Raw genomic sequence first — 72,089 nt, 5'->3', positions numbered from 1 at the left:
GTTTAAAACCTGGCATGAATGGGGAGAAGGACTTTTGAGCCTCAATCTGAGCCAGAAAAAACGCCTAATTTAGGCTTATTTCTGTTTAATAAATAATTCCCTATAAGTGCAAAATTTTTACATGGTAGCAATTTTTTAACTACGTAGAAACCCTTCTCCTGCCTTCCAAAACACCTAAGTCTATTTCTTGACAGCTGATAATTTCATAATTTTACTCAAGTTCTCAATAACTTATCTTTCATGTACAATATTCAATTGTGTTTTGACAGAGAAGAGAAGATGGACTAAATATTCTTCAATGCTACGTAAGTGATATTACAAACAATTATTTTAAAGCACAATATATGTATATATATACATATATATATATTTGATATATGGACATCATAGATGGGAGCTACCCACTGAGCCAAGCCTCCCTAGCGTCACCCACAATGCTAAGGATTCTGATGCCCGTCGCAGCCTGTTATTGGCTGCCAGCTTTACCCCCATTGACGGATGTTTTGACCGCGCAACGGGGAGATACAGCAGCGTCCATTCCAGCATCAGAAGCGATGTGGATGCAGGGGAGTGGGGTAAGTATGACCAGTATGAGCGGCCCAGGCGTTGGGGGGGGGGGGTATTGTATGGGCTGTATATCCCCCTAAAGGCCTCGTTTTTGTATGCAGTTGAACTCAGAAATAAACCAAATATTATATTTATCACTGTAGAAAATCTGGAAAAAGTCCCTAAGAAAATGTAATATATATCGTTATTCACAATCTGTTTTATCTTTTTCTTTCAATAAGGTTGAAGACGGCAAGGAGGATTCTGAGGACGGGGTAAGAGCCTCTATTTCTCTACATTGTAAAGTATTCCTGAAGAATGTAGGTAATAACAGTGAGAGAGGAGCTCATTCTTACCTGTTATATTGTAGCCCATCTTCATGAACCTGGATGATGGCGTAAGGATCTCCTTGGATGAAGTAAGTGATGTGAAATTCTGCATTAGGAATAAGACATTGAAAATGTGAAAATATTTTATATAAATCTGTATTTTACCCTCCATTGTCTTATAAGCTGGTGAAATTTTTTTATTTCCTACAACAATATCCTATAAAATAATCAAAAGGATGAATAAGATGTATTTATTATGTATATGTTATTATGTTGAGAAATTACATGGGGACCAATCACTGTGCTGAGGTCATTGTCAATATGGCTGTTACCTTGCACATAAGCAGAGCAGTTTCTAGGGAATTTTGCCTTTGACTTTGACTTGTTGTTTCTGCAGTCCACCCTGATCCTCTATAGCCAATAACCTCCCCATATAGGTGCCCCTTTTAACACTGCCACCCTGTAGTGTCGTCCAATACTATGCCCAGTGCTGCCCCATGTGCCTACATTAGTTTACTTTAAAACTGCTAAGAACATGATAAAAAAGTAGTGAAACTTTTTTGATCCCACCGCTCACTTCTCAATCACTGGCTGCAGTGGTCTCATGTCTCAGTGGGGGGACATAGAAGTTCATAGACCAGAGAAGACCGGGGAAGTAGTGGAAAAAGTGCGGCAGGGATCAGAGATGTATTACTACTTTTATTATTACATTTACATCAGTTTTAGAAAATGAATTTTACATGGCTGGCACAGAGCCCACATGAGATCCCACAATTAATTATACAGACCTCCAGACAAGATCTTAAAATTTATCCAGATTCCAGATCAGCCCCAAATGCATACAGACCCCAGATTAGACCCCGTCAGCCCCAAATCCATTTAGACCCAGAATAACCCCCAAATTCATACAGATCAGCCCACAAATGTATACAAGCTTAAAATGTATTCAGACCTTTGTCGCCCCCTATAACCTCCATCTCACTCCTTAGTACATTAAATGCAGCCACCAGACTAGAAAAAATATATATATATATAAATATATATATATATATATGGTGTATGCTCCCCTCTCTGCTTCTTCTCCAGACGCCATCACTCCTGGTTTAGTGCTGTGTCCTGACATCACACAGCGCCAGGTCATAGTGTGCCCCTATGTGCAATACGTCCTGGAGCTGTGTGCTACCAAGACATAGTGCAGCACTAGTGCCGCCACAGAATCTCCCCTCATACACTGAGCAGCCCCATCCTCCACAATATTTCCCCTCATACAATGAGCACCCCCATCCTCCACAGCATCTCCCCTCATACACTGAGGACCCCCATCCTCCACAGCATCTCCCCTCATACACTGAGCACTCCCCAGCATCACCCTTCATGTACTAAGCCCCCCCCCCATACACTAAACATTCACATTATAGTTTGTACTTACTGTGAAGAAAAGTTCCTCATAGGTCAGCTACCTGACTCCTCCCCAGATAAGCTCCTCCTCCTCCCTCATGCAGCTCCACACAGCCCTCAGTGCTTTGTCCTCTTCTCACACAGGCCCCGCCTCCTTGCCTGACATGCTCCCACAGGCCCTTCCTCCTCCCTCACACAAACTGCACAGGCTGCTCTAGCCCCAAAAATACTGCAGCCATACAGAAGAGGGCCAGCGTTGAGTACAGCTAGCGCTGGGAGAGCTGTACTCACTGTTCCTTCAGCCTTCCTTACTAATGAGCGCTTCAACAATGGAAGCGCTCATTAGTTGCGTCCTGGCCCTGCTGCTGATCAGCTGTAAACACCAGTGACCAGCGCCACCTTTTGCTTAAAACGGCCCTGCACATAAGCAATACATTATTTAAGCAGAAAAGCATGAGGTAGATCTTACAGTATTTAATCTGATTTATTTGTGTTTGTAGGAACATCTTTCACTAGAGTCATATACAGAAGATGACGAGGAAGGATATGATCCAGATGAAGAAGTAGATGAAGAATCAGAAGAAAATGGAGGTGAAGGAGAAGAAAGTGATGAAGAGGAATATGAAGAAGGAGATGAAGAAGAAGAGGAAGAAGAAGATCGAGAAGAAAGTGAAGGAGAAGAAGATGAAAGTGAAGAAAGTGATGAGGAAGAAAGTGAAGTAGGAGATGAAGGAGACAATGAAGATGGAGATGAAGACCAAGAAGTGGATGAAGAAACATCTTGTACCGGGTCCTGCCTTCCAGTAAGACAGATAATGAGAAGAGCGAGGACCAGAATTATATCCTTCATCCACAGAGTCATACATTTTATTTAACCCTTTATTCTTTTTTATAGGTAAGGTAAGTTTAGTTTATAAGATAAAGGGCAATCTTAAAGCAGTATTTGGTAGATATTTAGAATGGACCAGAAGATGCTAAAAATAACAAAGGCAATACATACCTGATCCACCACAGCTGCCATCCCATCTCTGCTTCAACCTTCACTGCTCCACATTTTCTTTCCGAGCTTCACACACCAGAAATACTAGGAAAAGTTTGGTCAGTCAATCTGAGAATAAGGTAGCTTACCCACTAAAGAAAGTCATTGGCCTAGCAGGCCATTCGTAGCATTTCTGGGATGTTAAACTGGGATAGGACATACAAAGCAGTGAGTACCAGAACAGTGGCAGGAGATTGGTGTAGGTGAGGAATGATCCGTTGTTTTTTTTTTAATCTTTAGAAAGAAATTAAGAAAATCTATCTTGCCCTAGGTTTTACTTAATATACATTATACATATTACATTTTATATAACACCTTTTCTCTTTTCTTAGGTGAAGTAAGTTTAGCTGAAAAGTTTAAAAAAAATTGGGTTTCTTGCATAGATTTGAAAAAAGGTCAGAAGATGTTTAAAATAATAATAAAAAAATCTACTTTCCTCAACCAATCCACATTAGCAGCCATTTCGCTGCAGATTTGGTCCCCACTGCTCTGCACTCCTTGTCCCTGCTCAACACACCTGAAACTCTACGAAATGCCAGCTCAGCCAATCAAGGGGTGAGGCGGGTCAACCCCAGGGACAGTGATTGGCTTAGCAGGACAAGAAGTGCAAAGCCGCAGGCACCAGGGAAGTGGCAGGGGCCAGTGTAGGGGAGTCTTTGTTATTCTTAGCATTTTTAGATGTAGATAAAGAAAACAACATCTTGCACCAGGTCATGCCTTCCAGCAAGGATTATGAGGGCAAAGACCTGGATTACTTTCTTTCATCTGTTTACGATAGGTTTTATTTAATATACTTTTATATCTTATAACCATTTTTCTTCTTTCATATATTATGTAGGTTTAGTTTTAAGATAAGAATAGAAAGATAGACAATATTTTAAAATTATAAGATAGAAATAAGTTAGATAAATGATATAGATGTAAGATAATTAAAGGGGTTGTCCTTTTTTTTTTTATATTGATAACCTATCCTCAGGATAGGTCATCAGTATCAGATCAGTAGGGGGTGACTTCCGGCGACCGTGCGAGCGCTGCTTTCCTTTTAAACAACTGATTGGCAGGGGTGTCGGTAGTCGCTCCCCACCGATCTATTATTGATGACCTATCCTCAGGATAGTTCATTAGTATTAAAACAGCAGACAACCCTATTAAATAAATATCATAAATAGATATAAGAAAAATAGATATAAAATATAGTAAAAAAATTTACTTTTATAATAGATATCAGAGAACTTTAAGATTGGGATTAGACCTTATGCACATGACTGTATTTGTTTTACCATCCACAAATAGCAGACCCACAAAATAAGGATACCATCCATGTTGCATCGACATATTTTGTGTGACGTCATAGAGTCTGTGGTCCGTGTTTTGTGGTCAAGCGTGGGACATGTTATATTTTTTTGCAGAACAAACATACAGATGCAGAAAACACACAGATCATCCATGTCCTTTCTGGATCCTTATGCCTGTACACAAAAAGATATGCATATAGTTGTAAAATTCCCGCCATAGACTTTAAAGGGTCCCAAAAAAATGCAGACCGCAGACGCACTGCATCCATATTTTGCATATTTGCGGACTGCAATGTGGATACTGTTGTTTGCATGAGGTCTAAGGATAATGTCATATATGCAGATGCAAGCTAGGCCTAGAATATTCAGTATTAGATATAATATGATAAATGAAAAATAAATATAACCTAAAAATAAAAAAATATATAAAAAAACAAAAACATTATTTAGTAGTTCTAGTAGTATTTAATTGTAGTACATAGTATATATACATAGAAAAGAGTATAAGATATATGCATATTTAGTATATATTAGATACAAGGCTGAAATAAGATATAGGTTACTTAGAAGGTAAATATATAACATATAAAAATAGTAAGATACATATATTTTAGATATAAAATGGAATATATAAAATAGTTATAAAGCAGATTAATAACAGACATTTCCTATATTATCTGCTTTATAACTTGTATATGGATAATAATATAGATATTAGATAAGATAGATTATATATAAAAGATAGATTATGATATAGACTGTTATAGATATATATGTGTGACAGGGCCCCCATCCAGGGTCATCACTGCAGTGAACCAAGGATTAGCCGATCGCCATTTCTTGGGGTCAGGAAGGAATTTTTTCCCCCCACAGGGGGTTATGTTTTGCCTTTGTCTGGTTCACACCTTGTTATGCAGTAAATCTTAAATTGTCCTGGATGGGTAAATTAGTGCAAATGTATTAATTGATAGGAATAAAAACTATTAGATTCTTTTCATCGTGTCCATGTCTTCTTTTATGAAATCATTTGAACACTTGATAATAAATGATTTAGTAGTGTGGTCTCTTATTTTACACATACAGCTGTAATACAATTCCTTCTGCCACTGGATTAGCCACAAATCCACATAAAACAATATTAATGGAAAATCCTAAAGGAAGAGACATACCCAAAAGCCTAGTGGTTGTAGTAAGAGGTGACCTTACACTTTATCAGAGGAGATTGGAGGTTTTTCTGATAAAAACCTATGAGGATAGATGGCCAATGGATGATGTCTACTGGAGGTACAGTGGATATAAAAAGTCTACACACCCCTGTTAAAATGTAAAAAAATGAAACAAAGATAAATCATTTCAGAACTTTTTCCACCTTTAATGTGACCTATAAACTGTACAACTCAATTGAAAAACAAACTGAAATCTTTTAGGTAGAGGGAAGAAAAAATATAAAAATAAAATAATATGGTTGCAAAAGTGTGCACACCCTTAAACTAATACTTTGTTGAAGCACCTTTTGATTTTATTACAGCACTCAATCTTTTTGGGTATGAGTCTATCAGCATGGCACATTTTGACTTGGCAAGATTTGCCCATTCTTCTTTGCAAAAACATTCCAAATCTGTCAGATTGCAAGGGCCTCTGCTGTGCACAGCCCTCTTCAGATCACCCCACAGATTTCTAATCAGATTAAGGTCTGGGCTCTGGCTGGGCCATTCCAAAACTTTAATCTTCTTCTGGTGAAGCCATTCCTTTGTTGATTTGGATGTATGCTTTGGGTCGTTGTCATGCTGAAAGATGAAGTTCCTCTTCATGTTCAGCTTTCTAGCAGAAGCCTGAAGGTTTTGTGCCAATATTGACTGGTATTTGGAACTGTTCATAATTCCCTCTAGCTTAACTAAGGCCCCAGTTCCAGCAGAAGAAAAACAGCCCCAAATCACCATGCTTCACTGTGGGGATGGTGTTCTTTTGGTGAAAGTTAAACTTTGGTTTCATCAGACCATAAAAGCTTTTCCCACATGCTTTTGGGAGACTTCAAATGTGTTTTTGCAAAATGTAGCCTGGCTTGGATGTTTTTCTGCTTAAGAAAAGGCTTTCGTCTTGCCACTCTACCCCATAGCCCAGACATATGAAGAATACAGGAGATTGTTGTCACATGTACCACACAGCCAGTACGTGCCAGATATTTCCACAGCTCCTTTAATGTTGCTGTAGGCCTCTTGGTAGCCTCCCAGGCCAGTTTTCTTCTAGTCTTTTCATCAATTTTGGAGGGACGTCCAGTTCTTGGTAATGTCACTGTTGTGCCATATTTTCTCCACTTGATGACTGTCTTCACTGTGTTCCATGGTATATCTAATGCCTTGGAAATTCTTTTGTACCCTTCTCCTGACTGATACCTTTTAACAATGAGATCCCTCTGATGCTTTGGAAGCTCTCTGTGGACCATGGCTTTTGCTGTGGGATGCGACTAAGAAAATTTTAGGAAAGACCAACTAGAGCAGCTGAACTTTATTTGGGGTTAATCAGAGGCACTTTAAATGATGTCAGGTGTATGCTGACTCCTATTTAACATGATTTTGAATGTGATTGCTTAATTCTGAACACAGTTACATCCCCAGTTATAAGCAACCACATTATTTTAGTTTTTTTTGTTTTCTTCCCTCCACCTAGAAAATTTCAGTTTGTTTTTCAATTGAAAGGTACAGTTTATAGGTCACATTAAAGGTGGAAAAAGTTCTGAAATGATTTATCTTTGTCTCTTTTTTTTACATCACAGAAATCTGACATTTTAACAGGGGTGTGTAGACTTTTTATATCCACTATATCTGTGAAACGTATGGAAATCCACTTTTAACAATATATGCTTTAAATGTATCTTTTTTGGCATGACAGCAGGGGCTTAACAAGACCTCTGAAGGTGTATTGCAGTATGTCAGGGCTCATTATCCTGGAGAAAGTGGCCACTGCCATTCAATAATTCTGTTGCCATGATTGGTGTAGTTGTTCTGCAACATTTAGGTAAGGGTACTTTCACACTAGCGTTATTCTTTTCCGGTATTGCGTTCCGTCCTAGGGGCTCAATACCTGAAAAGAACTGATCAGTTTTAGCCTAATGCATTCTGAATGGAGAGCAATCCGTTCAGTATGCATCAGGATGTCTTCAGTTCAGTCTTTTGACTTTTCTGGATGGAAATAATACCGCAGCATGCTGCGGTTTTATCTCTGTCCAAAATTCCGGAACACTTGACGGAATGCCGGATTCTGCATTTTTTCCCGTTGACATGCATTAATGCCAGATCCGGCCCCAAGTGTTCCTGCAAAATGGATCCGGCATTGCGGTCTGCGCATGCTCAGACTGCAAAGAAATGGGAAAAAAATTTATGACGGATCAGTTTTTCCGGATGACACCGGAGAGACACCGGAGATCCTGATCCGTATGACAAATGGCATCAGTTTGCATGCATTTTGAAGGATCCGGCAGGCAGTTCTGGTGACAGAACTGCCTGCCGCAATCCTCTGCCGCAAGTGTGAAAGTACCCTTAGTAGTAGACGCCACACCATGTCAGGATCCAAGGTTTCTTGACAGAACACTGCCCTAAGCATCACACTGCCTCTGTTAGCTTATCTTTTTCTCATGCAGCAAAGCTCAATGGGTACTGATGCCTTTATATTATAGTCAGCATCAATATTGAGGGGAATAGTGGCACTGACTTTGGAGGTGAATCAGCCTATTTCATGTAGATAAATGTCATAAAAAAATGCTTTTAATTTTTTTTCACCAATTTTTTGGGGGAGTTTTAGATTTATTGTGTTCATTGTGCACTAAAAAGATATACCACCCTTTATTAGAGATGCCGCGAACATAAAATTTTCCGTTCGCGAACAGCGAACGCGAATTTTTAGCACATGTTCGCGAACGGGCGAACCGGGCGAACCGCCATTGACTTCAATGGGCAGGCGAATTTTAAAACCCACAGGGACTCTTTCTGGCCACAATAGTGATGGAAAGGTTGTTTCAAGGGGACTAACACCTGGACTGTGGCATGTCGGAGGGGGATCCATGGCAAAACTCCCATGGAAAATTACATAGTTGACGCAGAGTTGGATTTTAATCCATAAAGGGCATAAATCACCTAACAAACCCATATTTTTTTTTAACAACGTGGTTTAAAACATCCAGTGTGTGTATACGATCAGGTATGATGTTGTATCGATCAGGTAGTGTAAGGGTTACGCCCGCTTCACAGACATTGACAGACCAAACTCCCCTTTTAATGCACCGCAAACCACCGCAGTCCATTTGCCCAACCGCAAACTTCCCATTTGCACAAGGTTGGATACCAAGCTAGCCATGTGCCGTTCATGTCATTGAAGGTTTCTTCCTCCACCCAGCCACGTACAACACCAAGGGTCCCCGAAAGGTGAATTGAATTGATTTTTCGAATGGGGAGATGGTTAAAAAAACGCTGGCTCCCTCCCCTTTGTTTGAATCCACGGTCACTGCGTCTGTGCCGTGCAATTTACTGTCCCACCCGATATGAGTGCTATTTTCTATAGTTCTCTCTTCTCATCAGTTTAATCCCTGTTACGTAACGTCCCCAATCTGGGGTCCATTTATTAAATTGATTTTTATTAAATCCCTGTTACGTGCCATATCAGGGTGGGATTGCCTTTTGTGAAAAAAAATTTGGGCTGGGTATCTTCGACTGCCTTCACAGTGACAGACCAAACTCTGATACACCAAACTGAATTGATTTTAGGAACCGGGAGATGGAAAAAGAAGCTTGGTCGGTCCTCTTACTCCCAAGTTGGGGCACTGCGCGTGCACGGAGCAATGTGCTGTGACACCCTATATAAGTGGTGTCTTAACTAGTACTATTCCTATCAGTTTAATCCCTGTTACGTCCCCTATCCGGGGACGTGTGTCGAATTGATTAACCATTGTCGAATTAACAAACCATTGCGACATCCTGGAATAATTTAGTTCTGAGCTTTGTACTTGCTTTGTATTGGAATTGTTGGGGATTTTTTAAATTGTCTGCATTATTTCTAATAATCTATTAATAGACTTTATTATGATTTTTTTATTTTATGTATTAAAAACCCACCCATACAACTTACAAAAAGTTAAATAAATAAATTTTAGTTTTTTCTATGAAAAAACATCCAGCCGTCCCGATTGCTTTTGGTCTGATCATAATAAAGTAACGGCCTTATCATCTCATAGAGGTGATGATCGCTTCATTGTGATACGCAAGCCCCTTCACCACAACAAGGTAACGATCACGAAAGGGGAATTGACACTTGTATGTGCCTTTTTTTTGTTTTTGTTTTGCAGCCACAGTGCAGCACCAGAGGCCAGAAAAATTAGGCATGTACACATGCCTGAAAAACAATGTTATTGTTGCAGCCGCTGTTGTAGCAGTGGCCGGAAAAATTGATGTTTTCAAGGCAGATAGGTGACTAAAACATTGCGGCTTGAACCCTAGTTGGTGGCGGAGAATTCACGAATGTCACCCGGTATGCAGACATTAAATGCAGCAGAGTGGGGACCATTTTGAGGCCAAGGCATGTCATCAGGCCTTTTGTTAGTTAAACGTATCCCCTACTGTCAGTCCCTTCGGGATCCATGCCTCATTCATCTTAATGAAGGTGAGGTAATCAACACTTTTTTGACCAAGGCGACTTCTTTTGTCAGTGACAATGCCTCCTGCTGCACTGAAGGTCCTTTCTGACAGGACACTTGAAGCAGGGCAGGCCAGAAGTTCTATCGCAAGTAGTAAAAGGCTGACATGTCAGCCTGCATTTGTGGGAGGGGCGTAGGCTCGCTTAAAAGGGAGCACGCCCCCTCCTCACTTGCGTGCGCTTTTCGGTGCAATCTCCCACCACGAGCGTCACCCCCTCCCTCACAGCGTGCCATTTCAGGTAAGCAGGGCTCCTCTCGTCCACCGTCGCCCTCGTCTGACATACTGGGTAAGTGCTCCCCTCCTCTGCTCCTTCGCTCCTTACCCCACGTCCTCATCTGTTCACGCGATCCCCCACATCAGCTCCCGGCCCGGCTGCGCCGCGCTTCCTGCTTGCCACGGTTCGCGTGGGACGCTAGGTCTGGGGCTGGCAGCTCGGCTCCCTGGTTTCCCCGGTAACGGGCTTCGCGTCCCTGGCTTCTACCCACGTGACCTTGGCGCAGTTCGGGTGCGGTGCGGCGTTCTCGTCTCCCGTCGCGTCGCTGGTTCAATCCCTGGCCCCAACACTCTTGGGGTGGGGAACGGAGCCAGTGATGCGATGGGGTGCTCAGCGTGGCTGCGCCTACCGGTCTCCGGCTGCTTCCAAGGCCTGGGGCGGCATTACGGGCATGGATGGCCTTAGTGATTCTCCCAGGCGCTTCCGGCACCGTCTGCAGAGGCCACGTGGGATGCCAGGCAGGTTCACCATGCAGCATCTCCGTTGCCGCAGCAACGGAGTCGGCGCCCCGGCTTGCGGCATGTCATAGGCGCCCTCTCCTGGCCGGCGGTTGTCATTTCCAAACTCATGAAACAGTGCCCCAGTACTGGGGGTATCTGCAAATGGTTTGTACTTATGGTAGTGTAATGTTGTATGATGCAATTTAAACCCAGCATGATATAGTACGGTTGGTAAGGAACAGGGTTAATCAGCGCCCCCTCCTGGCCGGCGGTTGTCATTTCCATAAAAAAGAAACAAAAAAAAAACAAAGTCAGTTCTTGCTGTAATGGCGCGTGCAGGTCCGCGGTTTTCCCCCTCACTTCATCTAATTCTTTTCAGACCCCGGGTGCTACGCCATTTTTACGGTGTGCGTCAGCCAGGTTGCTCTCACTCGCTCCAGTCCGAGCCGGCCGTCGCTCTGCCACTTTTCCATCCACGGACTTTTGGTAACTGCTACTGTTCTTGCCACATATTTACCGTTTCAGTGCACGCGGCTAGGCAACTTCCTTTGTTCTTCTCACCCGCGGTTAGGGTCACTTTTCAGTCACTGGTTTTCACATTTACGTACTAAATCACGTATCATCACCATGCTGGCTTCACCGTCATGTCAGTTGGCTGTTACGGGGCAGGCCTATGGATTGATGGACGGCACGGTCAGGCTTCGCCTCTTGCCTTCCTATGGCCCGTGCCCTGCCAAGCATCCGCTCCTCCGTCCATCATAGGCCTGTCACTTTCAGACTTACGCATAATGGCCATTTGCAGCCTGCGGCGTTCCAGGCTCACGTGCACGTCCCATCATGTCGGGTGCCGGCCACGGTTCAGGCTCACGCTGTGCAAATGTCTCATCCGTTGCCTGTCATGTTCAAGCTCACGTCAATTTCTGTCCTGTTGTCAGTCATGCTCATGCAGCTCACATTTTGCAATGCATCATCTGTTACCTGTTTCACGCCTCAGGCTTACGTGTGTTTTCATTTTTATTATCTATTGCCGTTACGTTTCAGGCTTACGTTTTTAATGTGTTATCTGTTGCCTGTTACGCTTCAGGCTTACGTTTTAATTCAGTATCTGTTGCCTGTTACGCTTCAGGCTTACGTTTTCTTTTTATGTTTATGCTGTTGCCTGTTACGCTTCAGGCTTACGTTTTTCTTCCAGGTTGGTTGCCTGTTACGGTTCAGGCTTAAGTTCATTTGTTATCTGTTGCCTGTTACGCTTCAGGCTTACGTTTTTCTTTCAGATTTGTTGCCTGTTACGTTTCAGGTTTAAGTTCATTTGTTATCTGTTGCCTGTCACGCTTCAGGCTTACGTATTTCATTTTCATAATCTATTACCTGTTACGTTTCAGGCTCACGTACCTAAAAATACCACGATTGTTATCTGTTACGGGTCAGGCTCACGTTGCCAATGTACCATGACTGTTACCTGTCATTTGTTGCCCGTTCTGCATCAGGCTTACGTTCATGGTTTTGTTTGCAAACTGTTGCGTGTCAGTATCACATTGATATTTACCATTTCTATCGCTTGTCACGTTTTTCAGACTCGTTTCCATTTGCTTTTTCGTCGGTACAAATCCAGGTTTGATGTTCTTTTATTAAAAAAAAACAAAAACTCTGTCGGCAGTCACGGCCTGTTAGCTTGTACGTCATTGCACACCTTAGTCTGGCAAGGTCCTCCACAGTAACGCCCGTTTTGTAGCACTAGGCACTCGCCACCTTAGGCTCTTCTTTCACCAGTCACGCCTCGGGTGTAGCTTCTTCAATACGGGGCCTCCAGCTCAGCTCTTAATTTTCGTTTGTCATCTCACAGCTGCAACATGTCGCATATCTCCAACATCAAGGAGGCCTTATCCGTTCCCGAGACACCCGCATCCGAGCAGCCCAGCTCCTCATCACTAAGGAGTTGGACTATTGCGAAGTTAATTGCGGAACTAAACAGAAGGGGGATCCTGCTTCCGCCCGGAAAGCTGAATTATATAGGCTGCTCATGGCCGAACCGGCTGCCCCGGACTTGGAGCAAGTCTCTATGTCCACCTTGCAAGTGTCTCTGACGCAGCTGCACGCCATGATGAACACTATTGCCTCCTCAGTCTCGGACGTGCAGTCCAGACTCCTGGCCGTCGAGTACCATCAGGGGCTGGCATCCATCCATCCAGTGTCTCCTTTGCCTGTAGCCTCCACTTCTGTGCTCGTTCCCCCAGGTAGGGTCCCTTGCGCACCTGAGGTAGCTCCGGCATACTTCATCCCTAGCAGCATCAAAAAGGATATTTTAGAGGGCAAGGACGTCAATCTGGCATCCATCCTGATAGCTACCCATGACACGGTAGAGAGCAAAACCATAGCTTGCGGCGACATGTCAATCGTCCTCAAAGCTAGGGATCCCCGCCTCAACAGGAAATTAACCATCACAGAGTTTGTCCTCGCGTTTAGCTTATTCAGGGACGTCATCTGTTCTGTCCATCCTGAGAGGCGGGAGGAGTTAGACACATATCTTTACAGGGTCACGGACTTGGGCCACAAGTACGGTGGGCAAGCATTCTACGATTACCATCGCTCCTTTTCAGCCAAAGCGGCCGCCGCGCTGGTCCAATTCCAGCATATCACAAACTGGGCCGCAATGGACATGGAGCTCTTTTGCCGGCATTTCGCAGGGCTCAGGGCCCCGGCATGCGCCTCTTGCCAATCAATTGCCCACTCCGCAGAGTGGTGCCCCAACTCAGGTCCCTCCACGTCCCAGGGCAGATCCCACCCCGGCAGCTCTGGGGCCCTTCAGCGGTCTGGCCCATCCACAGACAAGCTAGGGCGGCCGATAGTGTTCCTGGGCAACAGCCAGGTGTGTAATAACTTTAACCAAAATGCTTGTTATTACAACAAATGCAGGGCCCTTCACGTTTGCGCAGTCTGTTTCAGGGCTCACCCCCAGATGGCATGTCCTCAAAGGTCCAGGCCATCCCGATCAATGTGGTTCTGCTAGCATCCCTGCTACAGAATCATCATAACCCTCAGTTTGTGCAGTTCCTGGTTTCCGGGTCGACAGCAGGTTTCCACACAGGCCTGATAGCTCTCCCGCAAGCTTCTTGGGAAGGGCCCAACCTGCTGTCGGCAACCAGTGATCCTGAGCCGGTGGGTGCGTTGATAAAGTCAGAAGTAGAAAAGGGGTTCCTCATCGGCCCCTTTTCCTTCGTACCCTTTGACCTTTGGAGGATAAACCCCGTTGGCATCGTGTCCAAGCAGTTCACCAATAAAAAACGTTTAATCTATGATTTGTCTGCTCCACATGGCTCCAGCACACCCAGTCTGAATTCCTTGGTGCCCTCTGAGGAGTTTTCAATGAGCTACGCCACCATAGATGAAGCCATTCAGCTGATCCTTAAAGTAGGTCGGGGGGCATGGTTGGCAAAGGCGGACATCGCCGATGCCTTTAAATTACTGCCCATTCATCCACAGCTTTGGAGGTTCTACGGCATCCGGTGGGAAGATCAGTATTTCTTTGCCAATCGCCTAACGTTCGGGTCCAAGAGCAGCCCCTGGCTGTTCGACCAGTTCGCCCAGGCATTGCATTGGATCCTGGTCAACCACTGCGGTTGCCCTCTGGTCATCCATTACTTGGATGACTTTCTGTTAATCGAAAGCCCAGACTGCCAGCCGAGCAAGCTCCAGGCTCTGCTTCAGCTGTTTGCCCAACTCAACGTCCCGGTGGCATCCTCCAAAACAGAAGGCCCGGCGACGGTAATCACCGTCTTGGGCATAATCCTGGACACAGGGAGGATGGAAGCCAGGTTGCCAGCTGAGAAGTTGGTAAAAATCAAGGAGGCCATTGCAAAGTCAGCAGGTAACAGGACATGCACCAAGGTAGAGTTGCAGTCACTGCTAGGCATGCTCAATTTCGCCACCAGAGTTATGCCCCAGGGCAGGGCCTTCATGTCCAGACTCCTTCAGCTACTCCCTTCTGCCCCCGAGCAAGACAGTCTCGTCACCTTGGACACCCAAGCCATGGCTGATCTGGCCATGTGGCAGGACTTCATGGCCTCATGGAATGGAGTCTCCTTGTTCATACCTCAGCCGGGTCCAGCATCCACATTGTTTTTTTTTTACGCCGCCGCCTCCAGAGGTTTTGCGGCGATCTGTGGAAACCAATGGTTTGCGGGCTCCTGGCCAGCGGAGGTGTCATCCGCTAGAGCCGCGTTAAAATCATCCCCCTTGTTGGAAGTCTACCCGATTGTAGCGGCAGCCCAGGTTTGGGGCGGCGTGTGGGACAACTCTTCCGTGGTGTTTGTGACTGACAATCAGACAGTGGTGGACACTATCACCAGGGGCAGATCACAGTCTCCCCAGATCATGTCCTTTGTCCGCAGGTTAGTCTGGCTTTCGTTGGAACATAACTTCCATGTGGCATGCAGGCACATTCAAGGAGTGCATAATGTGGCCGCAGACGCCTTGTCCCGCTTTAATTTTAAAACTTTCTTTCAGGTCATGCCAGAGGCAGACCGTGTGGGGCTATCTCCTCCGATGTACCAAAATCTGGTGATGGATTAAACTTTTTCATTGATTCAGCAAAGTCTTTAATGCAGAAGTCTTTATCTCATAACACTGCCAGAAACTACAGGACCGCTTGGAACACCTTCAACAGGTTCACGGGCCTGCATCCGAGACGAGACGCCGATAAGACCACTTATATCACAGCTTTCATTGCCTACTGTCACAGGGATCTCAAGCTATCCTTTAATACCATCAAATTGTACTTGGCCGGGGTCCAACATTTCTCCATGTTAGAAGACCCCGAAAGCAGGTCGGTTTTCCTTTCCCAAGCAGTCAGGGCAACCCTCAGGGGCGTTCAGAAAAGTAACCACGTAGCCATCCCGTCCAGGCAGCCTGTGTCAAGGGATTTATTTAGAAAGCTTTCCTCCTCCCTAGATGCTTTTCCTTTTGGGCTCCTTTCCAGCACAGTCATCAAAGCGGCAATGTACCTCGGTTTCTACGGGTTCTTAAGACCCGGTGAATTCACCCGCAGTTCAGCTAGGGCCAAGGGTTTAACCAGGGGTCAGCTGGCATGGCACGACGACCATTTCTCCTTATACCTCCTCACGTCCAAAACCATGCAGGTAGGTCCACCAGTGGAGGTACAGTTCTACCAATCTGCCAACGCTTGGTGCCCGGTCCAGGTGCTCGGGAGTTTGCTAGCAGCCCTGGGGGACGCAGGCCCAGACAGCCCGTTGCTCCCGTTCCAGGCCTTGGCCCTTATGACCACCCAGTTCATCTCGCACGTTCGCACCCTGGCATCGGGCTTGGGTTTCGACCCAAAGGCCATTTCGGGGCACGCCTTCCGTATTGGAGCAGCGTCCGCGGCTTCAAAGCATAACGTCCCCGGCCACGTCATCCGGAGAATGGGCCGCAGGCGCTCCTCTTGCTTCACACTCTACATACCGAACCCTCAAGCCGAAATTTCACAGAGGCATTTCACAGCTTGGTACTATAATTGACCACTGCAATAAAGGTTTTCTCTCCCTACTCAGGTGTGGTTTTTGCCCCCTTTTTAGGCCTACCCTCGGCATGGCTAAGGGCATACCTCCAGCCATATTAGTTAGTTAGGCAGGTTCCTCTCTGACAGGTTCCCGGCACGTCATGGCGCTTGCTCTTGGCTGTAGCCTCGACCACAAACTGGAATAGCTCAAGCCACAGGTCAAGCCTGCACACCCAGTAGTCAAGGGGTTCATCGCTCCTCAGAGTGTCGATATCTGCAGTTAAGGCGAGGTAGTCTTTGTGGCTTTGAACTGCTGCATCCTTTCTGACTTCCGGTAATTTGGTAACATTTCCACCACTTTCTGCTTATACCGGAAGTCTAGTAGCATGGCCACCCAGTACAGGTCGTTCTCCTTCATCCTTTTTATACGAGGGTCCCTCAACAGACATGACAGCATGAAAGACCCCATTTGCACAAGGTTGGATGCCGAGCTACTCATTTCCCGTTCCTCCTCCTCACTGATGTCATTGACGGTCTGTTCTTCCCCCCAGCCACGTACAAGACCACGGGTCCCAGATAGGTGACAACAACAAGCACCCTGGGATGCCTGCTGTGGTTGGTCTTCGGTTGGTCTTCCTCCTCCTCAAAGCCACATTTCTCCTCTGACTCCTCTTCCTCATACTCCTCTTGCAGCGTTGCCGCAGGTCCGGCAAGCGATGATGACAAGGCTGTTTCTGGTGGTGATGGTGACCACAACTCTTCCTCTTCCTCTTCACGCTCATCTACAGCCTGATCCAGCACTCTTCGCAGGGCACGCTCCAGGAAGAAAACAAATGGGATGAGGTCGCTGATGGTGCCTTCGGTGCGACTGACTAGGTTTGTCACCTCCTCAAAAGGACGCATGAGCCTACAGGCATTGCGCATGAGCGTCCAGTAACGTGGCAAAAAAATTCCCAGCTCTGCAGAGGCTGTCCTAGCACCCCGGTCATACAAATACTCGTTGACAGCTTTTTTTTGTTGGAGCAGGCAGTCGAACATTAGGAGTGTTGCATTCCAACGTGTCAGGCTGTCGCAAATCAAGCGCCTCACTGGCATGTTGTTTCGGCGCTGAATGTCTGCAAAGTGCGCCATGGCCGTGTAGGAACGCTTGAAATGGCCACACACCTTCCTGGCTTGCTTGAGGACGTCCTGTAAGCCTGGGTACTTAGACACAAAGTGTTGTACGATGAGATTCAACACATGTGCCATGCACGGCACATGTGACAACTTGCCCAAATTCAATGCCGCCAACAAATTGCTTCCATTGTCACACACCACTTTGCCGATCTCCAGTTGGTGCGGGGTCAGCCACTGATCCACCTGTGCGTTCAGGGCGGACAGGAGTGCTGGTCCGGTGTGGCTCTCTGCTTTCAGGCAAGTCAACCCCAAGACAGCGTGACACTGTCGTATCCGGGATGTGGAATAGCCCCTGGGGAGCTGGGGGGGTTCAGTTGATGTGCAGCCAGACGCCGCAGCAGAAGAGGACTCAGCCGAGGAGGTTATGGAAGAGGATGGAGTAGGAGGAGTAGAGGAGGTGGCAGTAGGCCTGCCTGCAAGTTGTGTCACCAACTCCGCTGCAGAGCCACGCATTCCATGCTTGGCAGCCGTCAGCAGGTTGACCCAATGCGCAGTGTAGGTGATATACCTGCCCTGACCGTGCTTTACAGACCAGGTATCAGTGGTCAGATGGACCCTTGCCCCAACACTGTATGCCAAAGATGCCATGACTTCCTTTTCAATTACCGAGTAGAGGTTTGGGATTACCTTATTAGAAAAAACAAATTGTCCGGGTACCTTCCACTGTTGTGTCTCAATAGCGACAAATTTTTTGAAGGCCTCAGACTCCACCAGCTGGTATGGTAAAAGCTGTCAGGCTACGAGTTCCGTCAAGCCAGCTGTCAGATGCCGGGCAAGGGGGTGACTCTGTGACATTGGCTTTTTACGCTCAAACATTTCCTTAAAAGACACCTGACTGTGGGCAGATGAGATGGAACTGCTCAAGGTGAGAGGCAGAGTGGTGGGTGGTTGAGAGGGGGCAAGGAGGACAGCAGTGGTTGACGTGGCTGAAGATGCTGGACCAGGAGGAGGATGGTGGCTTTGAGCTTGTGTGCTGCTTCTACTCGTCATCATGTGTTGATCCCATAAGCGTTTGTGATGTGCGATCATGTGCCTTCGCCAAGCAGTTGTACATAGGTGGGTGTTGGATTTCCCACGACTCAGTTTCTTTTGGCACAGGTTGCAAATGGCATCACTGTTGTCAGAGGCAGACACACAAAAAATATGCCACACTGCTGAGCTTTGCAATGACGGCATTCTGGTGGTGGTAACAGCATGCATTGATTGGCATGCTGTCTGGCTGACCCGGGTGCCGATACATGCTGTCTGACTGTGCCACTAGCTCCTTGCGACGACCTCCCCCTGCTTCCAACTCGTCTCCTCCTTCTCTCTGTCTCCCCTTCTGAACTTTCCCCCTCTTCTTCTTCTCTTCGAGCAGGCACCCAAGTGGCATCCACGGACACATCGTCATCATCAACCGCTTCACTTGTATCTGACACCTCAGCAAAGGAACCAGCAGCGGGTACAACATCATCATCATCCCACTGTACGTCCATGTGTGTAATGCTGCCTGACTGAGACATATCCCTGTTATCTACATCCCCTGTCAATAATGGTTGCGCATCACTAATTTCATCCAACTGATGTGTAAATAACTCCTCTGAGGGATCAAGTGAAGCGGCTGTGGTGGCTGTGGTGGTAGTGGTGGTGGTGGCGGCGGGCGGGAGAGTGGTGACCAAAGCTGAGCTGGAGGAGGATGGTGCGTCAAGGTTCTTAGCGGAAGCTGTTGAAGATTGGGTGTCCTGTGTAAGCCAGTCAACTATTTTCTCAGAATTTTTTGGGTTCAGGATACGTGGCCTCTGAACTCTGGGCATTATTCCAGGGCCAGTGGAAATCACAGCACCACGAACACGATGGCCCCTATGGCGTGGCCTGCCGCTGCCTGTCATTTAGTGTTACTATGCGTGCATGGGACTGTGACACTCTATATAAGTGGTGGGCAGTGGGCACAGTACAGTTTGTGTGGGCTTGCAAATGTGATTAGATCACAGTTAAATTGAAAATAGATTTTTTTTTCTGAAAGGTATTTGGGTGAATGACACCCTGTAACGGTATGAGTGCAGGCCTAGCCACTAGCCAGTGGACACAATACAGTATGTGTGGGGGCCTGACACAAACGGACTTGCAAATGTGATTAGATCACAGTTAAATTTTAAATATATATTTTTTTTCTGAAAGGTATTTGGACGAATGACACCCTGTAATGGCATGAGTGCAGGCCGAACCAGCCACTAGCCAGTGGACACAATACAGTATGTGTGGGGGCCTGACAGACACAGGCTTGCAAATGTGATTAGATCACAGTTACATTTTAAATAGAATTTTTTTTTCTGAAAGGTATTTGGGCGAATGACACCCTGTAACGGTATGAGTGCAGACCGAACCAGCCACTAGCCAGTGGACACAATACAGTATGTGTGGGGGCCTGACACACACGGGCTTGCAAATGTAATTAGATCACAGTTAAATTTAAAATAGATTTTTTTTCTGAAAGGTATTTGGGTGAATGACACCCTGTAACAGTATGAGTGCAGTCCTAGCCACTAGCCAGTGGACACAATACAGTATGTGTTTGGGCCTGACATACACGGGCTTGCAAATGTGATTAGATCACAGTTAAATTTTAAATAGAATCTTTTTTTCCTGAAAGGTATTTGGGCGAATGACACCCTGTAACGGCATGAGTGCAGGCCGAACCAGCCACTAGCCAGTGGACACAATACAGTATGTGTGGGGGCCTGACAGACACAGGCTTGCAAATGTGATTAGATCACAGTTACATTTTAAATAGAATCTTTTTTTCCTGAAAGGTATTTGGGCGAATGACACCCTGTAACGGCATGAGTGCAGGCCGAACCAGCCACGAGCCAGTGGACACAATACAGTATGTGTGGGGGCCTGACAGACACAGGCTTGCAAATGTGATTAGATCACAGTTACATTTTGAATAGAATTTTTTTTTTCTGAAAGGTATTTGGGCGAATGACACCCTGTAACGGTATGAGTGCAGGCCGAACCAGCCACTAGCCAGTGGACACAATACAGTATGTGTGGGGGTCTGACACACACGGGCTTGCAAATGTGATTAGATCACAGTTAAATTTTAAATATAATTTTTTTTTCTGCAAGGTATTTGGGTGAATGACAAGTGGCGTGAGCCCGGAAGATTTGCAGATTCTGCGACAGATAATAATAAATGACTCCCATAGTTATTATTCTGCTTCACTACTTAAAAAAATAATAATAATATATATATATATATATATATATATATAGATAGATAGTATATATTTTTGTATTGCAATATTCTGGCAAACTTTTGGGGTATATATAACTTTTTGGAAGAAAAAAGAGAATTAGGTGGTCACTTGGACCTTAGCGTGTTTCTGCAACCTCTCTGATAATGTTATTTAAAAATAACTCTTTATTGTAATCGCTTTAAAATACATATAACCACTTGGGATCAAAGGTTAAAACTCTCAGGAAGGTAAAGTTCAGGGATATGATATCTTGTGCTGATATGTGATTCACATGTTAATCCATGTCCTACCCCAAAGGGTTAACTGCACTCTGGATACTTAATTTTCTATATTGTAAGTTCCCTATCTAACCTTCCTGCCTAAAATCTGGAGCCTGTTTCCCTACATGTTTCGCCGAACGATTCGGCGTCTTCAGGGGATACTACACAGGTAATAGTTGGGGGCGGGGTCAGGGCATTTAAACCCTCGGTTTGCTTTGCGATTTGGCAGCGGCCAATCGCTATTACCTGTCTCATTATGCATCACATCCACATCCTACTATTGGGTTGGAATCTGCAGGTGTAATCAGCGAGCACCTGTGATATCACTGGGGGTGCGCCGCGCATGCACCATGCCGGCGCTGGCATCGGCGCTCGATTACTCTCTGCCGCGCATGCGCCATGCTCCAAAACCTCCCGGACCTGTTTAGGTTTTTCGGCGCATGCTCCGGCTGAATACCCCTCAGATGCTATTGTAGTTTACTGTGCACGCGCCTGTACTTAGAAATTTTTCTACGGATCTAAGTTGTCACCGCTAGAAGGTATCCAAGCTTTTAAAAGAGGGGGCAGATTAGACAGTCAGGAGGATGATATCACCAGGAGGCTTATATCCCTGAAGGGTGAATCTGTAGCACTGTATTGTGACTTTCAATGGCATATAGCTTGTATAATTCTAGGTTGGACAACATCTCTGATGAATATATATATGTCACCCAGATGAGTACATGCGTTATGTATACAAGTATGTCATCCTAAAAAATACAGCATAATAGATGTAATCTATATCACGTAATCTATATCACTATGTCATTATATTATATGATGTACTATTTGTATATATTTTTATTTTTATGTTATTATATTTTGGTATTTTTTTTATATATTTTAATTCTAGATGCTTAACCATTTATGACAAACATGTGCAGTATACATTTTTTAGATGATATTAAACGAGTGTGTACCTTTTCTTTTATAAACGTTTTGAATCATTAATTATAGACATATAAATATCACTTTAACCCTTATTTATATATGCAGTACAGACCAAAAGTTTGAACACACCTTCTCAAAGAGTTTTCTTTATTTTCATGACTATGAAAATTGTAGATTCACACTGAAGGCATCAAAACTATGAATTAACACATGTGGAATTATATACATAACAAAAAAGTGTGAAACAACTGAAAATATGTCATATTCTAGGTTCTTCAAAGTAGCCACCTTTTGCTTTGATTACTGCTTTGCACACTCTTGGCATTCTCTTGATGAGCTTCAAGAGGTAGTCACCTGAAATGGTTTTCACTTCACAGGTGTGCCCTGTCAGGTTTAATAAGTGGGATTTCTTGCCTTATAAATGGGGTTGGGACCATCAGTTGCGTTGTGGAGAAGTCAGGTGGATACACAGCTGATAGTCCTACTGAATAGACTGTTAGAATTTGTATTATGGCAATAAAAAAGCAGCTAAGTAAAGAAAACGAGTGGCCATCATTACTTTAAGAAATGAAGGTCAGTCAGTCTGAAAAATTGGGAAAACTTTGAAAGTGCAGTCACAAAACCCATCAAGCGCTACAAATAAACTGGCTCACATGCGGACCGCCCCAGGAAAGCAAGACCAAGAGTCACCTCTGCTGCTGAGGATAAGTTCATCCGAGTCACCAGCCTCAGAAATCGCAGGTTAACAGCAGCTCAGATTAGAGACCAGGTTAATGCCACACAGAGTTCTAGCAGCAGACACATCTCTAGAACAACTGTCAAGAGGAGACTGTGTGAATCAGGCCTTCATGGTAGAATATTGGCTAGGAAACCACTGCTAAGGACAGGCAACAAGCAGAAGAGACTTGTTTGGGCTAAAGAACACAAGGAATGGACATTAGATCAGTGGAAATCTCTGCTTTGGTCTGATGAGTCCAATTTTGAGATCTTTGGTTCCAACCACTGTGTCTTTGTGCGACGCAGAAAAGGTGAACGGATGAACTCTACATGCATGGAGGAGGAGGTGTGATGGTGTGGGGGTGCTTTGCTGGTGACACTGTTGGGGATTTATTCAAAATTGAAGGCATACTGAACCAGCATGGCTACCACAGCATCTTGCAGCGGCATGCTATTCCATCCGGTTTGCGTTTAGTTGGACCATCATAAATTTTTCAACAGGACAATGACCCCAAACACACCTCCAGGCTGTGTAAGGGCTTTTTGACCATGAAAGAGAGTGATGGGGTGTTGCGCCAGATGACCTGGCCTCCACAGTCACCGGACCAGAACCCAATTGAGATGGTTTGGGGTGAGCTGGACCGCAGAGTGAAGGCAAAAGGGCCAACAAGTGCTAAGCATCTCTGGGAACTCCTTCAAGACTGTTGGAAGACCATTTCAGGTGACTACCTCTTGAAGCTCATCAAGAGAATGCCAAGAGTGTGCAAAGCAGTAATCAATGCAAAAGGTGGCTACTTTGAAGAACCTAGAATATGACATATTTTCAGTTGTTTCACACTTTTTTGTTATGTATATAATTCCACATGTGTTAATTCATAGTTTTGATGCCTTCAGTGTGAATCTACAATTTTCATAGTCATGAAAATAAAGAAAACTCTTTGAATGAGAAGGTGTGTCCAAACTTTTGGTCTGTACTGTAAGTATTAGCCTTTATTTTTTTGTTTGTTTTTTGTATGTGTGACAACTTTGGGGGGGGGGGCATATTACTACAGGGACAGTGGGGGCAAATGTTTCCATAGGGGCAAATAACTTAATTGGGGGCAATTTATTTAATTGGGGCAGTGTGGGGGTTACTTAATGATGGGCAATGTGGGGGCAAATTACTTAATGAAGGGGAGTGTGGGGGCAAATTACTTATCGAATGCCAGTGTGGGGGCAAATTACTTGATGGGGCAGTGTGTGTGGGGGGGGGGGATTACTTTGTGGGGGCAAACTACTACATGGGGAACAGTGTGGGGGATTACTACATGGGAGGCAGTGTGGAAGAAATTACTGTTTGGAGCAGTGGGGGGAAATTACTGTATGGAGCAGTGTGGGGAGAATTACTATATGGGGCTGTGTGAGGGAAATTATTATATGGGGGCAGTGTGGGGGAAGTTACTATATGGGGGCAGTGTGGGGGAAAATTTCTATATTGGGGCAGTGTGGGGGAAATTACTATATCGGGGGCAGTGTGGGGGAAATTACTGTATGGGGCAATGTCGGGGAAATTACTATATGGGGCAGTGTGGGGGAAATTACTATATGGGGCAGTGTGGGGGAAATTACTATATGAAGCAATGTGGGGGAAATTACTATATGGGGCAATGTGGGGGAAATTAATATATGGGGCAGTGTGGGGGAAATTAATATATGGGGCAGTGTGGGGGAAATTACTATATGGGGCTGTGTGGGGGAAATTACTATATGGGGCTGTGTGGGGGAAATTACTATATGGGAGTAGTGTGGGGGAAATTACTATATGGGGTAGTGTGGGGGAAATTACTATATGGGGCAGTGTGGGGGAAATTACTATATGGGGCAGTGAGGGGAAATTACTATTTGGGGTAGTGTGGGGGAAATTACTATATAGGGCAATGTGGGGGAAATTACTATATGGGGCAGTGTGGGGGAAATTACTATATGGGACAGTGAGGGGAAATTACTATATGGGGTAGTGTGGGTGAAATTGCAGTGTGGGGGAAATTACTATATTGGGCAGTGTGGAAGAAATTACTATATGGGGGCAGTGTGGGGGGAATTACTATATGGGGCTGTGTGGGGGAAATTACTATATGGGGCAGAGGGGGGAAATTACTATATAGAGCAGTGTGAGGGAGATTACTTTATCGGGGCAGTGTGGGGGGAAATTACTATATCGGGGCAGTGTGGGGGAAATTACTATATGGGGCAATGTGGGGGAAATTACTATATGGGGCAATGTGGGGGAAATTACTATATGGGGCAATGTGGGGGAAATTACTATATGGGGCAATGTGAGGGAAATTACTATATAGAGCAGTGTGGGGGAAATTACTTTATCGGGGCAGTGTGGGGGGAAATTACTATATCGGGGCAGTGTGGGGGAAATTACCATATGGGGCAATGTGGGGAAATTAAATGTGTCTGTGTAACAAACTCTGTAAAGACGAGATGCGGCTGAAGGGTTGTCCGGGTTCAGAGCTGAACCCGGATATACCTCCATTTTCACCCCGGCAGCCTCCTTGACTTGAGCATTGGAGCAGTTCATGCTCCGATGCTCTCCTTTGCCCTGTGCTAAATCGCGCAGGGCAAAGGCATTTTCAGGAGTTCCAGTGAGGCAACGGGCTCTCCATGGGGCTGCCAGGAAGCCCAGTGATGTCACAGGCACTGATGGGCAGGCTTTACTGCTGCCCTAGCCAGTAAAATGGCTAGGGCAGTGTTAAAGCACGTCCATCAGAGCCGGTGACGTCACCGAACACACTGCCGGGTGGAAGCTTCCGCCCGGCATTGTGTTATAAACAAAAAAGCCTGTACCCTGCGCGATCTATCGGAGCATGAGATGCCAACATCAGGTGGTGTTCTTACATAAGAAAAAGCGCTCTGTGTCAGCTCTCAGCCTCTTTAGTGCTAGAAGAGTGTATTACTCCCTGACCGCTCCCGCTTCGCACGGCACACCTCCCTGTGACCGCAGCTGTCAGATCGCGATGTAACCCGACGCTTTTATACGGCAGGTTACAGATAAGAGCCTACCACCGGGAAATAGAAAGTCTTGCGGCCACTTGTAGGTAAGTGATTAAATAATACGACACACAATGAAGCTCGCCACATTTCTTCAAAAATACTGTACAAACCTTTTAAAGATAACTGTCATTTTTATTTATTTTTTGCTAAAGTGTAGGGCAAGTGATAGGTAACAATTTTGCAATAAACTTTATTAAGCCAAAACGTTTATTTTTGGTAGAAAACTGGGGCTGAAATGGCCCTTACAGCACTCTTCAAAAGAGCGTTGCTAAGGGCCATCCGTCTCTGATTAGAAAAGACGGGCTGTGCAGACGCTGTGCTTCTGCCTCGTGCTTCCCTGGGAGACAGAAGGCTGGGCACAGGAGTCTTAGGAGTTAAAATTATATTTATATTCCACCTTTCTATGCAATCTAATACTCCGTTACATTCACTGACCTGCGATCCCTGTGATAATAATTCATGAATCAGCCGCCGGAAGTAGAAGCAATGTGCGAAGTGAATTATTATCACAGGGATCGCAGGTCAGTGAATGTAACAGAGCATTAGATTGCATAGAAAGGGGAAATATAAATGTAATTTTAACTCCTAAGACTCATTTGCCCAGCCTTCTGTCTCCCAGGGAAGCACGAGGCAGAAGCACAGTGTCTGGCTGCACAGACGGATGGCCCTTAGCAATGCTCTTTTGAAGAGTGTACATAAAAAGTGTACATTTTTGCGGACTGGTGATTTAGCATATTTTGTTATTGCTCTTTTGAAGAGTGCTGCTAAGGGCCATTTCAGCCCCAGTTTTCTACCAAAAATAAACATTTTGGCTAAATAAAGTCTATTGTAAAATTGTTACCTATCACTTGCTTTACACTTTAGCAAAAAAAAATAAAAAGAATAATATATGACAGTTATCCTTTAAGAATAGACCTTGGAAGTGCTGGAAGTTCAGGACGGGTGCTCATCTACAAGGGGCCTAAGTTTCTTCCTAGGCCAAGTGATGTTGCGTTCATCAGTCACATGGCCTAGACACAGCTCAGTAACATTCAATTGAATGGGACTGAGCTGCAATACCAAGCACAGCTGCTATACAATGGACGGCACTGTGCTTGGTGAGCTGCGAGGAGGCCACAGTGCTCACCGGAGCTCTGGGGAACGTTGCAGCTTCCTGAAACATCTAATCAATGAGGGTGCCGTGAGTTGGATCCCTGCCAGTCTTATACTGATGACCTATCCTGAGGATAGGCCATCAATATGAAAACCCTGGAAAACTTCTTTAAATTTTATTTGTTGTGCAGATCAGACACAGTCATGCATGCCATGATGGTGGAATACAGCGTAGTGATTAAGGAAGGATCCCTTAAACTTATGCTTCGTGATGAAGATTCTGCCTCTGTTTTGTACTTCCCTCTCAAAGCAAAATCTAATTGAGTTCTTATGGTCTACACAGTCAAACATACTAACATGCTCAAGCATCCATAAGAGCACATCATGAACGCACAATAAACACACAATAGGCCATTAATGTACAAATAAATATTTTATACACATATTCACGTTCAGCATGTAATTTCAGCAGTTGGTTTTATACGTGTCTTTTTATTTTTTTATTTTTTTATTACAAATCACAAAATAGATAAAAGCAAATAGACCATACTACAACTGTGACGACTGGAGGATTGTAAGACATCACATACAACATTTTTATTACAACTGGAACTTTCACATATTGCATATCACAGTTTCAAGGTTATCCTCATACACTTCAACACAAGAACAGGTTTGTACTACTATCACACTAGTGTATACCAGTAAGTATAGTATAGTAAAGTCTGTAATCAAATGTGGTACAGAGTACTTCAACTACATCAATGGCTAGCAAAGCTTAATAATGCTATTTTTAAGGAGAAATGCATGAAGATACTATCAATCTAGAACATATTTTATTAGCTATCTAATCCATATGACTGTATCCAGCAAAGATTTTGCACCATACAAAATATATTTGTTGTAGGTCACAATAACTCTTTTCTAAAGTACTTGTAAGGTGTAAAGCAGACATCTAGTAGACTTACCACAGCTGAGAAGAACCACTTTACCACTGCTGGTAGACCAGCTGGAAAAGTAATTTTTTTATTGTTTGGTAAATTGCCAATTTCTTACCTTTTTAGGGGGAAATCATTGTATTAATGTATTAGGCTACTTTGACACTAGCGTTTTAGTTTTCCGGTATTGAGATCCGTCATAGGGGCCCAATACCAGAAAAAAAAACTTCAGTTTTGTCCCCATTTATTGACAATGGGGACAAAACTGAACTGAACAGAACTCAATGCTCAAAAATGCATTCTGTTTCGTTTAGTTGCGTTCCCATACCGGAGAGCAAACTGTCCTGGGATGAGCAGCAAGACGGATCCGGCAAGTCAATGGGGACAGATCCGTTTTCTCTTACACAATCTAATACAATATGCTTGTGACACAATCTGACACAATATGCTTGTTTTATGCTTTATGCTTGTTTTAGCCATACATTGTCTTCTTAGGCTGTGTTCATATCACAATATGTGAACACGTTTGGTGAAATAAGTAAGTCCTCTTTTGTGCCCTTTTTGCCTCCATCAAGGTGGTATGCCCTTTCCTATACAGAGGGACACCACAAAATAATTTGTACCGAACAGTACATATTTTTTTACATTGTGCCCAATTGCCAACCGTATCACTATGTAGTGGCATATGTCAGAGGAATACGTCAGGGAATATTCCTCATGTATAGCTCCAGCATACATCTGATGCATTAATAGAGCTTTTGTAACTTTGCTTACTCAATAAATGTTTCCCATACAAAGTCGAAGAAACAGCTTTTAATTATTATGTTGGCTTCTAGTCATGATTAAAGGGGTTCTCTAAGAATTAAGAAAATAAAATTACTGAAAATACGTAAATATTACTTTATTATCAATATGTTCCAAAATACCTTTCATTAGTTATGATCGCTTGTTTTTGTCTAGGGAGTAATCAGCAGGGGAAACAAAATGGCCATCGTCCTATTAGTACACACAGAACCTGTCCTAGTCATACAGGAGGACAAGTTATTTCAGAACACTAAACTAAAGAGCTGCCACATCCTCAACTCTGCTCTGTTTGCCAAGGATTATGATTGTGAATATGGCTAATAAGGCCTTTAGCAGCAGCAGCCCTTGTATACGTCTCTATTAGCAGAGCCCCACATTACCGCAGTCTGTCCTCTCTGTCCTCTCTGAACATCAGGTCTTCTCATGAACTCCATTCTTACAGAGATTCAGCTAAAGGCCTTATCAGCTGTATTCAGGATCATAATCCCTGACAAACAGAGCAGAGAGGAGGATGAGGCAGCTCTTTACCTCAGTGCTCTGAAGTAACTTATCCTGCTGTGAGATTAGGACAGATTTTGTGTGCACTAATAAGACGGCAGTCATTTTATTTCTTCTAATAATTGCTCCCTAGACAAACTGAGCCATTATAACTAATGAAAGGTATTTGGGAATATATGTATAATGAAGTAATATTTAAGTATTTTATATAATTACTGGAGAACCCCTTTAAAGGGGTTGTACAATTCAAAGACATTAATGATGTATCCTCAGGATAAGTCATCAATATCAATTCAGCAGGGGTCCAACTCACAGCACCCCCACCGATAAGTTGTTTGTGCTTATGCAAGTGCTACTTCCACTTTTAAATTACCAGTGCGCCGTCTCCTTTGTACCAGCCATGCAGTGTAGTTACAACTCTTTTTCCTATTCACTTGAATGGGACGAGCAGTTGTAATTACACTTCACCGCCTCTACAAGTGAGACGAGGTAGCGGAAGCAGCACTAGCACAAGTGCCGTTATCCCATTAAACAGATGATCGTCGGGGTGCCAGCAGTTGAACCCCTGCCAATCTGATATTGATGACCCATCACAAGGATAGGTCATTATTATCTTTGCACTTCCCAACCACTTTGAAGAGTTCAGTGAAAAGCTGGCCATACATTGCCACCAAGCTTGCATGTGTTCTGAATGAGGAGAATGAAGAAAGACACTGTCCAGTCTTTATTTTCCCCAACATGCAGCAGAAAGGACGCTCCCTTTCAGCTGCCAGCTTGATATAATTTTAGCAAAGCAATTGGAGCAATTAATGAGGAGATCTCTGGATCCACGTGAGGTATAGGGCTGGTTCTAGCTTTGTTACAAAGAGAATGTCATGTACTATATGATGTCTGATTTTCAGTTTTTTACATTAATCATAGGAGAACCCCTTTAATTACAATGAAAAAAAATATAAACGCAACACTTTCGGTTTTGCTCCCATTTTGCATGAGCTGAACTCAAAGATCTGAAACATTTTCTACATACACAAAAGTCCCATTACTCTCAAATATTGCTCACAAATCTGTCTAAGGCCTCATGCACACGACAGTATTTTTTCACGGTCAGCAAACCGGGGTTCCGTTGTTCCTTTTTCTGTGTCTGTTTTTGTTTCCGTGTGTCTTCCTTGATTTTTGGAGGATCACCAGACATGAAGGAAATAGAAAAAAAATCTAAGTCAAGTTTGCCTTGCAAATGACAGAAAAAAAAACGGTCACAAATTTGAATAGGTCCACGAACCGTTGTCCGTGAAAAAAATAGGACAGGTCATATTTTTTTCACGGACTTGAAACACGGATCACAGACGCGGATGACAAACGGTGCATTTTCCGAATTTTCCACGGACCCATTGAAAGTCAATGGGTCTGCAGAAAATCACAGAAAACGGAACAACGGACACAGGACACAACAACGGTCGTGTGCATAAGGCCTCAATCTGTGTTAGTGAGCACTTCTCCTTTGCCAAGATAATCCATCCTACCTCACAGGTATGGCATATCAAGGTGCTGATTAGACATCATGAATATTGCACAGGTGTGCCTTAGACTGCCCACAATAAAAGGCCACTCTGAAATGTGCAGTTTAATCACACAGCAGAATGCCACAGATGTCGCAAGGTTTGAGGGAGTGTGCAATCGACATGCTGACTGCTGGAATGTCTACCAGAGCTGTTGCCCTTGCAATGAATGTTCATTTCTCTACCATAAGCCGTCTCCAAAGGTGTTTCAGAGAACTTGGCAGTACATCCAAACTGCCTCACAACCGCAGACCACGTGTAACCACACCAGCCAAGGACCTTCACATCCAGCATGTTCACCTCCATGATCGTCTGAGACCATCCACCCAAACAGCTGCAGCAATAATCAGTTTGCATAACCAAATAATTTCTGCACAAATGGTCAGAAACCATCACAGGGAAGCTCATCTGCATGCTTGTTGTTCTCATCGGGTTCTGGACCTGCCTGCAGTTCGTCGTCGTAACCGACTTGAGTGAGCAAATGTTCACATATTATGGCATCTGGCATGTTGAAGAGGTGATCTGTTCACGGATGAGTCCCGCTTTTCACTGTTCAGGGCAGTGTCGTGTGGGTGAGCAGTTTGCTGACATCAACGTTGTGGATCGAGTGGCCCATGGTGGCGGTGGGGTTATGGTATGGGCAGGCGTATGTTATGGACAACGAACGCAGGTGCATTTTATTGATGGCATTTTAAATGCAGAGATACCGTGACGAGATCCTAAGGCCCATTGTTGTGCCATTCATCCACGACCATCACCTCACGTTGCAGCATGATAATGCACGGCCCCATATTGCAAGGATCTGTGCACAATTCCTAGAAGCTGAAAACATCTCAGTTCTTGCATGGTCAGCATACTCACCGGACATGTCACGAGGCAAATAGTGGCCATCCCAGATACTGACTGGTTTTCTGACCCCCCCCCCCCAGTACGGCAAAACTGTGCACAATTCAGAGTGGTATTTTATTGTGGGCAGTCTAAGGCACACCCGTGCAATATTCATGCTGTCTAATCAGGTGGGATGGATGAAGTAGGAGTGGACCAACATTCCACAGGCCACAATCAACAACCTGATCAACTCTATGCGACGGAGATGTGTTGCACTGTGTGAGGCAAATGGTGGCAACACCAGATACTGACTGGTTTTCTGACATCCCCCCCCCCAGTACGGCAAAACTGTGACCTTTTATTGTGGACAGTCTAAGGCACACCTGTGCAATATTCATGCTGTCTAATCAGGTGGCATGGATTATCTCGACAAAGGAGAATTCCCCTACTAACATAGATTTAGACAGATTTGTGAATAATATTTGAGAGTAATGGGTCTTTTGTGTATGTAGAAAATGTTTCAGATCTTTGAGTTCAGCCCATGCAAAATGGGAGCAAAACTGAAAGGGTTGTGTTTATATTTTTTGTTCAGTGTATATTCCAATTATATGGATCACTAGTATAAGATAAGGGCCAGGGCCATGATGGTACATTTGGGAAACATATACACTACTTGGAATTTTAATTGTAGATTAATTACTAAGAAATCTGTCCTAAACAATATATATACTCTGTCCCATCCAAGGTCACGGTATTTCGAGCGGATGATGCTCCAGCTCACTGCACATTATTAATATTTTAAATAGATTGGAAAAATGCGCTAGCAATTTGATCTCTACATATCTCTGTACATATCAAATCTAATGTGTAACATTAATTTTACATACATATATAGGACACAAACCATTTTATATTAATGGAATTTTCCATGATATTGTTTCAGCGGGTGCCATTTGCAGTGAATACAGTTCCACAGCAGAACAAGATTTAAAATACATCTAAGGAATTAAGAATTGTCCTCTCCAGTGGCAGAATACATTGGAGTATTATGCGGTAATTGCAGCCAAGTAAACAAGAAATGACAATGTCACACAGTGCAGGGGTCTGCATCCTGCTGTCGGTGGTTATAGTGGTGTTTCCAGTGTAGAGCAAATTACATGAGTATTTCCATTCGTAGCACATACAAGTTGCCTAGGAAAAGTTTTTTATTCCAGAAAAAGTGCTACTCATTCAAGTGATTGGAGCTAAACTGTAATACCAGCTACAGCCTATGGATAAGAGCAGGGGCGTAACTACCATAGTGGCAGACCATGCGACTACTGTAGGGCCCAGGGAAAGAGTGGGCCCAGTCTTAGTTGGGATTATCTCTACTACTGGAGGTGAAAACCTGGTAAGGATGCTAACCTCTAAAGGAACAACTTTTAGCAAATGAGGCAGTGGAAAAATGGCCTGAGGGTCATTGAAAAGGGTTTAGGCAGAAACCTTTCTGTCCTATGTGGGGGGCCTGGTTTGATCCTTGCTATGGGGCCCTTACGTCTCTATTTTACGACTGGATAATAGTATGCCAATTAGCTCCCTTTCCTAAAAGAAAACACAACTGAGCCTCTGATGCTACCAGATATAAAGTGCCTATCCTATAAACAGACCTTGAAGCATAACATGGATAACTACCTTACATCTGGTGGCATCAGAGGCTCAGCTTTCTTTTCTTTTTTGAAAGTTAGATCATTTGCATATCTTTCCCCAGAATCCAGAGGATCATTGCCTTGCCTATAAGACTCCTCACGCCTACTAGGTGCTCACTCTCCACCAGGAGAGATTTTATCCTTCCAAATATGGACAAGAGTAGCCTTGTTTCTGGAAAAATACCTTTTTCAAAGCCCCTTATCTGTATCCAGCACAGTTGGCCATTTGTTCATTGGCCAGAATTCTGAATTGTCTATGATTTGGGTGGAGATAACCTTTCGTTTTATTTAGATGGTGGTCTGCAGATCCCTGGTGTAGAACTTTTATGAAGAGTACATTCTTAACACCACTGCATTCTATGCAAACGTACAATCATCACTGTTTTCACAAGGCCAAAGTCCATCTAGCTCTATTAAATTAGAGCAAATAATATCACATTTCCTAGGTTAGGAATAGACATTATTTTCCCTGAGTTATCATCAAGTAAAAGTCATGTGTCTAGAGTATTGCTGTATTAACGACAGATACCCTGATGTGTCTGCAAACTCAGTTTGACAATGCAAAATTAGAAAAATGTCATAGAAAGAAAAGTTGTAATATTTCTTTTTTTTAGCTCAAAATGACAGGAATCACTGAGGACATCCCATCCTAAAAATAAATGTTAGCAAAAAACAACTGCTCATTTCAAGAGATTGAAAAGCTTAACTCATTTACAATAAAAGTACAAAATGCAATTCAAGTAGCAAAGAACAATTGTGCCATAATAAAAGAGACTTCTTAGACTAACCAACATATTTTAGTATAAGATATACAGTATTTATACAGTAAATGCCAGTTTCCTTCTGACTTACAGGATAAACGTTTTCTCAGAATTTTAGTCGTGTAGTAAAGGAACAGATTTGTTCATTCTTTGTCTTCTTTGTTGTGCTTGCTCAAGAGGTAAGGTAGTAAGATGTTATTCCTCATAATGCACATAGTGTGTCTGTCTCACAATAACTTGGGGTATTACGTAATTGGGGGTACTGGTCATAAATTTTATGAGGTGGACATACAATCCAAAAATTCGTGACAGACACACTGACAGAAGCCATATACCATTAGTATAACAAGACTGGAAGGGACAAGGCTGACAAAAACGACTCCAAGAGTTACCTTTTTTGAAACTAGCAGATAAATCCCTAGAGGCAAGGAACTAAAGTAGAGTAGACCTAGTAACCAAACAAAGACACGCACAGAGGTTTGGCAGATTAAGGATGTACAGTTCCACACTGTCCAGTTTTGAGGCATTGAAACAGGATCGTATGTGGAAGGCCTGTAGAACTCTACCACAGGAGTAGCATTGAGGGCTGGAGCACTTTCTCTCTGAACTTCCATGATAGTGATTACCAGGCAGTTTGTAGAACTGTGCGAAGGTGTAACCAGCGTTGAAAGACGTTTTGGGGTTAGCAGCAACTCTGTTGCATTGTCTCCAGAGCACTTTCCCCTCCCACCGCATGCCAGGTTGAGTAAAATATTGTTGTCATCCGGGAGGCTGCTGACTTCATCCTCAGGCAAACGTGTCTCAAACCTACAAAATGGGCACACTATGACACACTGTGGAGACTCCACACAGTCCACAAGTTTATAAAGGCATTTGGCACATACTCTGTGACAACAGCCCAAAACTTTTGGTTTCCTTTGTCTTAAATTGTAACGGTTATAGCATATCTTGCACTCCAGCTCATCGGAGTTTAGGTTTGGAGACTCTGAAGTATCTTCACTTAGTTGACCAGTCATGGTGCCTTAGTGCAAGCCCTTCAACAAGTTGCAAAACATTCACAAAACCCATACGATGATTGTCCAAGTTTAAAGCCTACAAGCAGCCATAGACTGCACACATAGTAGGAAGAGACACAGGCAAACATTTGACACAGGACAGATGGTGTCTTCATCACTTAGCAGTGGCTTTCATGTTAATATTTTCTTCATTCTGTCCCATCTCTAGCTGCAGTCACGTTACTGGAATCTGCAACACAAGATTTTGCATTGTTATATTCAGGTCTAAAGCCAGGAAACTGAACTGAATGGAAATTCTGGACCTTTCTAGGCAGCACAATGACAGTATTACAATTGTGTTTGCTCTTCAAAAAGAACTGAACGACATTTGTACCTCTGCCAGACAGTTCTGTAATATGTGGAAAACAGAGTAAATTATTTTCACAGTTCAACAGTATTTGCAATACTGAACAAAATATGATTTCCTTTGACTAGTATAGGTCAACAGCAAGTGTTAATCTATTAGTTCATTATTATTGCAATTTATTTTAGATCTTTTGGGCAGATACTATACCCACAGAAGGCTACTTTCACACTAGCGTTTTTGCTGGAATCGGCAGGGTTCAGCAAAAACACTTCCATTACTGATAATACAACAATCTGCATCCGTTATGAACGGATCCGGTTGTATTATCTTTAACATACCCAAAACTGATCCGTCCTAAACTCCACTGAAAGTCAATGGGGGACGGATCCGTTTTCTAGTGTGTCAGCATGCTGCGGTTTGCTCTCCGGTATGAGAACGGAACAGAATGCATTTTGGAGCATTCCATTCTGTTCAGTTCTGTTTTGTCCCTATTGACAATGAATGGGGACAAAACGGAAGCATTTTTTTCCGGTATTGAGACCCTATGAAGGATCTCAATACCGGAAAATATTAACGCTAGTGTGAAAGTAGCCTAATGCAAACCCATTGGGGGTCATTTGCCAAAGAAGGCATTTCACGCACGAATCTTAGTAAAAAAAAAAAAAAAACATGAGGTGCATGCATACCTTAATAAATTGTTACATCTTCTGAAATTTTATCCAGCTATGAACTGGCGTATAGTTCATTTATAATTTACCCAATTTTTCTAGAGTAAAATATTGTAAATCTGTCTGCTGAGGTGGCCCTGACCCCTTCCGTTACACTATGCCCACTTTTTCAAACAGTGGCAAGAACAGCATAAAATATGAAAAGTCACATGGAATTTTTGCACCAAATTTTTATTCCAAAAACCTGGCTTAAAGCCTTGGTAAATGACCATCATGGTGCTTTAATCTGCATTATTACAAGAATGAAAGGGCCAATGAGTTTTCATAAAACTTTTTATATGTCATAGAGGAATATCAAACATTTTGATTGGTGGGTGTCTGAGTGTTGAGACCCCCAACAATCGCCAGAACGAGGAGAGAGAATTGCTCACATATAGCTCTCTTTCTGCTCACCGAAGGAGATGGAGAGATGGGCCCATAGACTTTCTATTGAGTCTGCCTCTATATGCGTGCTACACTCTCCTTATTCTAGCGATCGGTGGAAGTCTTAGCACTCAAACCCCCACTGATCAAATTATGTTTGGTATACCTCTATGACATATCAAAAGTTTTATGAAAGCTATGTGACCCTTTAATGTGTTTCTCTGCCTCAGAGTTTCAGAAGTTCAGCTTTTATTAAATGGCAATTCCATAATAAACGTATGTATCACTCAAAAAGTTCAATTTCAAAAATAGAGAAACAAAGCTACAAATCTCTGCAACAGCTCTCCAAATCTCCCACTGTTTTTGATTACAGACTACTGTAAAATAAATTGTGTCTGTAGCTGCACAGGGTAAAACTCAGAAGGAGATTCTAAGTCCTTATGCTCCAAGGTCAGTTGTCTTTTAAAGAACCATAAGCTAGATGGAAAAACTAGTATGAGTATATTAATACTAAGTACAAGAGATGAGCAAATTTTAAAAAATATCGATTCACCGGTTTGCTGAATTTTTGGGGAAAAATTTGCTTCAATCCGAATTTATTCACAGCGAATTACGTAAAAAAAACTTCTATTTCCTGGCTGCAGAGAGCCTTTATAGTGGTGTAGAACGCTGTGCCTTGCAGTAACACGCAGTCTGCTTTGGTAGTGAAATAATACTGTGATTCCGTATGACATGAAGATGACAGGCGTCGCTTTTAGAATCACTGCACACTTCACTTATTTGGGCAGTCCCGGGGCCAGAACAGACCAAATAACTCAAGTATGAACTCAGCCTTACAGGTCCATGTTAGCGCCAAGAAGAAGCACACTCCTTTTACACTGTTGTCAGCTGATTCCACATAGATGTCTACAGAACCTGTTCTATACAAGTAGAGCCTCCTGGACAGGGTGAAGAAGGTGTCAGCAGTAAGTTTGTGTTGACTAGAGTTGAGCGGACACCTGGAAGTTCGGGTTCGACAGGTTCGGTCGAACTTCGAAAAAAAATTAGGGACCCGAACTTGACCCAATGGGGAGCTGAACTTTGGAGCACTAAAATGGCTCTAAAAAAGTTATGGAAAGGGTTAGAGGGCTGAAAAAGGCAGCACAATGTGGTTAAGAGCATGGCAAGTGCTCTGCAAACTAATGTGGATAGGGAAATAACTTAAAATAACATAAAATATGTAAAAAAAAATATCTTGATCTAGGAGGAGGAGGTCCATATGGAGTAGGAGGTTGAGGAGGCGGTGGATGTAGCGGTGTAGGTGGAAGCGGCGGTGGAGGAGGAGGAAACAGAGAGAGTACAACAATGGCTGGAGTACAACAATGGCTGGGTGAGGCCGGTATACATGTCTATTCTGCACAAGGTACGACAAGTTCTGTGGGATCCCTGCCTGATTCATTTTAATGAACATGAGCTTGTCCACATTGGCTGTGGACAGGTGGCTTCGCTTGTCTGTGTTAACCCCCTCCTGCCGTGCTAAACAAACATTCAGACAATACACTGGCTGCAGGGCAGGCCAGCACCTCCAAGGCGTAAAGGGCAAGCTCAGGTCATGTGCCCAATTTGGAGACCCAGAAGTTGAAGGGGGCAGACCCATCAGTCAGTACGTGTAGGCGTGTGCACACATACTGCTCCACCATGTTGCACGTCCCTGTGACGTCCACGATCCAATTGGATATTTTCTCTATCAACTTTCGATGTTCTTTTATGCTCCTACCATGGTGATCATGGGTAACGTGGAATCAGGGTTCCATGCCGGAGAGGGAGCCTGAGAAAGGTATACCACATCCAAGGGAGGTCAATGGCTGATATCTGATTGGTGGAGATGTGGGACAAGTTATTAAAGCAGAAAATAAAAGGAAGGCAGGAGGCACGCGGAAATTACCCACTCCCGACTCGGGGAGGTAGTGATGATAAATAACAATACAGGTCTCCTAAGATGCCCTGTTATTGGAATGAGTAATAAAAAAAATTTTGGGGTGATCATGGGTAATGGGGAATCAGGGTTCCATGCCGGAGAGGGAGCCTGAGAAAGGGATACCACATCTAAGGGAGGCCAATGGCTGAAATCTGATTGGGTGGAGAGGATGGGTCAAGTTATTAAATTAAATTCAGCACATGCACCAGGCAAGGGATGTGCGTCAAACCAGCTAGGCCCAGAGCTTCTATGAGATTTGGCCGATTATCGCACACCACCAGGCCAGGCTTGAGGCTCACTGGCACCAACCACTCATTGGTCTGTTGTTCCATGCCCGTCCACAGCTCCTGTGCGGTGTGGGGTTTGTCCCCCAAACAGATAAGTTTCAAAACTGCCTGCTGTCATTTACCCCTGGCTGTGCTGAAGTTGGTGGTGAAGGTGTTACGCTGAACGGATGAGGACGAGGATGAGGAAGCGGAGTAGGAGGAGGAAGCAACAGGAGGCAAAGAGAAACGCCCTGCAATCCTCGATGGTGGAAGGACATGCGCCAAACTGCTATCCGCCACAGGCCCAGCCGCCACTGCATTTACCAAGTGTGCTGTTAGGGAGATATAACGTCCCTGACCGTGCATACTGGTCTATGTATCTGTAGTTATGTGGACTTGACACAGATGGTGTTGCGCAGTGCACACCTGATTTTGTCCCCGACTTGGTTGTGCAGAGAAGGGATGGCTCACCTGGAAAAGTAGTGGCGGCTGGGCACAACGTGCTGTGGGACAGCCACCACCATCAGATTCTTAAAAATGTCTGTGTCCGCCAGACGGAATGACAGCATTTCAAAGGCCAGGAATTTGGAAATGCTGGCATTCAGGGCCAGGGATTGCGGGTGGGTAGGAGGGCATTCGCTCCAGTGTTTGGGAAATAGACAGCTGAACGCTTCCATGGGACATTGTGGAGATGCTTGGTGACCGAGGTGGTGGCGTTGCTGGCACAGCCTCTGTTTGCGGGGTGGCAGGTGCCACTGTCACTCCAGGGGGGATGAAGAGTCCGAGACTGCAGCAGAAGAGGAAGCAGGAGGAGCCTGGTTTTTGAGGTGTCTACTCCATTGCAGCTCGTGCTTTGCACTTAGATGCCCGGTCATGCAGGTTGTGCTCAGATTTAGAATGTTTATGCCTCGCTTCAGGCTATGATTGCACAGTGTGCAAACCACTTGTGTCTTGTCGTCAGCACATTGTCTGAAGAACTGCCACACCAGGGAACTCCTTGGAGCTGGCTTTGGTGTGCTCGGTCCCTTGGTGCAGTGGGCAGTAGCAGGCGTACTGTCTAGGTGACGGTCGCTCCACTTTTGCACCCTGCTCCCTCTTTTGCTGTGCTGGTGGCTCTGTGCGACCACCACCTCTTCCTCTGAACTACACAGGTCACTCACATGACCTTGATTCCATGTGGGGTTGAGGACCTCATCGTCCTCCGCATCATCTTCCACCCAGTCTTCACCCCTGCCCTCCTTGTTGGTCTGCACACTGCAGAAAGCCACAGCAGTTGGCACCTGTGTATTGTCATTATCCGAGACATGCTGCGGTGGTCCTCCTATGTACTTATCCTGAAACATAAGTCGTTGGGCATCGGAGCACTCAATCTCTTCTACTTCTGAGGCAGGGCTATGTGGATGGCCCAGGGAAACCCTGCTAGCAGAGTCATCAAAAAGCAGAAGAGACTGCTGCATGACTTGGGGCTCATACTGCTTGGCTAATTTGCAAGGGGGTGAGGTGAAAGACTGATGGCCATGGGCTGCAGGTGCTAACTCTGATCTTTCAGCAGGAGACTGGGTGGGAGACCCTAGTGTTGACGTCACTGATTAAATCGTCCTTCCTCTGATCCGTCAGAACAGTAACCCACAAAAAATGGATCCTGTCCATGAAGCATAACCTTCACTCGGTCAGCATTTGCTCAATAATCCATCAGTATTGCTAATTCCAAAAAAAACAGGAGTGGATCTAAAACAGAGATGACACGTTAATGGAATATTTACATGTCTTCTGTTTTTTCTACCCACTCCTGCTTTTGGCTACCAAATCATAAGCCAATTCTGATGGGACCATACAGGCCTTACAGCTGCTACCCAGACAGGATCCATTGTGCATCTCATTTTTCCTTCTGACAGATCAGAAGAAAGCTCAAATAAACAATGATGTCAGCCAAGCTGAAAGCTAAAATAGTGGACCAGTCATGAAGTGGGGAGGTTGGGAACAACATGAGAAGTCCACAGAGTGGACCTATGACATAGTGGTGAGGTGGAAGCAGCATGAGGAGACAACAGAGTGGCCCAATGACAGGGTCTATTGGTGGAAGCAGTATGAGGAGGCCACTGAGTGGCCCAATGACAGTCTGGAGGTGGCGGCAGCAGCAGCATCAGGAGAAGGCCACTGAGTGGCACAATGACAGAGTCTGGAGGTGGCCGCAGCATGAGGAGACCACAGATTGACCCAATGACAGAGTGTGGAGGTAACGGCAGCAGCAGCATCAGAAGGATGCCACAGAGTGGCACAATGATTGAGGCTGGAAGTGACGACAGCAGCAGCGTCAGGAGGACACCACAGAGTGTCAAGGTGACATAGTGTGGAGGTGGCAACAGCAGCAGCATCAATAGGATACCACAGAATGGCAAGGTGACATAGTATGGATATGGCAACAGCAGCAGCATCAGGATTCCACAGAGTGGCAAAGTGACATAGTATAGAGATGGCAGCAGCAGCAGCAGGATACTATAGAGTGGCAAGGTGACATAGTGTGGATATGGTGGCAGCAGCAGCATCAGGATACCACAGAGTGGCAAGGTGACATAGTGTGGAGATGAAAGCAGCAGCATCAGGATACCACAGAGTGGCAAGGTGACATAGTGTGGATATAGCAGCAGCAGCGCCATCAGGATGACACAAAGTGGCAAGGTGACATAGTGTAGAGATGGCAGCAGCAGCATCAGGAGACCACAGAGTGTGAAGGTGACATAGTGTGGAGACAGCAGCAGCAGCATCAGGAGACCACAAAGTTACCCGGTGACAGAGTAGGGCGGTGGGTGGGAATACCAGTACTTGCTGACGAAGGTGGGTAAAAGCAGGAGCACTTAGCATCAGATGTGTGGCATCAGGCGGGTGACAGCATCAGAGTAGTAGCTGAGGCAGGTAGCCAGAAGAAACCGTTTTTTTTTCTTTCAAGGTTTCGGTGAGGCGGCATGAATGATCTAATCAGGTGGAATTCCTGGCTGATACAGGCCTGATTCATCTTGATAAATGTCAGTCTCTCCACATTTTGCCCTATAAGACGCACTGGCCCATCAGAGGCACGTAGGTTTTAGAGGAGGACAATAAGAAAAAAATATTTTTCATTACACCTCTGGTCAGACCACCAATCAGACCCCCAATGTTAATCAGACCTCATCTGACAGCCCGAATATGACCCCCAATGTTAATAAGACCTCAGCTCAGACCCCAAATCAGACCTCAGCTCAGACCCCAATGTGAATGACCCCAATCAGACCTCAGATAAGAGCCCCATGCCTCTCATCAGCCCCATATGCCTCATATCAGCTTCCATATGCCTGTCACCAGCCTCTCTTCAGCCCCCAGTACGTCTCATTAGTCCCCAGCAGCCTCATATCAGACCCCATTGCCTCTCACCAGCCCCCAGCAGCCTCTCTTCAGCTCCCAGCAGCCTCTTTAGCCCCCATCATACTCTATTCAGCCCCAGCCATGTTATATTACCCCCATCAGCCTCTCTTCAACCCCCAGCAGCCTTTTCAGCCCCCAGCCATGTTATATTAGCCCCCAGCAGCCTCTCTTCAGCCCCAGCCATGTTATATTAGCCCCCATCAGCCTCTTTTCCGCCCCCAGCAGCCCCCCTTCAGCCCCCAGCCATGTTATATTAGCCCCCATCAGCCTCAATAAATAAAATAAAAAAACATTTACCTCCACTGCTCCTGGACAGAGTGCCCTCACGCTGTGCGCAGCCTTCACAGCTGACAGCCGAGGACCAGGAAGCGGTGAGTACAGAGTCTTCACCCCTTCCTGGTCCTCCGGTACTAATAAGCACTTCCATAATGGAAGTGCTCATTAGTATTTACCTCATAAGACAAAAAAAATGATTTTTTTGGGGGCGAAAAATACGGTATACATTTTTATTTTTGTACTGAAATAGGCCACTAAACGCTTTCACCACAAATAACTGCAACAGTGAAATGCATATATATTTTTCTTTCTGTACTAAAATAGGCCACTAAAAGCTTTCAACACAAATTTCTGCAACACTGAAATGCGTATATATTTTTATTTTTGTACTGAAATAGGCCACTAAATGATTTCACCACAAAAAACTGCAACAGTGAAATGCGTATATATTTTTATTTATGTACTGAAATAGGCCAATAAACGCTTTCAACACAAATAACTGCAACAGTGAAATGACTATATATTTTTGGTTGTACTGAAATAGGCCATTAAACGCTTTCACCACAAATAACTGCAACAGTTAAATGCATATATATTTTTCTTTTTGTAATGAAATAGGCCACTAAACGCTTTCACCACAAATAACTGCAACACTGAAGTGCGTATATATTTTCTTTATGTACTGAAATAGACCACTAAACGCTTTCACCACATATAACTGCAACTGTGAAATGCTTATATATTTTTTTGCGCTGTTACAGGCCACTAAACGCTTTCATCACAAATAACTGCAACAGTGAAATGCGTATATATTTTTATTTTCATACTGAAATAGGCCACTAAATGCTTTCACTACAAATAACTGCAACAGTGAAATGCTTATATATTTTTCTTTTCGTACTGAAATAGGCCACTAAATGCTTTCACTACAAATAACTGCAACACTAAAGTGAGTATACATTTCTCTTTTTGTACTGAAATAGGCCACTAAATGCTTTCACCACAAATAACTGCAGAAGTGAACTGAAAATATATTTTTCTTTTTGTACTGAAAAAGGCCACTAAACGCTTTCACCACAAATTACTGCAACAGTGAAATGCTTATATATTTTTCTTTTCGTACTGAAATAGGCCACTAAATGCTTTCACCACAAATAACTGCAACACTAAAGTGAGTATACATTTCTCTTTTTATACTAAAATAGGCCACTAAATGCTTTCACCACAAATAACTGCAGAAGTGAACTGAAAATATATTTTTCTTTTTGTGCTAAAATAGGCCACTAAACGCTTTTTACCACAAATAACTGAAACACTGAAATGCGTATATATTTTTCTTTTTGTACTGAAATAGGCCACTAAACGCTTTCACCACAAATAACTGCAATAGCGAAATGTCCATATATTTTTATTTTTGTACTGAAATAGGCCACTAAATGCTTTTACGACAAATAACTGCAACACTGAAGTGCGTATATATTTTTCTTTTTGTACTGAAATAGGCCACTAAATGCTTTCACCACAAATAACTGCAATAGTGAAATGTGTATATATTTTTCTTTTTGTACTGAAATAGGCCACTAAATGCTTTCACCACAAATAACTGCAACAGCGTAGTGCGTATATATTATTATTTCTGTACTGAAAAAGGCCACTAAACACTTTCACGACAAATTACTGCAACAGTGAAGTGCATATATATTTTTCGTTTCATACTGAAATAGGCCACTAAACACTTTTAACACATATAACTTCAGAAGTGAAGTGCGAGTACATTTTTATTTTTATACTGAAATAGGCCACTAAACTCTTTCACCACGTATAGCTGCAGAAGTATACTGCGTATTTATCTTTCTTTTTGTAATGTAATGCGCCACTAAACATTTTCAACACATACAGCTGCAGAAGTGAACTGAGAATATATTTTTCTTCTTGTACTGAAATAGGCCACTAAACGCTTTCACCACATATAACTGCAGAAGTGAACTGAGAATATAGTTTTCTTTTTGTACTGAAATAGGCCACTAAACACTTCTACCACAAATAACTGCAACACTGAAGTGCGTATATATTTTTCTTTTTGTACTGAAATAGGCCACTAAACGCTTTTAACACAAATCACTTCAGAAGTGATCTGAAAATATATTTTTCTTTTTGTACTTAAATAGGCCACTAAACTCTTTCACCACAAATAACTGCAACACTGAAGTGCGTCTATATTTTTCTTTTTGTACTGAAATAGGCCACTAAACACTTTCACCACAAATAACTACAATAGTGAAATGTGTACAAATTTTTCTTTTTGTACTGAAATAGGCCACTAAATGCTTTCATCACAAATAACTACAATAGTGAAATGTGTACAAATTTTTCTTTTTGTACTGAAATAGGCCACTAAATGCTTTCATCACAAATAACTGCAACAGTGAAATGCGTATATATTTTTCTTTTTGTACTGAAATAGGCCACTAAACGCTTTCAACACATATAACTAGAAGTGAACAGAGAATATATTTTTCTTTATGTACTGAACTAGGCCACTAAATGCTTTCACCACAAATAATTGCAACAGTGAAATGCTTATATATTTTTCTTTTTTCTACTGAAATAGGCCACTAAACGGTTTCACCACAAATATCTGCAACACTGAAATGCGTAAATATTTTTATTTTTGTACTGAAATAGGCCACTAAACGCTTTCAACACAAATAACTGCAGAAGTGATCTGAAAATATATTTTTCTTTTTGTACTGAAATATGCCACTAAACTCTTTTATCACAAATAACTGCAACACTGAAGTGCGTCTATATTTTTCTTTTTGTACTGAAATAGGCCACTAAACACTTTCACCACAAATAACTACAATAGTGAAATGTGTACAAATTTTTCTTTTTGTACTGAAATAGGCCACTAAATGCTTTCATCACAAATAACTGCAACAGTAAAATGCGTATATATTTTTCTTTTATACTGAAATAGGCCACTAAACGTTTTCACCACAAATAACTGCAGCAGTGAAATGCTTATATATTTTTCTTATTGTACTGAAATAGGCCACTAAACGCTTTCAACACAAATAACTGCAGAAGTGAACTGAGAATATATTTTTATTTTTGTACTAAAATAGGCCACTAAATGCTTTCACCACAAATAACTGCAACACTGAAGTGCGTATATATATGTATTTTTTGTACTGAAATAGGCCAAGAAACGCTTTCACGACGAATAACTGCAACAGTGAAGTGCATATATATTTTTCGTTTCATACTGAAATAGGCCACTAAACACTTTTAGCACATATAACTTCAGAAGTGAAGTGCGGGTACATTTTTATTTTTATACTGAAATAGGCCACTAAACTCTTTCACCACATATAGCTGCAGAGGTAAACTACGCATTTATCTTTCTTTTTGTACTGAAATAGGCCACTAAACGCTTTCACCACAAATAACTGCAACTGTGAAATGTGTATATATTTTTCTTTTTGTACTGAAATAGGCCACTAAACGCTTTCACCACAAATAACTGCAACTGTGAAATGTGTATATATTTTTCTTTTTGTACTAAAATAGGCCACTAAACTCTTTCATCACAAATAACTGCAACACTGAAGTGCGTCTATATTTTTCTTTTTGTACTGAAATAGGCCACTAAACACTTTCACCACAAATAACTGCAATAGTGAAATGTGTATATATTCTTTTTGTACTGAAATAGGCCACTAAATGCTTTCACCACAAATAACTGCGACAGTTAAATGCATATATATTTTTCTTTTTGTACTGAAATAGGCCACTAAACGCTTTAAACACAAATAACTGCAGAAGTGAACTGAGAATATATTTTTATTTGTGTACTAAAATAGGCCACTAAATGCTTTCACCACAAATAACTGCAACACTGAAGTGCGTTTTGTACTGAAATAGGCCACTAAACGCTTTTATGATGAATAACTGCAACAGCATAGTGCATATATATTATTATTTCTGTTCTGAAATAGGCCACCCAACACTTTCACGACATATCACTGCAACAGTGAAGTGCGTATATATTTTTCTTTCTGTACTGAAATAGGCCACGAAACGCTTTCACCACAAATAAATGCAACAGTAAATTGTATATATTTTTCTTTTATACTGAAATAGGCCACTAAACACTTTTAACACATATAACTTCAGAAGTGAAGTGCGAGTACATTTTTATTTTTATACTGAAATATGCCACTAACCATTTTCAACACATATAGCTGCAGAAGTGAACTGAGAATATATTTTTCTTCTTGTACTGAAATAGGCCACTAAATGCTTTCACCACATATAACTGCAGAAGTGAACTGAGAATATATTTTTATTTTTGTACTGAAATAGGCCACTAAACACTTCTACCACAAATAACTGCAACAGTGAACTGTGTATATATTTTTCTTTTACTACTGAAATACTTCACTAAATGCTTTTACTGCAAATAACTTCAACAGTGAACTGCGTATATATTTTTATTTCTGTACTGATATAGGCCACTAAACGCTTTCACCACATATAACTGCAGAAATGAACTGTGAATATATTTTTCTTTTTGTACTGAAATGCGCCACTAAACGCTTTCACCACATATAGCTGCAGAAGTGAACTGCGTATATATTTTTCTTTTTGGAATCTCGTAGTGATCACAGCACTCTATCGATTCTGACCGGTTTGGGTGCACATCGTGGTATGTTCCTGGCTCCACCTCTTGGAACGTATAAATATACAACAATTTAGCTAGCACTCAAGATTTTGCTTAAGTGATTTTTATTTGCTTAGCCGGACATAGTGGTCCTTTTTGTAACAATGTTTCGGGCAGAAAGAATGCCCTTCATCAGGCTAGTCGTATGCACATGGGATCCATGCACAATCCCATGTGCATACGACAAGCCTGATGAAGAACAAATTGCACCTGAAGAACAAATTGCTAGAATGACAGAGCTGTATAATGGCTATTTGGATCCCCAAATAATCTTTCCTTGCATTTGTAAATCGCTTTTTTTTCACAATGAGGTTTTTCCTATCACTGTCCCTAGCGCCTTCTGACGTCTCTCTCTGCACTAAGATGCTGTGAAATGATTCCTCCCTATCCTTTCCATGCCCTTGTAAACCGCTTTTCTAGCACTGTCCCTAGAGCCTTCTGACGTCTCTCCCTGCACTAAGATGCTGTGAAATGATTTCTCCCTATCCTTTACCTGCACTTATAAATCGTTTTTTCAGGGGTTTTTTTTCCAATGAGATTTTTCCTATTGCTGTCCCTAGTGCCTTCTCATGCCTGTACCTGCACTCAGAATTCTGGAAAATTTCTGAATCTAAGATGGCTGCTGTATTTATAGGGCTGTGACATCACAGGGCTGGCTGCTGATTGGCTGCATGCATGGCATTATGGGTCATCCTGCCTTACCAGAGTTCCTTGCCACCTGTCCTCACACGTGTAGCCGCCATTTTAAGAAAAATTGTGATTTGTTACCAAGAAGCGCGAATAAATTCGCATTCATTGCAAATCGAATTCTGAAATTCAGATCAAATTCCACTTTGTCAGCTTCGATTTGCTCATCTCTACTAAGTACTTTAAAAGTAGTGTGAGGTCTTCACAATCCATCAATTCTCTTCTCCCTTGCCCAGTAGGCAAGCAGAAGTTAGCTCATGATGTCATAAACTTATGACTACCTTCTCCATAAAAGAGACTGTGCTAACACTTTAAATTAGGTATAATGGGGGTTTTAGACTGTTTCAGCCATGCTCCATGGGAGGGTGCGGGAGTTGAAAGTTATGGCAACATGTAGGGATATGATTCCCACTATAAATTGTGGTAGCAGTAAAAATCTGCAACCATTATTTTTACTAAAATGGACTGTTAGGTTTGATTACTTTATATACTGATATTGGCAGTTATACTTTCTGGGCAAATTTGTAAAATTAGCAAAATGAAACTAATAATGTTATTCAACCCCTTCCTGAATATACGGCCTCAGTGGTGTAACGATCGCAGTTGCAGGGAGTGCAACCATGACTGAGTCCAGAGGGGAAGGGAGCCCTCCTGGATACCTGGGCAAGCATCACATTTTAACAGGATCTGCATCTTTAGGATGCTGATCCATGTGAAAACTACAGTATGACAGAGCAGAGAGCCATTGGCTCCCTCTTATGCCACTTCCTCTGGTAAGTAGAGATGTCACGAACATAAAATTTTCCGTTCGCGAACGGCGAACGCAAATTTCCGCAAATGTTCGCGAACGTGCAAACCGGGTGAACCGCCATAGACTTCAATAGACAAGCAAATTTTAAAACCCACAGGGACTCTCTCTGGCCACAATAGTGATGGAAAAGTTGTTTCAAGGGGACTAACACCTGGACTGTGGCAGGCCGGAGGGGGATCCATGGCAAAACTCCCATGGAAAATTACGTAGTTGACGCAGAGTGTGGTAAGTTGAATTCACAATGCGATTAATATAACCTGCATTAAACGCAATGCAATTACAACTTAGATCTGAGTTCCTAATGGTTGTATTGCTAGAATTGACGAATATAGCACTATATTCTCAATCTTCGTTATATTCTAGCAATACAACCATTAGGAACCCAGCTCTAAGTTGAATTCGCAATGTGATTAATATAACCTGCATTAATCGCAATGCGATTACAACTTAGATCTGAGCTCCTAATGGTTGTATTGCTAGAATTGACGAATATGTCTATATATCTGAATATATACTCATCTGTCAACTTCACAGTGACAGACCAAACTCTGACAGACCAAACTCCCCGTTTAACGCACCGCAAACAACCGCAAACAGTCCATTTGCACAACCGCAAACTCCCCATTTGCACAAGGTTGGATACCAAGCTAGCCATGTCCCGTTCCTTGTCCTCACTGACATCATTGAAGGTCTCTTCCTCCACCCAGCCACGTACAACACCAAGGGTCCCTGAAAGGTGACAACAAGCCCCCTGGGACACCTGCTGTGGTTGGTCTTCCACCTCCTCAAAGCCACCTTCCTCCTCTGATGCCTCTTCTTCAGACTCCTCTCTCTGAATTGCCTCTCTCTGCGTTATTATAAGGTGTGTTAAGTAGTACTATTCCTTTCAGTTTAATCCCTGTTACGTCCCCTATCAGGGGACATGTATATGGAATTGATTTTAGGAACCGGGAGATGGAAAAAGATGCTTGGTTGGTCCTCCTACTTCCAATTTGGGGCACTGCGCATGCAGTCTACTGTGCCACCAGATAGGAGCGGTGTGTTAAGTAGTACTATTCTTATCAGTTTAATCCCTGTTACGTCCCCTATCATGGGACGTGTATATGGCATCGATTTTAGGAACCGGGAGATGGAAAAAGATGCTTGGTCGGTCCTTCTACTTCAAATTTGGGGCACTGTGCGTGCAATCGAATGTGCCACCAGATATGAGCGGTGTGTTAAGTAGTACTAGTCTTATCAGTTTAATCCCTGTTACGTCCCCTATCAGGGGACGTGTATATGACATCGATTTTAGGAACCGGGAGATGGAAAAAGATGCTTAGTCGGTCCTCCTACTTCAAATTTGGGGCACTGTGTGTGCAATCGAATGTGCCACCAGATATGAGCGGTGTGTTAAGTAGTACTATTCTTATCAGTTTAATCCCTGTTACGTCCCCTATCAGGGGACGTGTATATGGCATCGATTTTAGGAACCGGGAGATGGAAAAAGATGCTTGGTCGGTCCTCCTACTTCAAATTTGGGGCACTGCGCGTGCAATCGAATGTGCCACCAAATATGAGTGGTGTGTTAAGTAGTACTATTCTTATCAGTTTAATCCCTGTTACGTCCCCTATCAGGGGACGTGTATATGGCATCGATTTTAGGAACCAAGAGATGGAAAAAGATGCTTGGTCGGTCCACATACTTAGAATTTGGGGCACTGCACGTGCAATCTAATGTGCCACCAGATATGAGTGGTGTGTTAAGTAGTACTATTCTTATCAGTTTAATCCCTGTTACGTCCACTATCAGGGGACGTGTATATGGCATGGATTTTAGGAACCGGGAGATGGAAAAAGATGCTTAGTCGGTCCTCCTACTTCATATTTGGGGCACTGCGCGCGCAATTAAATTTGCCACCAGATAGGAGTGGTGTGTTAAGTAGTACTATAGTACTATTTGGGGCATGCGCAGTGCCCCAAATATGAAGTAGGAGGACCGACTAAGCATTTTTTTCCATCTCCCGGTTCCTAAAATCCATGCCATATACACGTCCCCTGATAGTGGAGGTAACAGGGATTAAACTGATAAGAATAGTACTACTTAACACACCACTCATATCTGGTGGCACATTAGATTGCACGTGCAGTGCCCCAAATTTTAAGTATGAGGACCGACCAAGCATCTACACCAAGATTGACGCATAGAGGTATAAAATTTATGTCATGAGTGTCTCAACTATTGACAACTCTTTGCGGTTGTCTAAAATTTATTCCATACACGTCCCCTGATAGGGGACGTAACAGGGATTAAACTGATAAGAATAGTACTACTTGACTCTGCTCGTGCACACGTTTGGGAGATTGCAGGCAATGTTTTTTTTTCAAAGCCTATGGTCGTGCTGAGGTAGTTTAGTGACAGTTAAGTGACCCAGAAACAATGATTCTGCAGTGTGGGCCCATTGTTGGCCTAGTAGGCTTTAATGATCACCTTAGAAGATCACAAAGAAAATTCATGTTTTTTCTATGCAAAATTATCCAGCCGATCGCTTTTGGTCTGTTCACAATGAAGCAACAACCTTATCATCTGGGGTGTGCCAACATTGCCATTGCCAACACACTCATAGATGTGGTCGCTTCATTTTGATATGCAAGCCCCTTCACCACAACAAGGTAACGATCACGAAGGGGAATTGACACATGTATGTGCCTTTTTTTTGGGGGGGGGGGGTTTTGACGCCACAGTGCAGCACCAGAGGCCAGAAAAATTAGGCATGTACACATGCCTGAAAAATTAGGTATTGTTGCAGCCGCTGCTGTAGCAGCGGCCAGAAAAATTGATGTTTGTTTCCCAGGCAGAAAGTGCCCTAAAACATTACGGCTTGAACCCTAGTTGGTGGCGGATAAGTCACGCAAGTCATCTGGCATTCAGAGATAAAATACAGCAGCGTGTGGACCATTTTTAGCCCAAGGCAGCTCATCTCATCACCAGGCCTTTTTTAGTCGAATGTATCGCCCAATGTCAGTCCCTTTGGGATCCATCCCTCATTCATCTTAATAAAGGTGAGGTAATCTAGACTTTTTTGACCTAGGCGACTTCTCTTCTTAGTGACAATACCTCCAGCTGCACTGAAGGTCCTTTCTGACAGGACACTTGAAGCGGGGCAGGCCAGAAGTTCTATCGCAAATTGGGATAGCTCAGGCCACAGGTCAAGCCTGCACACCCAGTAGTCAAGGGGTTCGTCGCTCCTCAGAGTGTTGTTATCTGCAGTTAAGGCGAGGTAGTCTGCTACCTGTCAGTCGAGTCGTTCTCTGAGGGTGGATACTGAAGGGCTGTGGCGATGCGTAGGACTTAAAAAGCTCTGCATGTCCTCCATCAACAACACGTCTGTAAAGCGTCCTGTCCTTGCCGGCGTGGTCATGGTAGGAGGAGGATTACTTTCACCTCTTCCCCTGTTAGATTCCCGTTGTGCTGTGACATCACCCTTATATGCTGTGTAAAGCATACTTTTTAATTTATTTTGGAACTGCTGCATCCTTTCCGACTTCCGGTAATTCGGTAACATTTCAGGCACTTTCTGCTTATACCGGGTGTCTAGTAGCGTGGACACCCAGTGCAGGTCGTTCTCCTTCAGCCTTTTTATACGAGGGTCCCTCAACAGGCACGACAGCATGAAATACCCCATTTGCACAAGGTTGGATGCCGAGCTACTCATGTCCCGTTCCTCGTCCTCAGTGATCTCACTGAAGAAATGTTCTTCCCCCCCAGCCACATACAACACCACGGGTAGCAGATAGGTGACAATGAGCACCCTGGGATGCCTGTTGTGGTTGGTCTTCCTCCTCCTCCTCAAAGCCACATTCCTACTCTGACTCCTCTCCCTCACACTCCTCTTCTGGCGTTGCCGCAGGTCCAGCAAGCGATGCTGATAAGGCTGTTTCTGGTGGTGATGGTGACCACAACTCTCCCTCTTCACGCTCATCTACGGCCTGATCCAGCACTCTTCGCAGGGCATGCTCCAGGAGGAAAATAAATGGGATGATGTCGCTGATGGTGCCTTCTGTGCAACTGACTAGGTTTGTCACCTCCGCAAAAGGACGCATGAGCCTACAGGCATTGCGCATAAGCGTCCAGTAACGTGGCAAAAAAATTCCCAGCTCTGCAGAGGCTGCCCTAGCACCCCAGTCATACAAATACTCGTTGACGACTTTTTCTTGTTGGAGCAGGCGGTCGAACATTAGTAGTGTTGAATTCTAACGTATCGGGCTGTCGCAAATCAAGTGCCTCACTTGCATTTTGTTTCGGCACTGAATGTCTGAAAAGTGCGCCATGGCCGCGTAGGAACGCCTGAAATGGCCACACACCTTCCTGGCCTACTTGAGGACGTCCTGTAAGCATGGGTACTTATGCACAAAGCGTTGTATGATCAGATTACACACATGTGCCATGCACGGCACATGTGTCAACTTGCCCAAATTCAATGCCGCCAACAAATTGCTTCCGTTGTCACACACCACTTTGCCAATCTCCAGTTGGTGCGGAGTCAGCCACTGATCCACTTGTGCGTTCAGGGCGGACAGGAGTGCTGGTTCGGTGTGACTCTCTGCTATCAGGCAAGTCAACCCCAAGACGGCGTGACACTGTCGTATCCAGGATGTGGAATAGCCCCTGGGGAGCTGGGGGGGTGCCGTTGATGTGGAGCAAGACGCAGCAGCAAAAGAGGACTCAGCCGAGGAGGTTATAGAAGAGGATGGAGTAGGAGGAGTAGAGGAGGTAGCAGCAGGCCTGCCTGCAAGTCGTGGCGGTGTCACCAACTCCTCTGCAGAGCCACGCATTCCATGCTTGGCAGCCGTCAGCAGGTTTACCCAATGCACAGTGTAGGTGATATACGTGCCCTGACCGTGCTTTGCAGACCAGGTATCAGAGGTCAGATGGACCCTTGCCCCAACACTGTGTGCCAGACATGCCATTACTTCCTTTTGCACAATCGAGTACAGGTTGGGGATTGCCTTTTGTGCAAAGAAATTTTAGCGGGGTACCTTCCACTGCAGTGTCCCAATAGCTACAAATTTTTTGAAGGCCTCAGACTCCACCAGCTTGTATGGTAAAAGCTGGCGGGCTAAGAGTTCAGACAAGCCAGCTGTCAGACGCCGGGCAAGGGGGTGACTTTGTGACATTGGCTTCTTACGCTCAAACATGTCCTTGACAGACACCTGACTGTGGGCAGATGAGCAGGAACTGCTCAAGGCGAGAGGCGGAGTGGCGGGTGGTTGAGAGGGGGCAAGGAAGACAGCAGTGGTTGACGTGGCTGAAGATGCTGGACCAGGAGGAGGATGGTGGCTTTGAGTTTGTGTGCTGCTTTTACTCATGTGTTGATCCCATAGGCGTTTGTGATGTGAGATCATGTGCCTTCGCAAAGCAGTTGTACCTAGGTGGGTGTTGGACCTCCCACGACTCAGTTTCTTTTGGCACAGGTTGCAAATGGCATCGTTGTTATCAGAGGCAGACACACACAAAAAATGCCTCACTGCTGAGCTTTGCAATGACGGCATTCTGGTGGTGGCAACAGCATGCGTTGATTGGCGTGCTGTCTGGCTGACCTCGGGTGCCGATACATGCTGTATGACTGTGCCTCTAGCTCCTTGCGGCGACAACCCCCTGCTTCCAACTCGTCTCCTCCTCCTCTCTGTCTCCCCATCTGAACATTCTCCCTGTTATTCTTCTATTCGAGCAGGCACCTACGTGACATTCACGGACACATCGTCATCATCAACCACTTCACTTGTATCTGACAACTCAGCAAAGGAAGCAGCTGCGGGTACAGCATCATCATCATCCCACCGTACGTCCATCTGTGTAATGCTGCCTGTCTGAGACATATCCCTGTTATCTACATCCTCTTGCAATAATGGTTGCGCATCACTTATTTCTTCCAACTGATGTGTAAATAACTCCTCTGACAGATCAAGTGAAGCAGCTGTGGTGCTAGTGTTGGTGGTGGCGGCAGGCGGGCGAGTGGTAACTTGAGGGGTGCCCGAAGCTGAGCTGGAGGAGGATGTTGTGTCAAGGTTCCGAGCGGAAGCTGTAGAAGATTGGGTGTCCTGTGTTAGCCAGTCAACTATGTCCTCAGAACTTTTCAAGTTCAGGGTACGTGGCCTCTGAACACTGGGCATTATTTAGGGCCAAAGGGAATCACAGCACCACGACGGCCCCTGCGAGGTGGCCTGCCCCTGCCTGTCTTTTTTTTATAGATTAGTTGTACTATGCGTGCAAGCTACTGTGACACCAGATATGAATGGCGCTGAAGTGGCACTATGCACTGTCACTGGGCCTTAGACGCACAAACACGTTTGTGCAACTGACTGCTAGTTATTCAGTCAAAATTGTTGTTTTTCTTTAAATGGAATCGAATGTGACACCAGATATGAGTTGCGCTGCAGTGACACTATGCACTGGCACTGGGCCTTAGACACACAAACATGTGTGTGCAACTGACTGCTATTTATTCAGTCAAAATAGTTGTTTTCCTTTAAATGGAATCGAATGTGACACCAAATATGAGTTGCGCTGCAGTGACACTATGCGCTTGCAGATGGGCCTTTAACACTTCATGGTGATAATCCCACCCACAGTAAGCCATGTCAGCCTCAAACCAAAGGTGCTACACAGATCAGATTATGAAAATAAAGAATAATAACTTCTGAGCTATATTGCCATCATTTGCTGAACATTTAGACATAATAAGGTACTGTTCTATATTTTTTAATTAATTTTTAGGTACTATTGCCAAGAAGATTTTGTTTTTCAACCTAAATTACTATTTAACTGTATAGTAAAATTACAAAGGTCACCAAAGCATGAATAGTGTTATTGGTGGCTGCTGCCAATAGAGGGCAAAACCACAAACTCTACACGGTGTAAGAGGTGCATTGCCCTGAGGGACCGATTAAGAGATAATTGGCGCCTGTGACTCAGTAATGGAGGAACTCCAGGACTGTTGGCCCTATATCAGTGCTTGATGTGTGTACTGCCTTATGTGGGTAATATGGGGGACATTTAACGTCACCCTGAAAATTAGTGTAAAAAGTTGGAAAGTTTGGCACATACCCCACTGGCACAAAACTTTTAGCCCCATTCGCCACTTCTCCAAAATGTCGGTTGAGTGGGCGGTGTGGAGCCAGGCATAGATAGCCCAGCTCAGCCCAGCTTTCTTATAATGTACACTAGGAAGCTGGCCTAGATTATACCTGAAATCTAAAGTATCTTTTTTGCTGGTGTAGATATCAGTTCTGGTGCAAGGACCTACATACACACGCTACAATTAGAAAGAGGCATGAGCCTGTTAATAATTATAGCGCATATAATGACAGTTTGGGACATATTAAGACCAACGTGTAAAAAGCTGGTCTTAATAAATGTCCCCATTTGTGTAAACTATTTAGCTTTATGGGGGCACTCTATGGGTATATCTGGGAAAGGTATTTTATTTTGGGTAATACTGTATAGTGTGCACTATGCATAAAGAAAACCATTCACTTTTATCAGATATTAGGCTACTTTCACACCTGCATTAGGTGCGGATCCGTCTGGTATCTGCACAGACGGATCCGCACCTATAATGCAAATGCTTGTATCCGTTCAGAACGGATCCATTTGCATTATTATTTTTAAAAAAAGTCTAAATCAATACAGATCCGTCCTGACTTACATTGAAAGTCAATGGGGGACGGATCCGTTTTCAACTGCACCATATTGTGTCAGTGAAAACGGATCCGTCCCCATTAACTTACATTGTTTGGCTCCGCATGGCCAGGCGGACACGAAAACGCTGCAAGCAGCGTTTTGGAGTCCGCATCCAGAGCGGAACGGAGGCGGAACGGAGCCAAACTGATGCATTCTGAACGGATCCTTATCCATTCACAATGCATAGGGGCTGAACTGATCCGTTTTGAACAGTTTGTGAGATCCCTGAAATGGATCTCAAAACGCCAGTGTGAAAGTAGCCTTAGCTGTACAGGAAAACACCTGCGTGACAATGAATGTAAGTTATAGCTAAAACAATATAAAACCGTTTTCCATATGCATGCAAATTGTCTTCGTGTATGTATGCCACTAGAACAACCAGAGTGCCAGTAGTGAAAATACCAGGCTTCTTTACCTATCAGGAATAACCACAAAGAGGCTAGCTGTCTGGGGGGAATGGTTAGATTTAATACCATAATACAAATTATATAGGCAGAAATATGGATAGAAAGTTGAGAATAAACTGAACCATTGTAACAAAGAATTGTCTTTTTTTGCAATTCCATTCCTCTAAATTTACATATTGCCTAGTCACTGCCATCACCAATTGTGAGCAGGTGACAGGAGCATCTATAAAATGAAAATATTCAAGTTTCAATTGTCACACTAATTACACAGAACCTGAAAACTGTTCAGGCGTCAAAATGTAGACACTGAGCTGTCAAGTTTGAGATGCCGTAGGTCTAGATTCAATTATTTTCTAAATACTGTACACATTTATTAGGGTTTATTAAACTGTTTTATTTTTGCTGATAAAGTTCTGTCTTTCTCCAAGTAATGTTCTCTGCTGATATTCTGCATGAGATGACCCATAAGGTTTTAATGTTTGTAATGTTCTTATGCATTTAATATCTTTTCAGAACACCCCGAGGGAAATTTTGGTGGTGGAGAGCAGAAAAACCATAGAAAATATATCTATGTGTTAATGTTTTAAAGATGTTTTCCAACAGAAGAGTTAAAGTCTATGGACACTTTTAAAAAAAAGATGATATTGCTATTAGTAGTAGTAAGGGCTAAAAACAGTTTCCTAATAGGTCTTTATTAAAACATGTCCTCTCCAGCTATAATCTTTTCACATATAGCGTAGGCTGTTCTTTCTCTTTCACAATGAAATCCATCAGAGGAGCTTCTGACTGCTCAATTTGTAACCAAAGAGGTTGGTCATTTCATAAAAACCATAAACTGAATGTCACTACACAATAGACTGTACACCTGATTTTACTTCATCTTAGGTGCTGTCTCAGAAGTCCCCCAGGTGCCTGTCTATAGTGTACAGCCCATGGCCATGGGAAGCAAGCTGATGGCAGTCAAAGGATTTACATACATTATGGCTTTCTCAGCTGTCTTCCTGATGCATCCTCTTCTGTGCAGGTGCTGGACCCATTCAGTTACTGTCCAGCACTTGCATAGAGGAGAATGTGGCAGGAGGGACAGCTGAGACAAGTCTCATGAGTAAATCAAGTGACCACTACCAACTCACTACCCATGGACATGGCTGCCATGGGCTCTACATTATGGACAACCCTCAAGGGCTCTAAGCTGCACCTGAGAGACAGCACCAGAGCCTTCAGTTTATGGGCAATTAGGAATTTGCATCATGAAGTGGCCAACCCCTAGTCCGGCTTTTGTTTTTTTTACCAAAATCTGGAGGTCTAACACCCAGCACCTCCACTGATCAGCTGTTGCGGGCAGCTGCCGACACTGGAGACAGAACAGTGAAAGGCATTTTCTGCTTCCTGCTCTGTCCTGGACCAAACATGCTCATGTGAAAACAGGCCTTCTCTTAGCTATAGAGAAGTTTAGGAATATGGGGGGAGATTTATCAAGAGTAGTGTAAAGGAAAACTGGCTTAGTTGCCCCTAGCAACCAATCAAATTCCACCTTTAATTTTCCAAAGGAGCTGTTAAAATGAAAGGTGGAATCTGATAGGTTGCTAGGGGCAACTAAGCCAGTTCTGCTTTACATTAGTTTGAGAAATCTCCCCTTTGGTGATTAATGCTAAATCCTAGAAAAAATAGTTCCTAAAGTGGACATGTCTAAAAAAAAAAAAAAAAAAAAAAAGGCTCTTCTAGAAATTGGAATGCACAGCACATACAATGTGTAATTTTTAACATTATATAATTAGTCAGTCTCACACTGTGCACATGATTCAAGCGCAGGTTGTACAATCCACAAGGGGTGATACAGCAGTCATGAATAATTACATTAACCTTCACAACGACCGTTTGTTTAACCATATGAAACTAGAAGAATTTATTTTATTTTACAAGTAGTCAAGACACTGTAGTCAAGTTTGAATTGTCAGCGGGGGTTATCAGCTAACTAAGAAAAATGGAGAATAAAGGTTTATGGATTATACATTATCCAGAACTGTCACCTGTCTTATTTATATATATATATATATATATATATATATATATATAGATATATATATATATCTATATATATGTATATATATATAAAACAACCCAAATTCCATCAAGTTGCTACCATCTAGTTCTAAATGAGTTAATTTGTTTCATGAAAATTATGAAATGTCTCACTTTCAACATCTGATAAGTGTTCTATTGTGAATAAAATATGGGTGTATGAGATTTCCAAATCATTACATTCTGCTTTCATTTACATTTCTTCACATTTTACAGTGCACCAACTTTTTTATTTTTTTTGAATTGGGGTTGTATATATTCACTACTGGACCGCCATGCACCAAGTCATGCAGACTGAGCCACTGTGATAAATCTGGTGCAGGTCCAAAAAGTCCAACTAAGTTTATGCCATTTATATGACCAGTAAATCGGAGACTAAGTATATGTGTATATATCTAAATATTTCATAACGAAAAATGAAAAAAGAACACCTGGAAAAACTAACATTGATAAAGAATAACACCTTAGTTGTGTGATCATTGATCAAGCACTGCTAGCAGTTTATACTTTATCACTTTCAACGCAATCGCATAAAGTTTCTGGTGTGTTCTTTTTCATTTTCGGTAGTATAAACTGTATTTTGTGCTCTATAAGATGCATCGGCCCATTGATTTTTCATCAGACCTCAGATTAGACCCCCAGTCTTCATCAGATCTTAGATCAACCCCCAATCTTCAGCAGACCTCAGATCAGAGCCCAGTCTTCATCAGACCTCAAATCAGACCCCCAAACTTCATTAGACCCCAGTCTTCATCAGACCTCAGTCCAGACCCCCAATCTTCAGCAGACCTCAGATCAGAGCCCCAGTCTTCATCAGACCTCAGTCCAGATCCTAAATCTTCATCAGACCTCAGATCAGACCCCAAATCATCATCAGACCTCAGATCAAACAAAAAATAAATAGAACAACTCTCCTGCTCTAAACGGCACCACTGGGGAGATCCGGTGATCTCTTCTTGCAGGGTTGCACTGTGACCTGACGTTATACAGCATTAGGTCATAGTGCGCACGTACGAGCACTACGTCCTGACGCTGTAAGGACACATCACAGCATGCCAGCCAAAGAAGAAGACCAGGAAGAGTTGAGTAAAGCCAGCACCAGGGGCACTATATTCACTGCTCCCCAATACTTCATAATGGAAGCGTTCATTAGTAACAATGAGATGTTGAAATCCCAGCTCTCTATTTGCTTCATAAGACACACTGCTTTTTCCATCCACTTTTGGGGGAAAAATGCATCTTATAAAGCAAGAAATATGGTATATACATATATATCTCTTATCTGTTATATATAAAAATGAATTTCTGTTGTCTGTCTGGATCAATCTGCACCAAATCCGCCACATATCTAAACAAGGTACTTCTGAAGATTTTAGACCAGGTTCCAGCTCTTTAGGACTCTACAGTTCTTGAGATATTCACAAAAAAGCAAATATTGCACCATCACAACCCGTATTAGCCAATAGAAGCTCACAGGTCCTTCAGTCTTAGCCTCTCTTATATACACACACAGTTTTACACCAGGTTTCCATAACAACCCAGCCATTTTTTCTGGGGCACTGCGGATACCACTGTTTGTGCCACTGTGGATGTCTTTTTTTTTTTTTTTTTAATATATCTTTATTTTCATTATACAAAAAGAAACATACACATTCCAAGCACATCAAATATTTAAATATCTCCAAAACACCAAATACAGTTCCATCTTACACTAACCAATTATTTTATACTATTTTTCTCCCCCTCTCCCGTTTCCCCCTATCTTTTCCCTTTCCTTTCCATTTGCCCTCCCACCACCCTTATGAGGGGACACGTGTAAAAAACAAAACAAAAAAAAACAAAACAAAAAAAAACAAAAACTTTTTTCGTTTTTTTCTGTGGCCCTCCATCAATCGTTCTTCCTTAATCAAATTATATACCGCTTTCCTCCATTGTCTCACTGTCGGAGGGTCTACCCCTACCCATTTCTTAAGTATAAGAAGTCTAGCTTGAAATAGCACTTTGCAGAGAACCACTCGTATATCTCTATTTAGATTCAGATGTTTAATTGCCCCTAATATGCAAATCACCGGATCTTCAGGTATTTGAACCTTCAGAATTAAATATACAGTCTCCAGAATTTCCCTCCAATATCTAAACAACCTTGGGCATCTCCAGAAACAATGTATTAAATCAGCGTTCTCTCTCCCATCCCACTGTGGATGTCAGTGTTATGTTGGTACTGTGGATGTCACTGTTGTCACTACTGTTATGGGTGCACTGTGGATGTCACTGTTATCGGCGGACTGTGGATGACACTGTTATGGGGGCACTGTATATAGCATTGTTATGGTGGCACTGTGGATGTCACTGTTATGAGGGCGCTGTGGATGTCATTGTTATGGGAGCACTGTGGACTGTTATGGGCCACTGTGGATGTCACTTTTATGACAACGCTGTGGATGTCACTATTATGGGGAACTGTGGATTTCACTATTATTGGGGCACTGTGGATGGCACTTTTATGGGACTACTGTGGATGTCACTATTATTAGGGTACTGTGAATGTCACTATTATGGGAACACTGTGGATGTCACTGCTATGGGAGCACTGTGGATGTCACAGTAACGGGAGCACAGTGGATATCACTGTTATGGAAGCATTCTGGACTGTTATGGGAGCACTGTGGCTGTAATTGTTACAGGGTCACTGTAGATGTCAATGTCATCGGGGCACTTGGAATTTCACTGTTATAGGTGCATTGTGAATGTCACTGTTTTGGGGGCTCTGTGGATTTCACTATTATGGGAGCACTGTGGATGTCACTGTAATGGGGGCTCTGTGGATGTCACTGTTATGGGGGCTCTGTGGATGTCACTGTTATGGGGGCTCTGTGGATGTCACTTTTATGGGAGCACTCTGGATGTCACTGTTATGGGGGCTCTGTGGATGTCACTTATGAGGTGCTGTGGTATGAGGTGCTGTGAATGTCACTGTTATGGGGGCTCTGTGGGTGCCATTTATGGGGTTCTGTGGATGTCAGTGTTACTAGAGCACTGTGGATATCTTTTAACCACACACAAACAACATAGGGAATAGACCTGTGCAAAGCTGGGTAATTCTGCTAATATATATATAATTTTTATTTTTTTCCGGGATGACCATTGTAAGTTGAAACCATTATAACTTAAGTAACAGGAGCTTCTTCAGAGTATTGTATAGTATATAGATGTACCAGAAAAATTAAATTGAGTCGCCGCTCAACTGATGTCCAAAGGAGCAGCTCATCCTGGCACGGACAGGGGGCAGTACAGAGCATGTAGTACCGCAAAGTTGCTACTAGACAACCAATAAAGATGGTTTACCAGTAAAATGGCCATGTTGATTGGTTGGATATGAGGCACTGTATGTTAAGTCTTGTTTCAGCTTATGATGGCCTAGAAAATTATAGGCTGAACCTATTGTATCCATAGGCCATTGTATCTTGAGGGATCACTGATATATATATATATATATATATATATATATATATATAGATGAAGAAAGTCCAGTGGGAGCACCACCAGAGTACGGGTGCAAAGTCCAACACAGGGCAGTGGCAAACCCCAAAAATGTATAAAGCGAAGAAGTAGGACTGCACTCCAAAATGTGGTAAAATAGCAGTGATTTATTCACCCATGATATGGCAAGTCTTGCGACGTTTCGGCTCACAAGAGCCTTCCTCAAGCATAGTAACAGTGAAAATCAGAACATATAAAGGCATTTACAAAGTGTCCAACCCACAAGGTGTGGTCACAATCAATTACAATTACATACATCTGGTTAAGATCAATAAAGTGCAAATATATAAAGTGACAAGTGCTAAATAATGTACAACTCTAGAGATGCCTTACCCTCAGCGAGAGCCAAAATGTGTACAATACTTTGTATAGGTAGATTCACAATTAAATAAGTGACTTATTGAATGTGGATCACAGAAACACGGCCTCCAGTGGCGATGGGGCCCACATATACCATCGCGTTCGTTGCGAGTCTTCAACTCATCAATGCGCATGTTCGCACTGACCTCATGGTGTGCGTCATAGTGTAAAATTCGCGCGCATGCGCATGAGCGCAAATTCGCGCGCACGCGTCTACGCGCAAATTCGCGCGCACGCGTCCGCGCGCAAATTCACACGCATGCGCACCATGCGATCGGCGCAAAGGCACCATTTTACTTAAGGGAATCAAGATATATATATTGTAAGAAGGTAGAAGGAATCATTGTGGATGATAGGTACGTGTCACCGAGGTTCCTGGCCTTGGTAGAGTAAGAGCCGTTTTTTTATGTGTCAGCAGCAGTTGCTTTTTGACACCTTGATACTAAGTATGGCTGTAATAGCTGATCCGGCACGGCTTTTACTGGGAGTAGTCAAAGTGCAGGGTGGGTGACTACTCCCCATGTTCCAGCCCGGGATTTGCCAGGCATAAAAACCAGCCAGCACTGCCAGGTGGAGACGATTACCTCTGTCTGACAGTGGAGCTCAGGAGGTTGGGATCTGAGGTCTTGTGCCAGACTGGAGGGCTGAGGCCCGTGTGCAGGGGGAACAGGCCCTCTAAAGCCTGCTGTGGACTACTGGAGGCAGAACTGCCAACAAGGTGACTTATGCAATATGAACTTTCCATTGTGTGTGAATTAACACCAAAGACTGCAATGTGACATGTTGTTCTGTACAAATTGAACTTTCCATTTGTGTGTGAATTAACACCAAAGACTGAAAAGTGACATGTTGTTTTATGCAACTGCCGCAAGTGTGAATAAACACTGAAGTTGGAATTAAAAACTTGTATTTCACATCTGTACTGCATCCGCTTACCCTATCTACCAGAGCGAAACCCCCCAATATAAATATATTATATATATACACATACATATATATTTACAGTACTAGTCCTACAAATGGTGCAAACTTAGACAGGCTGTCTATACCTGCTCCAGATTTGTTACAGTAATCAGACTGGATGATAAATCTGGTGCAGGGCTAAAATCTTTTGTTTAACTTTTCACAACTATTGGCTTGCTTACTTGAGACAGAATTTTGTACTAGAATATGTGCTTCATCTTAGGAAACACCCCTTTTCAGAAAAGCTCCCCCTACTTCTGGTAGGCCCATACCCCTTTTTGAGTAAGTCTGAAAATTTTTTGAAATCCTAGTTGTGCCAGCTTGTGCCACTCTTTAGACAAATTTTAGGTGTAGAAACATTAGTATCCACCATGGATTTTCCCACCAATATACAACAAATTCTGCAACAAATCTATGTAAAACTCTGGATGTTATATGAAGATTTGTTTCAAAATTTGCAGGATTCGAAGCAGAAGAGTCAAATCCACTGCAAAAATCTGCAATATAAATTGAAATACAGCAGAAAAATCAGCACAACGGGTCAATTTCTATTTGGATTTTTTGAGTTTTGGTAGAATCTCGTCCACTTTGCCGCTACTGTAATATGCTGTGGATTTTCCACCCACAAAATCCAGACAGGAAATCCACAGTGTATCTGCCTTAGGCTACATGCACAAAATCTTGTTTGTTTCCATGTCCGTTTTTTATTTTTATTTTTTGCGGATAGGATGCGGACCCATTTATTTTAATGGGTCTGCAAAAAACGCTGTGTGCTGTCCGCATCAGTATGTGTGTTCCGTAGCCCTGCAAAAAATATCGAAAAAGTCCTATTCTTGTCCGTTTTCAATGGATCTGCCATGTCATCTTTTTTTTTTTTTTTTTTGCGGATCCGCAATTTGCGAACCGCAAATCACATACGGTCGTGTGCATGTAGCCTTATGTCAGCAAACCCTAAGGGGATATCCACACACGTCATGTTGGTCATAGAAATTTCTGCGACTGAATATCCATTCCATATGTTTGTATGGGGTTGTTTCTGCAGTATGGGCAAGGATTTCTGTAAATAATAAGTAGATAATTAGGACCTTTACAGAAACCTCCCCATTCTTGAACAACCTCTTTAGGCTACTTTCACACTAGCGTTCATGGGTCCGTTCGTGAGCTCCGTTTGAAGGAGCTCACGAGCGGACCCAAACGCCTCCGTCCAGCCCTGATGCAGTCTGAATGGAGCGGATCCGCTCAGACTGCATCAGTCTGGCGGCGTTCAGCCTCCGCTCCGCTCGCCTCCGCACGGACAGGCGGACAGCTGAACGCTGCTTGCAGCGTTCAGCTGTCCGCCTGGCCGTGCGGAGGCGAGCGGATCCGTTCAGACTTACAATGTAAGTCAATGGGAACGGATCCGCTTGAAGATGTCACCCTATGGCTCAATCTTCAAGCGGATCCGTCCCCCATTGACTTTACATTGAAAGTCTGAACGGATCCGCTCAGGCTACTTTCGCACTTAGAAATTTTTCTAAGTTATTAATGCAGACGGATCCGTACTGAACGGAGCCTCCGTCTGCATTAATATGATCGGATCCGTTCAGAACGGATCCGATCAAGTGCAAGTGTGAAAGTAGCCTTAAAGGGAACCTGTCACCTGGATTTTGTGTATAGAGCTGAGGACATGGGTTGCTAGATGGCCGCTAGCACATCCACAATATCCAGTCCCCATAGCTCTGTGTGCTTTTATTGTTGAAAAAACGATTTGATACATATGCAAATTAACCTGAGATGTTAATTTGCATCTGTATTAAATCAGGTTTTTTACACAATAAAAGCACAGAGAGCTATGGGGACTGAATATTACGGATGTGCTAGCGGCCATCTAGCAACCCATGTCCTCAGCTCTATACCCAAAATCTCGGTGACAGCTTCCCTTTAAGGCATATCTACAGGATTTGCCATAAAAATCCATAGGAGTGAGTCTCACCTATCTAGAGAATAGGGCTTGACATTTTGCCACTGTGGATTCTGAATCGAGCATGGGAGGTGGTCACATGTCCTATCTTTTGCAGTGCGGAAGCATAGACCCGAAAGCCCATGGAGTGCACATGGCCAGTGCCCATATATTGCGGACCCACCGATTGCGTTCTGCATTCTCCGGACACGGAGACCTTTCATTCCTGTGAATGAGCTCTTCGACAGTTGTCACAAGCCCCACATTTTTGCTCTAAAAATATACCATGAATCATTATGGATTTCTTTTTACATTTATTTTAAAAGTTGTTTCAATTATATTTCTTATAAATCTAAAAATGCAATCATGGTTAATGGACTATACCCATCTGAGACATTGATGGCATATCACTAGGATATGCCATCAATGTCAGCTAGGTGCGGGGTCCACCTCTAGCAATATGCCATTAAAGGTCCCAGATAGGAATACCCTTTTAAGATGTTTAATAGGATTCTTTTATCAGATACATATGATAGGTAAATCTCAGATTCCTCAAAAATGAATATATCATAGAAATAAGTTAAGCGTATTTTAATCAACATATTAAGCAATTTACTAACTAAATTAAACTACTTTACCTTTCAGGAACTACAGCACTTAAAGTAGACAGGTGAAATGACGAGTCTGCCAGAAAAAAATGACTATGACTTGGAATCTAGAAGTTTTTAGCACAGGTATATGAAGCCTGGCTATAAATTGTCTGTGACAGTCTTGTAATGCTGAATATATGTGATTCAGTGAGGACACGTGGTGAAAGCTGACCTGGGATATTAACAAAAGAAACTCGTCTCACAAATTATTTATTAGGTCAAACATTTACACACAAACACATGCCAGATTGTACAACATTCAGTACTTTATACTTACTAAACCAGTCATTAAGTTCAAGTCCGGTGACTGTGGAGGCCAGGTCATCTGGCGCAGCACCCCATCACTCTCCTTCATGGTCAAATAGCCCTTACACAGCCTCAAGGTGTGTTTGGGGTCATTGTCCTGTTGAAAAATAAATGATGGTCCAACTAAACGCAAACCGGATGGAATAGTATGCCACTGCAAGATGCTGTGGTAGCCATGCTGGTTCAGTATGCCTTCAATTTTGAATAAATCCCCAACAGTGTCACCAGCAAAGCACCCCCACACCATCACATCTCCTCCTCCATGCTTCACGGTGGGAACCAGGCATGTAGAGTCCATCCGTTCACCTTTTCTGCGTCGCACAAAGACACGGTGGTTTGAACCAAAGATCTCAAATTTGGACTCATCAGACCAAAGCAGAGATTTCCACTGGTCTAATGTCCATTCCTTGTGTTCTTTAGCCCAAACAAGTCTCTTCTGCTTGTTCCCTGTCCTTAGCAGTGGTTTCCTAGCAGATATTCTACCATGAAGGCCTGATTCACACAGTCTCCTCTTAACAGTTGTTCTAGTGATGTGTCTGCTGCTAGAACTCTGTGTGCCGTTGACCTGGTCTCTAATCTGAGCTGCTGTTAATCTGCGATTTCTGAGGCTGGTGACTCGGATGAACTTATCCTCCGCAGCAGAGGTGACTCTTGGTCTTCCTTTTCTGGGGCGGTCCGCATGTGAGCCAGTTTCTTTGTAGCGCTTGATGGTTTTTGTGACTGCACTTGGGGACACTTTTAAAGTTTTCCCAATTTTTCAGACTGACTGACCTTCATTTCTTAAAGTAATGATGGCCAATCGTTTTTATTTACTTAGCTGCTTATTTCTTGCCATAATACAAATTCTAACAGTCTATTCAGTAGGACTATCAGCTGTGTATCCACCTGACTTCTCCACAACGCAACTGATGGTCCCAACCCCATTTATAAGGCAAGAAATCCCACTTATTAAACCTGACAGGGTACACCTGTGAAGTGAAAACCATTTCAGGTGACTACCTCTTGAAGCTCATCAAGAGAATGTCAAGAGTGTGCAAAGCAGTAATCAAAGCAAAAGGTGGCTACTTTGAAGAACCTAGAATATGACATATTTTCAGTTGTTTCACACTTTTTTGTTATGTATATAATTCCACATGTGTTAATTCATAGTTTTGATGCCTTCAGAGTGAATCTACAATTTTCATAGTCATGAAAATAAAGAAAACTCTTTGAATGAGAAGGTGTGTCCAAACTTTTGGTCTGTACTGTATATACACACACACAGTGTGTTTATTGTAACTTATTATGTGCCATTGCATTTTTTGAGGAAAGAAAACATTTAATATCCAGCTTCCAAAATAAAAAATAAAAGCAGCCTTTTTTATTCCATCAGTATAAAATCAAAGAAGCCACCAGGTCTACATGTTTCAGGTCTCGCACGGACCCTTACTCATTTTTTAATGTTGAAAGCTGGATATTAAATTTTTTCTTTCCTCGTGGACTTCTGCCTGTTCCTGGCAGCATCCATGCCTACATGAATTGTGCAGGTGAGCTTGCCTACCTTTCTCTTGAACTTATTGCATTTTTTTGCAATCACTAAATAATAATAATTACACTTTTGCTGTTATCCTTTAAAAAAACAAACAAAAGCATACAATGTATATATGTATAGCGATGTATCTGTAGATACTAATACCATATGCATGGGAAGAATACTATTGAGGTTTTTAGTCTGAGAAATACTTCCATTGGCTTAAGGTTCTTGCCTCCCATACAGGACGTCCTGGGTTCAAGACCCAGAGGGACAATCTGGAAAAAAAAAGAGTAATAAAAGCAAAACTAGAATGTAGAGTGCTGACTCCAGTACTCCATGGGAAAGAGCAGAACTCCTTAGAGCACAGCTAACAGTATCTGAAAGGAGGAGTAGATGAACAGTTACTCCATAGAGAAGGGCAGAGACTCCTTACAGCATTGGGAATGGGCTGGGCAGTCCAGGCAGGCACCCCAACCCAGTGGGCCCCATAGCAACCGTCTGGTCTTTCTCCAATGTTAAACAGATGATCAGGATATAAAAGATACAGCTGCTTTCTGTGTAGAGGGGATATATTGTATTGCACAGCTCAGCCCTATTCACTTATGGTACAGTAGGTCCTAGGTAATATGTGAATAGTAGTGCTTCTGTAGATTTAGGGTTGCTAATTTGTATGTATATGCCCCCTCACTGTGCACCTGCTGATCAGTGCTGTAATACATTGCCAGTATTTCTGAGCCACACGCACTTCTAAATGTGAACTCAGAAGTCCTCCCAATGTACTACTGCACCAATTTGCAGGAGCACAATAGAGGAACAAGGAGAGTATACACATACAATATCAATCAGGGCTCCAGAGGAGCAATACCATTCATGTAGTACTGCTCCTGATAGAGATAAGGAGGTAGCAGATTGAGAATGAAGGAGGCTGAGCTGCACTACCACACACAACTTGTAGATGGATGTTGTGTTGTTTTTGGAAGAAAGCATCTATGTTTTTCTAATTCTGCCCCTAAATAAAAACACATGACATTACTCCATAAAACAGGGTTCTACACTAATGTAAGTTTTCGGTACAAAGTGTGAGCACATAAACTGATAAAAACATTTGGATAATTTGATAAGATTGCACCAGTGAGAGCAAATACAGAATTCTCGCCACCACCACCACCACCTCCCCTGCGGATCGCTGCACATAGTCTGCAGTCCTACAGTTGTCCCCTTCTGTCAAAAGTTAAATATTCTGTCCAGGTGTTTCTTAAAGGGGCTATCCGAGCCTGGAAATGCCCCCGATATGCCCGGGCCCCTCAAACTGATTCTACTTGCCTGGTGGCTCCCCACATGGCCGCTGCTGCTTCTTCCCATGTGCGGATGAAAACAGCCAGTGTCGGGGGGGGGGGGGGGGCTGGAGGCAGGAGGTGACGGGGACGAGCCTCCCTAGCATCGCGGGTGACGCTAGGAAGGCACGTCTCCATCACCGTCTGCCATTAGCTGCACCCCCCCCCCCCCCCCCCTGACACCGGATGTATTCATCCACACATGGGGAGAAGCAGCGGCGGCCGTGCGGGGACGAGGAGCAGTGCGGGGAGTGGGGCGCTAGGTAAGTAGAATTAGTGTGCGGCGCCCGGGCAAATGGGGGGACATTTCCAGGCTTGTATAACCCCCTTTAATGTCATTTCAGTTTTTCCCTCTTCAGCCTCATAACGTGACAACCATCGTGTGTCTTACATTGGTTTTATCCATGTTCAATCTTTTTATAAAGTAATGAGTGTCTTACTTATCACCATTTAAAGGACTTCTTCATGGAACAAAAAAGGAAAAAATTTTGAAAAAAAGATGTTAATATGAATAAAGACCTACATGTTGGCCCGTAATTGAATTAATGATGTGATTTTGGGTTCATTGACTCTGTTGTTTTATACTCAATTTGCAGCCTGATTGGAAGGTGAGTGCAAGATTGAGGGAGCAGAGTGAATTAAGCCCTGAGAATCACACTCATGTCACAGGCTAGACATACATGACATACTGTAGACCATTAATGTTCTTCCAAGAAAATCCTCTAAAGACAATTTCAGATTGCACCTGGACCCTCTAGGTTCCACTGAACCAAACTGTAGCTTGACCTTCATGAAATGACACCATGCTCCAGACAAGTACTGCCTTGCACCTATGTGTTAATAGTCCCTTGACACATTGATGCTTAGTGCTGTAAACAATGTGAATGTCACAACCTTAAAAATCAAAGGAACTTCAACCTAAGACCACATCCTGCTCACATGGAGTCAATCTGACATTTAGACATATGCAAACTAGTTTTCCTAATCAGTGTTACTGCTGTGAAATATGTGGCTTGTCCTAGATATTGGCAATTGTTAATGAAGCTTAGCACTAAGGACAAAATAGAGAAATCACTGACAATGACGTTGAGTTGTCCTTAGGACATGCGGTACATCACGTCTGTTCTGCTATAATTAGTCAGCGGTCTCTAGTCACGATCTAAATATGAAGGGAATCCTGAAGAACCTATAAAACATGGATGGCATTTTGGTGATATTTCAATATTTAAAAGGATTGCTGTATATGAATTATGCAGATTTATGTTAATAAGACTACATGCTCCTTCTTAACTTGCAGGATGGACTGTCTGCTAAAGCATTCTGTGTCCTGGAACAGCTATTTTTGTTTAACTGGTATTATAAATGTCTTCCGATCCAAGACGACCTTTTGCTCTAAATATAGAATGTGGCTGGTTATGTGAATGAAAACTGCACATCCTGCTGCAGATGCTGTAATGACGTGATAGAGACAGTTCACACCTGACCAGTCATTTGATGTGCTAATAGTGTTCACATTTTGCTGCTCAGGGCCCCATTTGAGTCTCAAGTCTTTCCAATGAGGGAAGAAAACACCATGAACAAACCCTTTCATATGTCCTAATGGACTATATGGAGATAAATACCCCCCCCCCCCCTCATTCTGTTACTGTTGTGCAGAGAGACACTGCAATAAGCAGTTCTGTCCTGGAGGACTTCTGGCATCTCTGTATCTGTTATGGCAGGGAGTGTGGAACCACTGTGTGAACCAACAGATTTCACTTTGGGTTACTTCTAAGGGCAATCTTGGCAGTGCTCTGGTTTTTACCCTTTTACACCTGTACATGCATCTACCTCCTGGAGTAGTCTCTGTATGACTGAAAGCTGACCCACGGGAGTCAGAGACATGGCTGGAGAGTAGTCAGGGACAGACTGAGGTCAGGGCTGGCTGAGTACGTGCAATTCAGGCAAAGAAGGGTCAATACAAAGTGAGGATTAGGCAGCAGAGAGTCAGAAGTCGGTACAGGGGCAGACCGACAATAGCAGCACACTTTTGCAGGAAATTAGCGAACTATGAATCTATTGTTCTGGCACCCTTCCACAGGGGAAGATGCCTTAAGTACCTGTCACGGAAGGTGTACAGAAAACTAGAAGACACAAAATGAAGATCCGACTGACTGGATCCAAAACTAAGGAACAAAAGGGAGAGCCCTGCATCAGACCTGGCTCTATCCCTAACTGCTCAGCCTATGCAAAAATCCCAATGGTAGATGATCGCATATCCTCGTACCTCGACTGTATAACACCTGAACACCCTATAATAGTGAGGGGACACGACCACCGGGTCCCTACACTTGATACGGAGGGAGTCAGGGTCACCTGGGATCCAGCAAACAGGAAAACACAAATGAACGAACAAAACTTATGTGTAGAAGACTCAGTAGTAGGATCAGCATGCACACACTCCAGGAAGTAATATAAAATGCAAAGTGATGCAGTATGGGGAGGGATTTAAAGGGATGCAATCAGTGCAACTACATGACAGCTGAGAGAGGCTAACAAGATGAGAAAATGAAAGCAAAACAAAAGGAACCTCAAGGAGGAAGTTCTGAAGGACGTCTGTCAGAGCTTCTCAGATGTCTGGTGGTGACAGTACCTCAAGGCAGCCAGCCATAGGCTGGAGCAGATTAGGGTGA

General features: G+C 43.4%; 1 protein-coding gene across 1 annotated transcript; it reads right to left on the bottom strand.

The window, feature by feature from the left end:
* Nucleotides 1–34,300: 34,300 nt before the first annotated feature.
* On the bottom strand, nucleotides 34,301–35,241 carry LOC122939629 (E3 ubiquitin-protein ligase RNF182). The gene has a single exon (XM_044295747.1). It carries the CDS (start codon nucleotides 35,039–35,041, stop codon nucleotides 34,301–34,303), a length of 741 nt encoding a protein of 246 aa, XP_044151682.1. The 5' UTR covers nucleotides 35,042–35,241.
* Nucleotides 35,242–72,089: the final 36,848 nt, after the last annotated feature.

The sequence above is a fragment of the Bufo gargarizans genome, chromosome 5 (genome assembly GCF_014858855.1).
Source record: "Bufo gargarizans isolate SCDJY-AF-19 chromosome 5, ASM1485885v1, whole genome shotgun sequence".
Lineage (NCBI taxonomy): Eukaryota > Metazoa > Chordata > Amphibia > Anura > Bufonidae > Bufo > Bufo gargarizans.
The sequence above is the reverse complement of the archived record's forward strand: the minus strand, read 5'-3'. Positions and strand labels throughout refer to the sequence as shown.

Coding starts and splice junctions, on each gene's coding strand:
- LOC122939629 (XM_044295747.1), bottom strand. CDS start 35,041: ATGACTGGTCAACTAAGTGAAGATACTTCAGAGTCTCCAAACCTAAAC.